The sequence below is a fragment of the Triticum urartu genome, chromosome 6A, assembly GCF_056163025.1.
Source record: "Triticum urartu cultivar PI428250 chromosome 6A, HENAU_Tu73, whole genome shotgun sequence".
Classification (NCBI taxonomy): domain Eukaryota; kingdom Viridiplantae; phylum Streptophyta; class Magnoliopsida; order Poales; family Poaceae; genus Triticum; species Triticum urartu.
Window position 1 is genome coordinate 2,284,715 of NC_141878.1, and position 72,089 is coordinate 2,356,803.

The 72,089-nt window shown below is 42.6% G+C and overlaps 2 protein-coding genes, 1 long non-coding RNA gene and 3 pseudogenes across 3 annotated transcripts in view; 1 reads left to right on the top strand and 5 right to left on the bottom strand.

Annotated features, from left to right (window-relative positions):
• The window catches only part of LOC125527141 (uncharacterized), a 2,865-nt gene extending 2,620 nt beyond the window's left edge, over positions 1-245 (top strand). The window contains exon 4 of the long non-coding RNA XR_007291983.2: positions 1-245. This exon is cut by the window's left edge and continues 266 nt beyond it. This is a non-coding gene — a long non-coding RNA (uncharacterized LOC125527141).
• Positions 246-437: 192 nt separating this feature from the next.
• LOC125515739 (benzyl alcohol O-benzoyltransferase pseudogene) lies at positions 438-954 on the bottom strand (annotated as a pseudogene).
• A 32,804-nt stretch (positions 955-33,758) lies between these two features.
• On the bottom strand, positions 33,759-35,249 carry LOC125515996 (SKP1-like protein 1). Its single transcript, XM_048681479.2, has 2 exons — positions 34,739-35,249; positions 33,759-34,119 (listed from the first exon to the last, which is right to left on the bottom strand). Exons 1-2 carry the CDS (start codon positions 35,090-35,092, stop codon positions 33,946-33,948), a joined length of 528 nt encoding a protein of 175 aa, XP_048537436.2. The 5' UTR covers positions 35,093-35,249; the 3' UTR covers positions 33,759-33,945.
• Positions 35,250-37,837: 2,588 nt separating this feature from the next.
• On the bottom strand, positions 37,838-41,086 carry LOC125517369 (uncharacterized; annotated as a pseudogene).
• Positions 41,087-48,935: 7,849 nt separating this feature from the next.
• LOC147962927 (SKP1-like protein 1) lies at positions 48,936-50,426 on the bottom strand. Its single transcript, XM_087527659.1, has 2 exons — positions 49,916-50,426; positions 48,936-49,296 (listed from the first exon to the last, which is right to left on the bottom strand). Exons 1-2 carry the CDS (start codon positions 50,267-50,269, stop codon positions 49,123-49,125), a joined length of 528 nt encoding a protein of 175 aa, XP_087383785.1. The 5' UTR covers positions 50,270-50,426; the 3' UTR covers positions 48,936-49,122.
• A 2,422-nt stretch (positions 50,427-52,848) lies between these two features.
• Positions 52,849-56,263, bottom strand: LOC147962928 (uncharacterized; annotated as a pseudogene).
• Between the last annotated feature and the right edge of the window lie 15,826 nt (positions 56,264-72,089).

The window sequence follows — 72,089 nt, forward strand, 5'->3', positions numbered from 1 at the left end:
CCACGGCAGCCAGGAACTGCACCATCCCCGGCGCGTCCGCCATCGTGTGCATCATCCGCACTGCTAGGATGAAGCCTCCGCACGCTAGCCGTGTCACCTGCATGTGCCACGTACGGTTAGCTGGTGCCACATACATATTGGTCACGTAAACATGTGGTGTGCCTATGAAAATTTCGACTCAACCACAAATCCGACGTCATATTTTTACCATATGGCATATTTAACGTTTTTATGGCGTTTATGTTTGCCCAAGACGTCAATTCAGTTTAGTTGCCAAACGTGAAAAATCCATCCGTGCGTTTATTCTATTGCCACCAAATTGCCGTGCTTGCAAACTAAATGTGTCATCCTCGGATCAACTTAAATTGCAAAAGAATAGATGTTCGATTTTCCATAGTTAAAAGTCTGACGTCAGATTTTTAACATTATAGAAAGTTAAATTTACCTAAAAGAGGAGAAGTGGGGTGCCGAGGACTTCTGACGAGCCAGGGACGTCGAAGATGAGGTCCTCAAGTCCTGGGAAGGGCGGCTGCAAGGCGTCACCGAAGTGCTTCAGACTTACGTCTGCGTTGGCCTCGATGAACAGCACACCCTCACCGGTGCAGTCGACAGCAAGCTTGCGACCCTCGAGCTCCCTTAGACGGCCGGCAAACGGGTAGTAGTGCATGAGCGCCTTGGCCACGGCATCCCGGACCACCGCTGCAGGGTCCTTGCCGAACATGGACGCGTCGTGCCGGTAAAACTGGATGACGGGGATGTGGAACCGTAGGCCGCCCTGGTCGTCAATGTCCGAGAGCCGCTTCAGCTCCCGCGGTGTCGGCCCCGCCGGCATCACCAGCTCTACCGCGTTCCGCTGCACCGTGAAGCTCAACGACATGGGCACTTTGTCAGGATGATTCTCAGCTAATGGGACGAGAGGAGGATGAGCTGCGGTAGTGGTGATCAATTGTGAATGCGGCCAGCTGGTGTGTTTGTTGCTGCTAGGTCTGTGGTGTACTATATACTCCTATATACACGTGAGACACTGACAGAGATAAATGTGTAGCCTCTTGTACGATTTTTTTGCCTGAGCCTCTTGTGTGTGCGTGCGTGTGTGTGTGTGCGCGCGCGTGCGTGCGTGCGTGTGCGCGCGCGCGCGTGTGTGTGTGTAAAGTACTCCCCAAATGAACCATCCCCAAAAGATTTCACTAAGGTCGCCCGCAGTGCCTCTCGGTTGTTAATGTTGTTTGTTAGTCTGTATTATGTGCTTAGATACTACATTTCCCAATGCCATTTTATGTGTTGCTTTTACATGGAAATCCCTCATTTCTGTTTCGTCCAAACAAGAGAACATTTATCCTTCAAATTTTGCATCTCGAAGCCAGAAAAGTATACCTATCTGTGAATAGTTCTTTTCCAAATATTTCGATGCATCAGAAATTTATAAAATTAGAAGTTTCATTGAGCTTTATCACTTTATATATTTCTATTCAGCAAAAATAAATACAATTCTGCCCAAGTTGACCTGCAAGTTGCAAGTTCAAATATTATCTTAACTGGGAGAACCAAAAAATAGACAGGTTTATACGTACAAATTTTGATGGAAAATGGATGGTTTAGATAACTGGTGTAGCTACAAAACCACATCTCTCCCCAACGTTAAAGTGGGTACCATATTTTATTGATGGTTGGTCGTTTAGGGAATTCATGACGCCGCCAAAAAAAATAAGACTTCTCGGTCGTTGGAATGGCCGAGGTTTGTGGGGGCGGAACAGCCGGCGACGCCGGTGGGCTGGTGGAGCATTGGCAGGCGATGAGGCAAGACGGCATACGAGCTCCTCACCGGTAACAAACCCCAAGTTGGATACTTTCGAGTATTCGGCTCAAAGTGCTACATTCTTGACAAGCATCGTCGTTCAAAGTTTGCTCCTAAATCTCATGAAGGTTTTCTACTTGGTTATGGCTCAAACTCTCACACTTACCGTGTCTACAACAATTTCACCCGAAAGGTTGAAGAGACGGTAGATGTGAAGTTTGATGAATCTAATGGCTCGCAAGTAGAGCAATTGCCAATCGATGTAGGAGACAAAGACCCTTCAGAAGCAATCCAAGACTTGTCCATTGGCAAAATTCGTCCAACGGAGATGAAGGAGAGTACCTCGTCTGTCCAAGTGGAAGCTTCTACTTCACGACAAGGTGAACCAAGAATTGATACGGAAGCATCCACAAGTGGGACACACCAAGATGAAGAAGACGAGGAAATGCATCAAGACGAACATCAACAACCTCCTTCTCCACCACGACAAGAGAACGACAACGTCAACAATGAAGAAAGCCAAGAAGAAGAACAAGATGAAGAAGATGTTCAACGAAGACCCAAGCAAAAGCTCTCACGAGTTCGAGCAAGAATTGCCAAAGATCATCCCGTTGAGCAAATCTACAATGATATACAAACCGGGAGAATCACTCGCTCAAAAACTCGTTTAGCTAACTTTTGTGAAAACTATTCATTCATCTCTAGCATTGAACCTATGAAGGTTGAAGAAGCATTGGAAGATCCGGATTGGATAAATGCTATGCATGAAGAGCTACACAACTTTGAGAGAAACCAAGTTTGGACATTGGTTGAGAAGCCCGACAACAACCACCACATCATTGGTACCAAATGGGTGTTTCGCACAAGCAAGATGAAGATGGACAAGTGGTTCGCAACAAAGCACGTCTCATCGCCCAAGGGTACACACAAGTCGAAGGTATGGACTATGGTGAGACATATGCTCCCGTTGCTAGACTTGAGTCCATTCGCATCTTACTTGCCTATGCTAATCACCATAATATCACCTTGTACCAAATGGACATTAAAAGTGCTTTTCTAAATGGTGAAATAGAGGAGGAAGTTTATGTCAAACAACCTGCCGGCTTTATCAATCCTAAGAAACCAAATCATGTTTACAAACTTCACAAAGCTCTTTATGGTCTTAAACAAGCTCCTAGAGCATGGTATAAATGCTTGACCAAGTTCCTTATTGCAAGTGGTTTTGAAATTGGTAAAATTGATTCTACTCTTTTTACTAAAAGGGTTAATGGAGAACTATTTGTATGCCAAATTTATGTTGATGATATCATATTTGGTTCAACTAACCCTCTCTTTAGTGAAAAGCTTGGAAAGCTAATGTTAGAGAAGTTTGAGATGTCTATGATGAGTGAACTCAAATTCTTTCTCGGTTTGCAAATCAAGCAAACTAAGGAAGGTACATTTGTCTCTCAAACGAAGTACACCAAGGACTTATTCAAGAAGTTCAATATGCAAGAATGCAAAGGTATGCCTACACCCATGCCTACTAGTGGACATCTTGATTTGACCAAAGATGGTGAACCGGTTGATCAAAAGGTTTATCGCTCTATGATTGGTTCTTTGTTATACCTATGTGCTTCACGTCCCGACATTATGCTAAGTGTGTGCATGTGTGCACGTTATCAAGATGCTCCTAAAGAATGTAATCTTAAGGCCGTGAAAAGGATAGTGAGATACTTAATTCATACACCAAACTTTGGCATTTGGTATCCTAAGAGGTCTTCTTTTGATCTTGTTGGCTATTCCGACTCAGATTATGCCGGAGACAAGGTTGATAGAAAGTCCACTTCGGGTACTTGTCAATTTCTTGGTAGATCTATTGTGTCTTGGTCTTCCAAGAAACAAAACTCGGTATCCTTATCCACCGCCAAAGCGGAATACATTGCCGCTGGTTCATGTTGTGCTCAATTACTTTGGATGACCCAGACTCTTAAAGATTATGGGATCTATGTGAAACATGTTCCACTGCTTTGTGACAATGAAAGTGCTATCAAAATTGGTCATAATCCTGTACAGCATTCTCGAACTAAGCATATTGAAGTTCGTCATGATTTCATTCGAGACCATGTTGCTAAGGGAGACATTGATCTTAAGCATGTTCGCACCGATAAGAAGTTAGTGGATATATTTACTAAACCTCTTGATGAGAAAGTATTTTGCAGGTTGAGAGGTGAATTGAACATTATTGATGCTTCGAACTTGGAGTAGGAACTCCATTGGATACATGCAAGACATGAGCTTATGACTAATTCATGATATATCTCTTATGATGACTATCTTATGTCTTGGATATATTTGTACCTTGCATGTTGTCTAACCCATGTAGGTTCTTGGTTGAATCTAATTCCATGAGATTGCACCTCACTCACATCTTGAGCAATCTCTACATCACCAAGTCTCTACACAATGGTGGTTGGAGACAAGGAAGCACAAAACCATTCAAACATATCCTTTGACAAATTCTATGTTGAGCTTCATGATTGTCATTTTTGGATACACAAGTGCTCTTCCTTGCAAGAACTAACCCATGTAGGTAGATGAACTCAAACTCCAAGTGGTGCTCCCAACTCTTGATGAGCTACATCAACCTTGAGCACCCACACAAGTTCAACTACATGAGCAAGAACCACACCACCACCCAAGGTATGTTATTCCATCTTAGAGAAGCTTTACTCCAAGACATGAGTCAAAGCAACTCAACAAGATGTGAATACATCAAGATGCTTAAACGAAAAATGGTAACCCCATTTTGAGCTTAAACGATGAGTATGACCTATGATCAAGTGTTCTCACTTGACTCCCAAGTCAATATACTCTAACATAGGTGACTATGTCACCGCTCAACTCTAGATGAAGTTCTCTTGTGTTCTTTTCTATGTTATTGCATTTGTCTCATGCATATTTATTTTCTTTCTCTTTTTCAACTTCATCTAGATCTTTCAGTTTCTTCTCTTTTCTTTTTGTTTTGTTTTTGTTCTGCATTTTCTGCATTCAATTCCTTGCAAATCCCCTGTCCAAACAATCACATAAACACAAACCAGGACTAACCCATACTTAACTGCCGGAACCATAAAGCAGGAATTAGGACGAACCAGAAGCCCCTTCTTGCAAAATGTGGTGAATCCACAAGAGCAATAGTAGCAAGACCTCTGTGATCTTACCTAAGGTGGTTTTTGGCTGAAAAGTTACTAGAGGATGGGGAATGTGGAGTTATATAACCAGGGACAACCCGGATGGATAGGTGTCAAGGAAGATAGCTTTGGGAACCAGTGTACGTGTGAAAACAAACCAGCTTCTAAACTTAATGGGGTAGCTTCTGGAAATCTCCAGGGAAGAGGCAAACAGTTGACCCCGACTAAACACTGTTTCATCATAGTCCCAACATTGTTTCTTCAGCAATGAGCTTAGGCTTCGGGAGTTCTTCGTAAAATGTGGATGGCTAGACTCAAGTAAAACAATGTTTTACGAGAGCCAGGACATTTTTTCTCTGATAACATACTCATTCCTTCATTCACTTCTAACATTGTTTCTTCGTCATAAAAATATTGTTTCTGCATAGACTAGACATGATTGGCCTTTTTCATCATCGCACCTGAGTTCAACCAATATCATGAATTGTGAAGGTGTAGGCATGTGTTCAAGGTCACATTATGGATTTAGGTTAGCATTCACCTCATCATGTAATTGTTTGGCGCAAATTCTTGTGATCGGTCCTACAAATGTTGGAGTCTTGTCGAAGGTTGTCCTGTCCTCGTCATCCTCCCCCTCTTGAGAAGGAATCATCCTCGACTCTGATGGTCCAAAGTATGGAGAGAGTTCAGAGACATTGAAAGTGAGACTATCACCATAATCATGTCAGCATTGGACGGTCAATCTTATAGGCATAGTAATTTATCTTTGCAAGCACTTTGAATGGGCCATCGCTACGTGGTTGTGACTTACATTTGCATTGATCCGGGAAATGATCGTTATGCAGGTGTACCCCAAAAATATCTCCGTCTTCAAAAAACAACTTCTATCTTCCCTTGTTTGCTCATTTTGTATATTGCCTAGTCATCTTCTTAATGTTTTCCTTGGTCTTCTCATGAATTTTCTTCAATAAATCAACGCGCTCACTTGCATCAAGATTAGTTCTCTCCTGCAATGGCCAAGGCAAAATATATGTGGGAGCTTCAAGTTTGAAACCATAAACAAGTTCAAAAGGGAAAATTTTAGTGGTCGAATGTACCACCCTGCTGTATGGAAACTCCATGCGTGGGAGACATTCTTCCAAAATATTCAAATTCTTCTTTTGAACTACTCTCACCATCATGGATAGTGTGTGTTTGACATCTTCAGTTTCTTCATCTTTTTTTGGGTGTCATGTGATTGAAAATAGAAGCTTCGTTCCTAGCTTTGACCTCAATGTTTTCCAAAAGTAGCTCAAAAAGTGGTGTCATGATTTGAGACAATAGTGTGTGGTACCCCATGTGGCCGCAAGACATACCTGAAAAACAATTCAGCAATGTGTAAAGCATCATTGCTCTTATGACAAGGGATAAAATGAGCCATTTTGCCAAACCTATCAACCAGCATAAAAACTGAATCACTCCCTCTCTTAGTGAGCGGTAAACCAGGAAGAAAGTCCATAGAAATATCTTCCCATGATGTACTAGGAATTGATAACAGAGTATAAAGTCCATCAGGGTTTAAGCGGACATAGCTTTGCGGCAATTTCACAATGCAGCGCCTTGCGGTCGACATCACGCCTCATCCTTAGCTAAAAGATATGATCAACTAGCGCACTCTCAGTTATCTTTGCTCCAAAATGAACAATGAGACCACCAACGAAGCCTCTTGTAAAAGTAACAAACGAACAGAACAATCTGGAATGCACAATTTATTAGCTCTAACCAAGAATCCATCGTGCAAGTGAAACTTTTCCCAACATTTTTCCGCACTACACTTTCAGTGTGGTTCAGCAAAATATGGTTCATTGACATACAATTCTTTGACGCTTTGCAAACCAAAAAATATGGCGTCTAGACATCGCATCGGCAACGACATTATCCTTTCCTTGTACTTAAAAATATAAGGAAAATATTATATGAATTAACTTCATTTTGCATGCCGATAGTTTAGTTTAGTCAAAATGTATCACAAATTCCTTAGGCCAGAAATATTGTTGCCAAGTTTCCAAAGATATCATAAGTGCATATAATTCTTTGTGATAAACTGAATATTTTAGTGTTGGACTACTTAGCTTCTGACTGAAATATGCAATTGGCCTACCTTCTTGCATTAGTACTCCTCCAATACCAACCCCACTTGCTTCTGACTAAAACCAAGCCATCCTAGCCTAGAACCTTGTATGTGATTTTAAACATCCATGTTCACGAGTTAGTGTCGGTAGGTCCTATCTGTGTGTCTTGTCATGGGTAGCTCAATGGTGTGGCTAGAGTAGGGTATAGCTCGAAGACATAAACATTTTTCTTGCGGTTAGGTTGTTTTCAGGTTTGTATTTATGGAAACCGAACGGTTACCGGATCCACTGTCCAGTACCGATAATTGTGGATTCCACCAGAAATTGTTCAAACCAATTGGAATTTAAATGTATAAAGGAGTCAAACAAGATGCTTATGCTAGTGTTAATAGATTACAAACCTTGGACCATTGGTAACTATCCTTTTCTTCACCTCCATCAGGTCGTTGGTTCGAATAGTTCCTACCCGTGTAATTTTTCTTTCTAATATGTAGGTGAAATGTAAATGCATGATAGAAATGATTCAAACCCGAGATTTTGGAGTGAACGCTCATCGGATGGACCACTACGATACGGGCTATTAGGAAACAATGGTTCTTCCATCCTCTCCGAAAGAAAATTGTATCGAAAAAAACATGATTGGACCGGGCGGAGTGGAGAAACTAGATAAGGAAAGAATGGTGGTCGGTCCATTATGCATCCATGGAAAATTCATCATAGGTCGATTAATCGTACATACGGTTGATGGAACCATTTTCAGGATCTCTCCATGGTTTTATGCTCTGGGTTGTGTTCTGTTCACATGCGGCCAAAATAAAGCCGTCCTAGGCTAGGACCCTCGAAGTGGTTTTAAACAGCCAAGACAATGAGTCAGCGTCAGTATGTCCTATGTGTGTATCTTGTCATGTGCAACTCGATCGTGCGTTAAAAGTAGATGATTTCCAGAAGACAGAGATACTTGTCTTGGGTTAAGGGCTTACGGAAATAAAATGGTTACGTACTCCACCGTCAACACCCTAGAATCTCCGATTCTGCCCGATATTCAAATCAATTTGCATTTAAATATATAACAAAGTTGAACAATATGCTTATGCCAATGTCAACACTTTGCAAGCCTTGGACCATTGGTAACTATCCTTTTCTTCACCTCCTTGTGGTCGCTGGATGGAATCGCTCCTACCGCTCATTTTTTTCTCTTTGATATATCGGTGAAAATAAATGTGTGTCAGAAAGGATTCAAACCCGAGCTTTTGGGGGTGCACGCTAAGGCGAAGGACAACTACGAAACTGACTAGTAGCAAAACAGGTTCTCTCATCCTCTCAGAAAGAAATAGGTATTGAAAAAACATCATTCGAGTGGGCGAAAAAAAACATCATTCGAGTGGGCGGAAAGGAGTGACCGGATAAGGACAGAATGGTGGTCCATCGACTATGCACGCGATCAATCATACGTACGATTGACTGAACCATTTTCAGAATCTCTTCGTGGTTTTATGCTCAGCGTTGTCTTCTCATAGCTTGCAACCAAAACAAAGCCGTCCTACCCTAGGATCTTGCAAGTGGTTTTCAATAGCCATGTGCAGAGTTACCATCAGTAGGTCCTATCTGTGGATCTTGTCTTGTGCATTTATTCCAGGTGTGCTCCGCGGCTAGAGTAGGGGCTATCTAGAAGACAGAGATACTTGTCTTGGGGTCGATTTTTTCCGGTTGGTATTTGCTTTATTACTAGTACTTGCTTTTGTATTTGTATACGCACACGTCTGAGCCATTTATTCCAGCTGTGCTCCGCGGATAGTCTGCTAGCCGGATGTGCTTTGCTCATATGACCTGTCGGCGTCTTTGGCGCTTGTCCAAAGAGCTTACTGTCAAGTACTATTCAACTGATTAATCTGGGAAGAGCGATGGATCGAGGCATTATATAAGAGAACTGAAGGAAATTTTCATGGACCACGTGCGTTCACTCCTGGAATTAATTTGCTGATGTATGGATCGAATATCACCAACGCACACCCTCCAACAATTACTTGGACATCAACCCTCTAAAATCCTCTACGTCAACGCGCCTATCTATTTTTTATTGCATAGAATCATATTTATTCTAAAAGTTCACAGGCAGTACGGAGCATGTAAAACGTAATAGAATTACATTCGGATCCCAAGACCACCGGACGACCACTAGCGCCACCCGAACGAGCCGTCGACACATAGCTGTCGCCACTCCCACACTGTAGTTTGTTTGACCTTGTCGATGGCAGCCAGGAAGTCTTGCCCCCAAGGACCAATGTCCTGAAGCCGCATTCGTCGTCGTTGAACCCTTGCATAGATCTGAAGCATCTGACACATAGTCTTCCCACATGACGAGAAATTCTAACCTCGCCGCTCCAAGGATAAGACGGATATCGATGCTGGAGCTCCATTGACTACATCCAGATGAACGAATTCGAGGAGGATCGTAGCCCGGAAGACAAACTTGAAGAAGAAGTGCCACCATCTGCCCGAGCACCACACCTGAGAGAACTAAAAAAAACCAACCTAAACTACTTACTGGAGCGGAGGAACCGGGATTCCCCTCTCCCCCACTAGCCACCGGAGCAGCACCCAGAGGGATGGCGAATCCATGGGTCGCCGCCGAAGCATGGAGGGAAGAGTTTGACCTAAACCCCAAGTGTTAGGGGAGGAAAATGGGTGGAAGTGACATTCCTTAGAAAAAGATTGCATATTTTTCCGGTAATCTGCCTAGGTATTCCCTAATTAATTAACTCAATCAAACAACAAGCCTTTTTTGGGAATTTTTTGTATATATTGATCAAACATCAATGCAGAACAAAGAACACCAGAAGTAACAAAGTTACATCCATGTCTATAAACCACCTAGTGAAAAGTACAAGCACAGCTTCAAGGCGAAGGTGCCCCTCCATCATCTCCCATCCTTCACTGTGAGCCTAAAAAACAATGTTATCGTAAATAGTTGTGAAGTCGTCGTGTTAAGGTCCCAAAGGACTAGTGCACCAGAACGAAAGATGTTGTCAATGAAGACAAACGTATATCAGAACAACAATTATCACATAATTAATTAATTCAACCTAATGGCAAGCCCTTTTCTCGAAAAACTTCTAATATATTCATCAAACATCATGGTGGTACAAAGAACAACAGAAGTAATAAAAATTACATTCTGGTCCGTAGGCCTCCTAGTAACGTCTACAATCACTAGAGCGAGGCAAAGCTGCCCCGCCGTCATCTCCCCTCCCTCACTGGAGCCGGACAAACATTGTTCTAGTAAACAGTTTGGGAAGTCGTGATGTTAAGGTCCCAAAGGACAAGTGCACCAAAACAACAACTATTGCCAATGAAGAGAAATGTCTATCGGAAGGACCCCTTATGTAGATAACAAATAAATACAAAAAACACTAATCCATACAGATCAACCAAAGGCTAACACTAATTGAATCCTAGAATATTCGCTGGAGACACCTCCACATGACCTCCAACGATGTTAGACGCGCTGCTGGGATGGGGACTAGCCTCAACTGCCTTGCCTTCTTGAGAAGGACACAAAAGCCTGAACAAACTAAAAAATCACCTACGACGAAGCAGGAGCCCTACCATCGTCAAAGCATAAAGTTTGCGTTCTTTCGATTTATAAGCATCTTAAAAATGACAACTCCTATAATTTGGTAGCATCATAAAAATTATTGATCATACTGATTTGGAAGCATTTACAAATTGTGGCTCACATTGATTTCAATGCATGTTTAAACCAAGAACTCATATTTTTTGGATAACGCCATAAATCTTCCTACACGGCCAATCATAAATAAAATATCGGAACTATTTTACATTGGTGAAAACTGTATTGTGCACCCATGTAGCTACACCTCTTATCTAGATCATCCATTTTTGCATCAAAAATCATACGTACAAACTTATCTTTTTTGCTTCTCCCAAACATGAAAATATTTAATCTTGAAATTTTGCAGGTCAATATCACGAAACAACTACCATGTGCAGAATATTTTTCAAACACTTTTGGGCCGGGCCAAAATATATAAAATGATAAAGTTCTCGTGAAATTTATAATTTCACAAATTTTTGGTGCACCAGTAAAACCAGAAACATTTTATTAACAGTTCGGTACTTTTATGGCTTCATCGTGCAAAGTTTCAAGGCCAAATTATTCTCTTGTTTGTAAGAAAAAAGAGAGGAATTTCTATGTAAAGACAACACAGATGCAAAGCTGGAAGGCCTAGATAGAAGGTATAGGTAGAATAGAAAATCAGCATTTCGTACATTAAAATAATCCCCTAAAGATTCATGAAGGGCGCCTCGGTGGGTCATCAGTTCATGTTTTTTTAACCCATATTAAATGCTTTGATACTACATTTCCCATTGCAGTGTATGTTAAACAATTTCTTTTGCACAGCACATGGCTGTTGGCTAAAACTGCACATGATTTACTGTTGATGACTCATATCGATTTGGAAGCATCTTAAAGTTGATGGCGCATATCAACTTGGAAGTATGTTAGAATTTAGAACCCATTGATCTGGTAGCATGTCAAAATCCATGGCTCTTTTCATTTGTAAGCATCCAAAAGTTGGCGCTCATTCGATTTGTATGCATCTCAAAATTGACAACTCATATCAATTTGGTAGCATCTAAAAATTGACAGTTCATACTGATTTGGAAGCAATTAAAAATTGACTGCTCGTATGAATTTTAAAGCATCTTAAACCCAAGAAGTCATATTTTTTTTGGGGTGCCCTTAAATCACCATATACGACCAATCATCAATAAACTATCACACTTACTTGTACATTGGGTAAATTTGTGGCTGTTAATCACCATATATATCATTAAGCAATAAAGCAGGTGGAACGGTTTACTGGTCCAAGATTATCCTTTTCAAATTCTTTTTTTGTAAGAATGACCATGCATGCTTTCAGATTGTATGTTTCTGTCTGTTTCCCGGATATTTATTAGAAGAGCGAGTCAAGTAGACTTGGAGTTTGCCGTGTTTCCTAGAGTACCATTCCGAAAGGAACGAAAAATCGACATTCAGAATCGTCGCCCCCCGGAGTGAATGCATGAGCACCGTGAGTAAATGGCAATTAAAAACGAAAAAGATAGCGCGCATAATTGTTCCGCCTCAACAAGAGAGGAAAAAACCACCCTAGCTGTTGACTAGACTACACAACAGGCACGCACGCACCCCTCTTTTCTTTTTGTAAAGGAGGATAACCCCGGCCTCTGAAAATCCAGCAGTTGAACACCATCAACCCAGAAATAAAGCGGAAAAACAAACCCTGAGGCTGTATACCTCGCGACAGTATATCCCCCAAATAGCCGCTAATTCCTACGATACAAGACACAACATAAATGAAAAATACACAACTCCTAGGCTACACCTTCAAGAAGGAATTGCCGCACGTGCACCGATGATGGCGACTCCATCACAAGGTTGAACTCCGGATTCTCATCCCCAAAGCCAAGCTTCGGTCCACCACCTTCATCAAGGACATGACACACGACACACGCACAGACCCCTCAAAAAAATCCACGATGATCAATGGCTATTACAAAAAAGATCACATGAACAAACAGATGGGGAGAAACTTTTGCCAAAGTATCTTACTTGTCTCTCTTTTTTATTTATTTTTCTAATACACATGTACATGCACTGGCTTGCTTTATTTGGCCATTTTCAGTTCAACAAATTACACATACCCAAATAGTTTAGATAAATCTTTGTGTGCAGAGTCATTAACCACAAAATGAAGCACAATCAACTACTACGAGAACAGGGATCATAAAGGCTTCTTCAAGCATTCTGGTACCATGAATTACAACTAAGGCAAATAAGAAATGCAATACCAGATGCATACTATCTGAAAAACAGTTATGACCAAAGTCATCCAGGAACACTTTATGGCAATCATCATCATGAGATTCCTACAGAGAATAATAGAACAGGAAAAAAATGGTACCTTTCAACCAATAGGGGACGTAAAAGGATTGCTCCTACAAAGGGAAACATGGAATACATTTGTGCGCTCAATAGGTAGTGCCTCAGCATCGGAGTGATCATCAAATGAAAGCCATAACTGCAAATACACAACAAGTACGAACTGAATGTAAGTTCTGGAAAGGATACGAAGTCTGAATCTCCTACTATAACAGTTTTTCACAACACAAAGGTTCTGAACCCAAGTTTGCTACTCCCCACGACACTATACAAAAGGTAATAATCTACGATGTTTGTGAGATAGCAGTAAAATTGCCTAGTTCAGCAATGTCCAGCTTAAGGAATACGACACTCCGGTTCTGTTCAGCTAAGCTTTTGTAAACAGGGCCCATAAAACGACATGGTCCACACCATGTTGCAGTAAAATACAGAATCACAAGCTACGACAATTTTGACGCGGCTGTGAATATTTCTTCCAGTTGATTAAGTGAGTGGATAGTGATCACATCACCTGATAAAACATCACAAAATAATGTGTGTGCCAGACACATTAAATCCAACATCAGTCACAATATTAATCATTTTTTTTGCGGGTAGTAACAATATTAATCACTCCACTTTGCAGAGAAAATGTAAATGAAATCAATGTAAATAAATTTACTCCGGCAAGCTTCAAGTCAGCTCATCCATTGGTCCTAATCTAGTTTACCGGAGTAAATGAAATCAATGTAAATAAATTTACTCCGGCAAGCTTCAAGTCAACTCCCCGTATCAAACCACGCTGGCAACTAGCAAGGGGGGATGCACTGACCTGAAGAGGGCCGACACTTGGGCCATGGACGCTGCACCGATGAGCAAGATGCCTCGGCGCTACGGGAGGTTTGCCGGATGGGAGTATTCCAAGCGGGGCCACAACAGGCTGGGGAGGACTGCCCCGGGGCGGGGACCTGACTGCGGTGCCCGTGCAGAGGGGCTCTTGACGGCGCAGATCCGGTGGCGGAGGGCTCGCGTGGGGCGGGGTTCTTCGCCGGGCACATCCGGCGATGAAGGACTGTGGCGGGGCGGGGCTCTTGGCGGGGAGGAACCATAGTTTTAAATAGCTGGCTATAGCTCCGCTATAGCCCGCTATAGCCTTTTCAGCAGGGTGTTGCTAAATCGTCGCCTTCACAAATAACCCGTTATAGCCCGCTATAGATGATTTGGAAGCTCGCCGCTATTTTCCATAGCCCGCTATTTAAAACATTGGAGGAACTAGCAGTCGACGGCGTGGTGAGCGGCGGCCTGCATGATGGGGCTGTTGGCGGGGAGGAACCAGCAGTCGACGGCGTGGCAAGCGGCGGGCGGCGTGGTGAGAGGAGACGAGTGGATCGGGGTGAGACGAGTGGACTGGATCGGGGTTTAGAGGACTGGACTAGATCCGGTGAACATATTGCCAGCGGGAATTTTCCAAAAAAAATGACGGATCTACCCTTCATAATTCCAGTTTCAATGTTATATGTAATTTCCTGTATTTTAGTTTCATAACTCCTCATAACTTCTATTTTCTCATCGTCAGATCAGGCTGGATGAAGGGCTCGTAAAATCGCCAATCACCATAACAGTTGTAAGCCATGAAATGGAAAATATATACCAAATCAGCAAATGCATTTTTTTGTGGGTATACACAATTGTTAAACTGCACGGAAAAATATGTAAACTGAACTTATCCGATCCAAGAATAGACGCAAGGCCACATAGCCAGCCATGGCTTTCCTCTCTAGAACCTAAACGGAAAAACTTATTTTCCGCTTAAGACACAAAATACATCGCCCTGGCCATAAATGCGCTGGCGCATGTACGGGGCATGTTTTCCTGATTTTAGAAGAGGTAAATACGTTGGGAGTCTCATAACTCGCGCGCGACAGTCAGTTTGGTGTATAAATTTGTAAAATATAAATTTTTGTATTTGCAAAAAAAAACGTGTTTTTGGTCCGCGAACTTGCATAGAGGTGCAAATACGGTCACATTTCATATATGTAGCCGTATTGGTTGCTGACACGGCGCGCCAACGTGTCAGTGGCCCACTGTCACGCTGTCATGGCAAGTAGCGGCCCAGGCTCTTCGTATAGCGTGTGGGCCCACTTGTCAGGATAGATAGTGAAGTAAATTTAAAATGTAAAAGCGCGTAATGCAAGTACTCGAACCAGTAACCTGGCAACCAGTACACTGCATAATGTTTAAGTGGTCATAACCTTTCCTATCAATTTTAGCAACAACGTGCTAGCTTTACAATGCGCCCTGGGTGCCGCCGTCGCCAGCGTACTAAGCGAAGTAATTACAGTACTATACTTATATTTCTAAGTATAGAATGATGTCAATGTACTTAATTGCGTAAATACATACGGGCTCAAATCGCCAGTACGTACTACTCTATATGCCACCGGGGGGTGGGGGGGCAAAGAGAAAATATAGACCTTTGGGGGTTCCAAATGACAACAATCTTTTTAATTTAGGGCTCTTTTTTTTCCTTCAGTAAATATGCCACGGCTGGGGGCTAGCGGCCCCCTCAGCATTGTGCGTAGCTCCGCCACTGCATGCATGCTCCCCTATTGAAACATCATTCTATACATGTTATCATTTTTCAAATACATGATTATTTTTAAAAATATATGTTTTGCTATCTACTTTTACATATACATTGTACTTTTTTCAATACAACAGAAACGTTTTTATACACATTTAACATTTTCCAAATACATGATTAACATTTTTGTAAATATATGTTTGTTGTCTATTTTTTAAATACACATTATCCGTCTTAGCTATACATCTAAAAACATTTTTTACATGTTTAATATTTTCTAAACATGTGATTAACATTTTTTTACACATTTCACTTTTTTCAAATACATGTTAAACATTTTTAGATGATATGGAATATTTTTAATCTAAGCAAACATTTTTGTACATTGTATAATTTTTTTTAGAAAATGTCATAAACAATTTATGAAAATATTAAACATTTTTTTGAAATGTGTTTACAACTTACGCAATGTACTTTTTTTTCATTACACAAATATATTTTTACAATTTTCAAGCATCATTTAAAGTTCATGTACCTCTTTTTTGTAACGCATGAATTTTTTTTAAATACAAACACTAAACCGTAACTTGTTTTCTTACAACAAAATAAATAACTTGTTTTCTTACTCTCCTTAGGACATCCTTTGTCGTCGTAAACTGGTCATTCGCTTGTCACTGGTGACCACGAGGTCACAGGTTCCTTCTGTAGCGCTTCTCTTTTTCGGGTTAGATTTCTTCTTTAATATTTCGGCCCGTGTTGATAGAATATAAACAGTAGTCGTGCAAACTATATGCAAATCATCGCTAGTCTGGTGGTTGTCCTCGCTAGACTACAAGTGGCAGGTTAAGGGTTTGAAACCCCCACACGTGTTGTCCTTTTCTATTTCATTTGAAGTACGTGGATAGAAGAAAATTGAATTTGAGGGGCTCAATACGTGGGTAGAAGAAAATCGAGGGGCTTTTTTTCTACTAATCTACCATGCGATAAATGTTACACTTGCTGACAGCGGGCCTTGGCACGCTGGCATGCCATGCAGGCAGTAGATACGCCCGTGTACGTGGAATGTGTCCGTATTTGCACCTTCATGCAAGTTCGTGGACCAAAAACACGTATTTTACAAGTTTATGCACTAAACTGACCGCCACGCGCAAGTTATAAGACTCCTAGTGTATTTACCTAATTTTAGAATGTTTCTACAAGGTTTTGGTGCACTTCTCAGTCCGTTTTCTGGGTTTTCTTTTCCTCTTTCATTTTATTTTTTAATCTCTTTTCCGCCTATTTTTTCTTTGTGTTCTTTATTTCTCCTTTTTAATTTCCATTTTCAAATCATGAACATTGGAAAAATGAATGTAAACATTTTTAAAAATTCAAGAATATTTTCAAATTTATATTACTAAAAAATCAAAAGGTTTTTCAAACTTAAATTGTTAGTAATTTTCCCGTTGGTTTTTTCTACATTTTTTCTAGCAGTGAGCTAGAAAAAGAAAGGGTTGGCGCCAGAGAGGAAGCGAGACGCGAAAAAATAGACAATCCACACTAGAGCTAATTCGGACTCAAGACCCCTGTGCTAACCAACAGGGCACATTAGTTGTTGCCATTTTTTACTTTTGTCTCTTCTTCAATAAAGCTAGAAAAACACATTGGTTTTCCTGTTCCGGTATTATTTATTGATATTAATTTTGGCCAGTTTTTCCTCAAATTTTCTGTTTCTCCGTTTTTTTAATTTGTCCATTTAGTAAATTTGTGAACTTTTACAGTCCGTGGACTTTTCTTCAAGCTGGTGAATTTTTTAATGAAAACCTATGAACATTTTGTCAACACACATGAATTGTTTTTCACATTCATGAAATTTTTTCTGGAGTTGGCAAATGATTTTTCCAAAAATCCATGAATCCTTTCAAACCCTAAAGATTTCTAGAAGCAAAATTCAATCCGGCATAAAATTTTTGTATAATCATCCACAAATTCAAACCATGAGTAGGACAATTATGTATGATTAATTTCATTTTCTCCCAAGCTTGTGCAACATGTTCATGATCAAGTTGCTTAAAATTCATAATATCGTTTCTAAGAGAGATGATCTTAGCGGGAGGAAAATACTTAGAGATAAAAGCATCTTTGCACTTATTCCAAGAATCAATGCTATATTTAGGCAAAGACGAAAACCAAGCTTTAGCACGATCTCTAAGCAAAAAAGGAAATAGCTTCAATTTAACAATATCATTATCAACATCTTTCTTCTTTTTCATATCACATAAATCAACGAAGCTATTTAGATAAGTAGCGACATCTTCACTAGGAAGGCCGGCGAATTGATCTTTCAGAACAAGGTTCAACAAAGCAGTATTGATTTCACAAGATTCAGTATTGGCAAGAGGAGCAATCGGAGTGCTAAGGAAATCATTATTGTTGGTATTGGTATAGTCACACAATTTGGTATTATATTGAGCCATCGCGATAAGCAAGCAATCCAACACATGAGCAAACAAAAAGCAAACGAGAAAAAGGCAAACGGAAAAGAGAGGGCGAATAAAACGGCAAGGGTGAAGTGGGGGAGAGGAAAACGAGAGGCAAATGGCAAATAATGTAATGCGGGAGATAAGGGATTGTGATGGGTACTTGGTATGTTGACTTTTGTGTAAACTCCCCGGCAACGGCGCGAGAAATTCTTCTTGCTACCTCTTGAGCACCGCGTTGGATTTCCCCAAAGAGGAGAGGATGATGCAGCAAAGTAGCGTAAGTATTTCCCTCAGTTTTTGAGAACCAATGTATCGATCCAGTAGGAGGCCACGCGCGAGTCCCTCGTACCTACACAAAAAAATAGCTCAACGCAATCACCGCGATTAGGGTGCTCTCAACTATGACCCGTCAGCGGGTGCTCTCAACTTCCTGTCTTTCTTACGACCCTCACTGTGCCATCGCATCAACTTGGCATGCTCTTCGTTTCTGAACAGACGTTTCAACCGTGGTATTATAGGAGCATACCACATCACCTTCGCAGGAACCCTCTTCCTGGGGGGGCTCGCCGTTAACATCACCAGGGTCATCTCGTCTGATCTTATACCACAATGCACCGCATACCGGGCATGCGTTTAAATCCTCGTACGCACCGCAGTAGAGGATGCAGTCATTAGGGCATGCATGTATCTTCTGCACCTCCAATCCTAGAGGGCATACGACCTTCTTTGCTGCGTATGTACTGTCGGGCAATTCATTATCCTTTGGAAGCTTCTTCTTCAATATTTTCAGTAGCTTCTCAAATCCTTTGTCAGGCACATCATTCTCTGCCTTCCGCTGCAGCAATTCCAGTATGGTACCGAGCTTTGTCTTGCCATCTTCGCAGTTGGGGTACAACCATTTTTTGTGATCCTCTAACATGCGATCGAACTTCAGCTTCTTCTTTTGACTTTCGCACTGTGTCCTTGCATTAACAATGACCCGGAGGAGATCATCATCATCGGGCACATCGTCTGGTTCCTGATCTTGATCTTCAGCAGCCTCCCCCATTGTAGAATCACCATATTCAGGGGGCACATAATTGTCATCGTCCTCTTCTTCTTCGTTGTCTTCCATCATAACCCCTATTTCTCCGTGCCTCGTCCAAACATTATAGTGTGGCATGAAACCCTTATAAAGCAGGTGGGTGTGAAGGATTTTCCGGTCAGAGTAAGACTTCGTATTCCCACAACTAGGGCATGGACAACACATAAAACCATTGTGCTTGTTTGCCTCAACCACTTCAAGAAAATTATGCACGCCCTTAACGTACTCGGAGGTGTGTCTGTCACCATACATCCATAGCCAGTTCATCTGCGTGCATTATATATAATTAGACAAGTACCTATCTAAAGTAAGAATTCTTTTCTTTCAGAAAGAAGAAAGAACAAGAGGCGCGGGCGATCGACGGCGGTGAAGACGGGGACAGGACGTGACAGACCGCTAAACCTATGCAAATCTCGGGGAAAATGGAGCTTGGAGGTCGAGCTTCGAGAGGAGAATGCTTAACTAGTGTGGCTCATGCATTTCATCAAACACCTCATGTGCATAGGAGGTGAGCTAGAGCACCCAAATGCCCTCCCCTCGCCGGCCAGAAAAAACAGAGCACTGTGGAATGCTCTGCTGCGGCGATGGAGTATATATAGGCAACTCATTTGTCCCGGTTCGTGGATGGAACCGGGACTAAAGCCCCACCTTCTGTCCCGGTTCGAGCCACGAACCGGAACAAATGTATGTGGGCCAGGAGCGAGGCCCATTGGTCCCGATTCGTGCCTAGAACCGGGACAAATGGGTCCAGACGAACCGGAACCAATGCCCACGAGGCCCCGGCCGGCCCCCTGGGCTCACGAACCGGGACGTATGTCCCCATGGGTCCCGGTTCGTGACTGCACCGGAACTAATGAGCTGGGCAGGCCTCAACCAAAGCCCTGTTTTCTACTAGTGGGTTAGGAGGAGCCGATGTTGTCCGCGCTCTCGTATAGGTAGCCGATGCTCCACGGCCGGCCGAAATGCGCTTCACCATGTCACCGATGGGCAGGGTCAGCAGGCTGCTGATGAAGTCCGCTAACTCCTTGTCGGGCTGAGTGAATAATACAACTAAATGATTCAAAAAAGCGATTTTAAAATGATGAAAAATTTACCAAAATTTATACAGTTTGGGAAATACTTTTAGAAACAATTTCAATTATTTCCATGTTTCAGTCATATTTCATAAACACAACCAATATCTCTTATATGCTTTCTTAAATCAATCAATTTTGTGCCCTATGTTATAACAACTTTTCTTCGCTGGATGATAATGCGACCTTCTATTTTACTCTCTGAGCTGGAACCTGGAGTACTACGTACATGTCACCAGGGCCAACCAGCCAAGGCAACAGCAGCGGCACAAGCAGGGATCATTTTTACATGTTTTTTTTTTGCAGATGACCTCTCTTACATGTTTACTTCACGCAAGAGAGAAGGTCCTTGGTGCCTGTTAGGTGAAATGCAAAAATAGCACAAAATGGGATGTACAAATCCAAACGATATGTAAAGGTCCTTGGTCCTTGGTGCATGACCAGGTGACCAAAATGGTATGACCTAGCTAGCTAAAGATCAATAGCTATGTAACATGCCGTCAAACCATTTCCTTTATTCTTAGTCAGGTATGGGACGTTGGAGTCAGACAAAGATCCTAAATATGCAGTGACAAGGGCGAAGACATTCAAGGGTACGGACACAGTGTCAATTTCATGTGCGGTGGAGGGGGTTCAAGGTCGTGAAGCTGGCAAGGTTATGGAGTGGACAACGTCAAATTTTAAATAGGTTCTATTTCCATAGACGTACCGTATGTCGGTGTAGTTACACGGCAAAAAGGAAGGTACTTTTTGTGTTTTCACCTGAATTTAATTTTATATGGATTTTTTTGGACAACCCGTGTAATAGTGCCAAATGATTATCGATAAATCATCTTCTATGTCTTTAGTTCCTCGGACCAGTCTAGTCTTTTTTCAGTTACAACAATAATTATGAGTTTCTGTGTTGCAAATGTCAACAAACCTTTTTTTAATTTTTGTTTTTTCTGTTCATTTTATCTTCTCTTTACTTTATTCAAATTTATGATAAAAATACAAAATTTTGAACATCTTTTAAATATATGAATATTTTCAATCTTCCAGATTGTTTTCAAATGTTTGAACTATCTTTGCCTATCAAGAAATTTTCTTAATTTGTGAATATTTCTTGGAATTCATGAACATTTTTCAGTTAAAAAAAGATCAAATTTATGAAAAAAATTTAAATTCACATAATTTTTAAAATTTGCAAAGATTTCATGATTTCTTTGAATTAGCAAACATTTTCAAATTGTTGGACCATTTTTTGAATTACTGAGTGAACATTTATTGAACTAAGAAACATTTTTTAATTAACGAACAATGTTTTTGAATTCTGAACATGTTTTGAATTCGAGTATATATATTCCAATTCAGGAATATTTATTAAAATTCATTATCACTTCTCAAAACTTTTTTCAAATTAATAAACATTTTAATAATAAGTAAAACCGACCAAAAAAAGAAAACAATTTGAAAAAATATCAAGAGAAAAAGGAAGTGTTGGTTCTCTCGATCGAAACCTCTCGCGTGGCGCCGCCTTTCTTGCTTACTGGGCCAGGCCCATATACTCGAGCGCATGATGTGTCTCTTTTGCTCGCATGCTGAGAAGACCACATAGCAGCCGAAAAGATGATAATAGTAGTCGACCACCAGACTGGCCGCTTGCTTGGCCGTTCTTCTCCCTCGTGATCCGTACCCAGCGCGTATTCCAGCTTCGGTTGGCACCGTATCCGGCTCTCCACTCGCATATTTGGCCGAAAAGCTTCTAGACTGTAAAGAAAATACAAGAGAGACAGGAGCGAGTGATGGAAGAATTATTTCATTGAATGAAGATTGAGGTATTTATACCCAGTTTACAAGGCGGTTACAAAATGGAGGCAGTTGCCAAAAGTGGCACCGACATAGCACTGATTAACAGTTAATTAACCTAATTAATTAGTTCCTAACACTCTCCCTAATCAAAGCTTGTCTTTGTGAATATACATCATCTTGATAAGGACTCCTAGTATGTATTTGCCTTGAACATTCATCATCTTCGTCTTGGGATACTTGTGTTTATATTGTCTCGTTAAAAACCTTTAATGAGAAACCATTAGGGAAAACTCATGAAGGGAAAACGAGTACAATATATGCAATCTCAAGATTGTTAATAGGTTATAGTTTGGGAGATTACTCCTCCTGAACTTTGCAAATCTGAAGGATGTGTCATACAAATTCCATTGACATGATCATGACATTGTGAATATTTTGTTGGATTTTCACAATATTTTGTTTGCAAATTGTTTCCTTACTTTTTATAATTCGTGAGGATATGTAATTTTCGAGCAATGTGCTCTATGATATTGCTCTTTATATAACCTGTAGGTATTGAGTAACACAAGTGATAGTATCTTGATAAATCAAGTTATGTGATTCTAATGAATCTCAGCCACGTGACTTTGAGTATGGTTAATCATTCTGCTGAGCCATGCATATATTGCAATGATGTTATAAATCAACTATGTCAGAATGATAAGTGGAAGTAGTCGTTAAAGTATGTTTAGACGACTTTCGTAAGAAGGCTATTCCAGTAAATGCAGTCAATGATATGGCATTGTTGGTATCAAATAAGTAGCCAATATCATTATATCATATCATCGTCATATCTTGATTTTCCTGCTGGAATTTTCCAAGATTTATTGTGATCTTGAGATATAAGTTGATATTCCTCATATGGACCATATACCTTATGTTGGGGTTGCAGTCTCAACAAGCATAGCAAATATAGTGTTAGGCTTGGCTTAGATTGCAATTATATGAGTGCTTTGGCATTAGTGAGATAAAGAACTTCGGGTTCTGATATTACTTCACTATCACCCTAGGTATAAATGGATTTGTACCCTATCAAGGCAGTATGACCAAACATGTATTTTATTGGTATGATATATTCACATTGAACTTCTCATATATGTTTTGGTTATATGTAGACTGATATGTATTCTTGTGAGAATTCTCAAGTTGTAAACTTAAGCTAAATTCGGTTGAATCCAAATTTTCTGTCCTAAGAGGATTTTATGTATTTTTAGGTCTCGTGTAGACATTGATGACGAAATCATCGATATACACTGAGGTGTTGTAAGGAAATCAATTTTCCGATTCCTTTATTAACCACATACGCAATCATCATTATTTCAGTAGTCCATTTGAATAAGGTAGTCATTTAGACGATAGTACCATATGATTTCCGACTATTTCGAGCCAAGGATTGACTTCTGAAGTTATACACAAAAGTGTTGCGATTTGTTTTTGGATTCGGAACTTTAAGCCCTTCAGTGACTTTAGTATAAGATTCCGAAACGAATGACCCATATGAGTATGTAATCACTGCATCCATTAACTGCATGGATAATTTTTTTGTACTGCCAATGATATTGAGTATCGAAACATAATTCCACTTATACCAAGAGGGTATGTCACATCATAATCGATGTCGGGTCTCTACGTGAACCCTTTTGCTACAAGCCTCACTTTCTCGCCACCTCATGTTTAATTTTTATGAATGAAAAGTTATTTGTATTCCATATGGAAGATACCTATTAGGAGTACGTATTAATGTAGTAAATGCTACTCTTTTTCTGAGTGGTTGACATTCTTCATTACTTGCTTCCTTTTATGTGAACCAATATGAGTGCAAGATACACTCTACCATGGATTTTGGTTCAGGGCCCAAAAGTTTTTCGCAATTTTTAGAAGAAATGTATGTCGACAAAAATGTAGTCTTTTATTTTATATGATTCTTGTGGAATCGATGAAATTTGTGGAAATGTATTTATTCCTTTTAACTCCTTGTGATTTCTAGAATAATGGAGTCAAGGTGTTTCGATGTCCCAACACTAAAAAATATTGTGTACATTTATGCTGGGTGTTGGATGATGAGCATCCTACGATATGTCTTTCAACTTGATGTTGGATTACATTTACTGGTTGAGGATCTAATTTCCTCTGTTTCTGCGGAAGCATATATATATATATATATATATATATATATATATATATATATATATATATATATATCATGCTCAGATTTCTCCTCCTCTTGCTCTCATTTAGGGAGAAGAGTGGTTTATCAGGTACCTCCACTCTTTCTGACACTTCGCTGCAGGAATATAGAATTTAGTGACACCTTGTCATCAGTAAATGTATGTGGTTGGTTTGCAATGTGTTGCAAATATATGATTCTCTGAACTTCTATTTAAAATTCGTTGAGTACGCGGATATAAGGATTAAATGTAAATAACATTGTAATTTATTTCTCGGGATTCTTTGTGGTACTTATCTCCCCCTAGCTAATGCCGGAAATGTTCTTATTGCTTATGCAATCAGCATACGGGCTATGAATAGTTTTGATTGACGGATAAATTGTTATTCCTCACATAGATCCCTCATTTTTTGTGAGACACCATTGATGTATGCTGGAGTGGTCATATCGGTATGTAACCGAATTATTGCAGATGGGAAATACATTGTTGACACTACAAGATATATGTCAACTTGTGACCTTCTGTTAGTGACCCTGAAAGAATTGGTCATAGATCTATGACCATTTCAGACCAATTGGTCAAAAGCTATTCGGGGGGCTCCAAACCCTAAACCATTGCGACCATTTTGGTCAGAAAGGTCATAATTTCCTTACACGAAATGGTCATAAAGCAAACAACGCTAGTCCGCTGCCTTATTTCTAGTTGTTAATGACCAATATAGATGGTCATAGCCTTGTAAATTGTGGTGGGTTGCTATGACTAGGCGCCACCTCATCAGTTTTGCCTATGTGTCATGTCCATGTGGCAGTTTTTGCCCTAGGTTGTGAAGCAACCTATATTTCTGTCATTCCAAAATTCCCAAAAAAAATCTCATAAATTCTTTGGGTCACATCTTTGTCAAATATGTAAAAACCTTCCTTGCCTAGTTCAAAAATAATTCAAAAATATTCATTTTCCTATTCTGTTCAGAGTAACAGTTTGTGAAGGAAGTACCACTTTGGCATGTCCAAATAGTATCCATTTTGTACAGTGCTTTCCTATTCCCAAATAACCATCCTCCACCAAATGCCAGCTCAATCCATTCATTATTTTGAGCCGAGCTTCAACATTCGTATTTATGTCCAATGTGGTGGTTTGCAAAGCAAGTACCACCTAGGCTCCTCCTTTTGAGCTGAAAATTTGTGAAGACGGTCTTCTTAGTAACTGATCATCCTCAGCCAAAACTCACGCCCATTAGCCATGTACATTTCCCATACCGCTAATCAAACACTTGGCTGCTTATTCATGTTTGAGCATCGATCGGTCTCCTCGTGAGAATCTTATGTTGTGATTTTCTTCCTAGCACCTACATGGGGAGTGCCCAACCCACTAGAAATGGCTAGGCCGCCCAGAACACATGGCAACGCCACGGTCACGGGGTGACCACGCGGCGGGCATGCGAGCTTACGCGCTCTAGAGTTGGGGCCCTCGGCCACCATCCAAACCTCGATGTCTCTCCATCAAACCATGTATTTCTGATTAAATAGATACTTATTTACCTAGAAATGATTTTTGAAAAAAATAAAGAGCAAACTATGACGCAGCTGCAGTTCAAATTTGACCCGCTTCCACCTGAATCGACGGGAATTTGTCTTTTTCACCAGAGGTGGATCAAAATTTTTGACACCCAACCATTTTGTCAATTGTGCATTAAATATGGCCTAGTATTTTATAAAATTGATTAGGTCCAATTTTGCAACAAATATATGGTAGGTCCTTCACAAAAAAAACTCATTTCAGGCACTCGGAAAATGGAAAATGGTTTTTTCGTCCAAAGAAAATGAAAACTTCCTTAGGCAACATTTTTTGCCATTTCATATGCACCCTTGTGCACAATATGAGATCATTTGAACAAACCATGCCATGAATGTGGCCATAAGATTGATCATTTGGCTTGAAAGCCATGAATCTTCACACTTGATAGCTCATTTCTGAGAACACTTTTTTAAAATAATTACTGTATTACAATTTTATTATTTTTCCTAGAAACTTGTTCACAAATAATGACACAATGCGAAGGTTTTCCAATTTTTTGATTTTTTTTGAATTTTTTATGCCCGTTTCAAAATGCGGTCAAAACGGCGGGCTTGACCGTTCCTAGCTAGTGGTTGAATATTGGAATTTTTTTTGGTGTTTCTCTGATTAAATAGATACTTATGTACCTAGAAATGATTTTTGGAAAAAATAAATAGCAAACTATGAGGCAGGTGCAGTTCAAATTTAACCCGCTTCCACCTGAATCGACGGGAATTTGTCTTTTCACTAGAGGTGGATCAAAACTTTTGACACCCAACCATTTTGTCAATTGTGCATTAAATATGTCCTACTATTTTATAAAAATGATTTGGTACAATTTTGCAACAAATATATGGTAGGTCCTTCACAAAAAAACCTCATTTCGCGCACTCGAAAAATGGAAAATGAATATTCCATGCAAAGAAAATGAAAACTCCCTTTGGCAACATTGTTTGGAATTCCAAGATGCACCCTTGTGCACAATATGAGATCATTTGAACAAACTATGCCATTAATGTGGCCATAAGATTGATCGTTTGGGTTGAAATGCATGAATCTTCACACATGATAGCTCATTTCTGAGAACACTTTTTTAAAATAATTACCGTATTACAAGTTTATTATTTTTCCTGGAAACTTGGTCACATATAATGACACAATGCGAAGGTTTTCCAATTTTTTGATTTTTTTTGAATTTTTTATGCCCGTTTCAAAATGCGGTCAAAACGGCGGGCTTGACCGTTCCTAGCTAGTGGTTGAATCTTGGAATTTTTTTGGTGTTTCTCTGATTAAATAGATACTTATGTACCTAGAAATGATTTTTGGAAAAAATAAATAGCAACTATGAGGCAGCTGCAGTTCAAATTTGACCCGCTTCCACCTGAATCGGCGGAAGTTTGTCTTTTTCACCAGAGGTGGATCAAAACTTTTGACACCCAAACATTTGGTCAATTGTGCATTAAATATGGCCTAGTACTTTATAAAAATGATTTGGTACAAATTTGCAACAATTACATGGTAGGTTCTTCACAAAAAAACTCATTTCACGCACTCGAAAAAATGGAAAATGAATTTTTCGTCCAAAGAAAATGAAAAATTCCTTAGGCAACATTGTTTGCCATTCCAAAATGCCCCTTTGTGCATGATATAGATCATTTGAACAAATTATGTCATGAATGTGGCCATAAGATTGATCATTTGGCTTGAAAGCCATGAATCTTCACACACGACAGCTCATTTCTGAAAACACTTTTTTAATAGAATTGCCATATTACAAGTTTATAATTTTTTCTAATAACTTGGTCACATATAATGACACCATGCGAGGTTTTCCAATTTTTTGATTTTTTTTGAATTTTTTATGCCCGTTTAAACATGTGGTCAAAACGGCAGGCATGACCGTTCCTATCTAGTGGTTGAATCTTGGAATTTTTTTGGTGTTTCTATGATTAAATAGATACTTTTGTACCTAAAAATGATTTTTTGAAAAAATAAAGAGCAAACTATGAGGCAGTTGCAGTTCAAATTTGACCCGCTTCCAACTGAACCGGCAGAAATTTGTCTTTTTCACGAGAGGTGGATGAAAACTTTTGACGCCCAACCATTTGGTAAATTGTGTATTAAATATGGCCTAACATTTTAGAAAATTTATTTGGTGCAATTTTGCAACAATTATTTGGTAGGTTTTTCACAAAAAAACATTTTTGCCACTCGAAAAATGATTAAAAAATAGCTAGGAATATGGAAAATGCATACAAATTGGTCCTAATCCATAAAATTTTGTCTAACTCTAGTGAAAATTTGTGTGGTGCCCTTTTTCAAAATATTTTTGATAGCTACTTCACAAAATCCCTCTCTTTTTAGTACTTGAAAACTATTTTACATCACTGATTTTCTGAACCAATCATAACTCTGTCCACGGATTGATGACATGGCGTCCATCCATCCATCCATCCATCTCTCCATCCCACATCCATCCATCCATCTATCTACAGAAAAGAGAAAATAAAAAGAGATATCCCACCCGCAACCCAAACCCTAGCTCAGATCCCCCCGTCGCACCCCTCCTCCCTCGTCCCCATCTCCTCGCCGCCGCCGCCACCTCCTCCCCGTCCCCCTTCCGATCCAGTCCTCTCCCCGCCGCTCCCACCCACTGCCGACCTCGCCGTCCTCCTCACACACCGCCACCGACCTCGTCCCTCCCTCCCCTCACCATCTCTCCCTACCATAGCTCAGATCGAGTTGAGCAGGTCGGCATCCCATCTCCTCGCGGCATCCCATCGATCCACGGCCAGATCCGCCGCCCACCCCGACTCACTCCTCGTCCCATCCACCCGCTGTTGTTGGCCTCTGCCTCGCCCGCATCCAGCTGCGCAGTGTTGTGCCGCTTCGTCTCGCTGCGGGTGGAGCTTGAGAAGTGCCATCTTCATCCTCATCCAAGGGAAGAAGCGCCGGGGACCGAGCGAGTCGTGCATCCCGTGCCGTGGTCCGGATCCGGGGCCCCGAGGCGGCGCACTTCCTCAACTCGCTCCTCACCAATGACGTCCTCTCCCACGCCTCGTCGTCCCAGCCGCAGAGGTACACTCCCACGCCCAACCTGCCTGCGCGGGCGCCGCCGCCGCGATACGCCGCACTGCTCATGCCGTAGGGCTGGTTCCTCTACAACCTCTTCCTCTACCACCCCGCCCCGCGCTCCCACATGCTCGACCGCACCGTAGACCGGGGAGAGGCCCGGCTGGGAGGAGGTTGGGGACGGGGAGGTTCTTGCGGATGTTGACTCCGCTGAGGTCGACGAGCTCCTCGCCTGCTTCAAGAGGTGAGAGTTTGCATTGCTGGCTTGTTTATTCCATTCTGTAACGCGGCTTGCAGTCATTTGTCTGTCTGTGGTCGAACTGTGATTGGATTGATTTGGGAAAGAAACAGTACAAGCTAATCAACCCATGGGGGAAACCGTTAACCAACCACTTTAGGAAATGGAGCTTCTGTAATCAAAGCAGTTGCTGGTTGATTAGCAGTTTCCTTGGGTAGTCAGTGTCAGGTTACAATTTGCAGATGATCGATTGTGTTCCCATTATGGTTGGACATTTTAGTGCCATAACTGAGAACATAAATTTTACTCCATACCTTGGTTCATATGTTGCAGAAAACTGCGGCTCCGTGTTTAATTTATTTCTTATACATCTCTATAAATTAGTAATAGCAGTTTGGATTGCTCTGTCTTCACAGTGCTCAGATGGACTAGATTTACAAATCAATGGTGAACACTAATCTAGTGAACGAAATAATGGAACAAAAACATGTCCCCTTTTTCTTCAGATGACATACTGAAGTAAAACCCAACTGAAGCTGAACTGTTCATGTCGAGGGATTAAACACAGCACGCGCATTTTTCTGCTCCGTTTAATATACTTGTGCATCGTGTGCTTATACTACCATTTGCTTGGTTCATAACACAGGTGAAGTGTCCAGCTATGTTTCATGATGATTATGCATTAATGCTCCTCTTCTTCCTCGACCACCTGAACCACCACGCGTTTTAGTTCTCCTAGAGCTAGCTAGTTTAGTCTGCTACGGTTTGGGGGTGCTTTGGGTTTCAATTCACTGCAGCAGAAGCACCATTTTTTTGCCTTTTTCAGTTAGATGCCTTTGGATTGTTTGGCATCAGAACCTGTTCATGGAGATTTTCTTTTGGTAGATGCAGAGTATAGATTAAGTATTCCGTAAAATTCACCACATGAGTATACTACTTAATATCCAATAGTTTACTTAATTTCTTTGCACTACCTTGTTGTTTGACCGCTATTTTTATGGTTTGGATGTATATACGAGATGGTGGGCTGTTGGATGTGGATTGTGAGTCCACGGCAAGACTGAGCATTCTTTTATCAACTTGCTGTACACTTGCTCTGCTTGAGGCTACTATATAACTTGTGCCTTTTAACTTGATGTGCATAGCATGCAATTTTTTACTGTATCACATTCACAGTTTCTGAATCCTACTACCCATTTCTGTACAATATCAATAGTGCGTTTGGTTTGCATTGATCCTTTGCAGTTTGTGTCAAATGCAGGTGCTTTGCCTCTCCACGGGCTCGTTCACCATTCGTTCAACTTCAGAGCTCCCTGACCAAGATGTTCAAGTATGTTAGGTTTGCAATAATATTTAGTATTGGTTTGGCTCTTGCAATGCATAGACATAGCAGGATATACTCCTATGTGCTACTAAATGTCACGGAGAAGAAACAAAGATGGCAAGTAAAAAGAAACTATTTATAACTTGAACACTAGCTGAATTTACAGCAAAACTAATTTGTAAAACAAAACCTGGATTAGATCGACAAATCCTTAGCATATCAAACGTGCCACTTTGGAAACATCAGCTTGTAGCACATAATATGTTATCTTATTGCTGCTGTGTTACTGTATCCTAGTAATTCTGCTGTGTCACTGTATCCCAGTAAAGCAAGATGCTTGTTATACTCATGTTCCTGATGATATTGGTGTACACTCAATTTGGTTATTTCTTCTAGTTCTGCTACTAGTTGCTGTGTACTCCTAGTGCTGTAGTTGCTGTGTAGTAATACAGAAATATTAATGCTCAAATATGATGATCTGGCCTGCAGCACACCTACAGTTTTCATTTCTATGATCAATTTAGAGAGTTGCACATGTGAGTATATTGTATACTAAAAAAAATCCTAGCTAGTGAGAACATTTTAGTCGCTCCATGAACGCATACTGGTTAGTGTTAGTCATACTATTTATGTACATCTCATTTGTTGTCAATTCTTGCTTATAAGTTATTGGATCCCTCATTGGCTACTGTTCGATGTTCTGTGCACATTCTTATTCTTATATGTTCATTCTTGTTTTTTGCACAGGTGAAGTGTGAATCCAAGTTCGAAGTTGTGAAGCATATCAACAAAGACTAGCATATTATGTGTTATAAATGTAAGCAGTAGTAGGCTTATCTGGGCTGTAGTATACTGTAATGTTTGTAATAGACTAATGCCGTGTTGTTTTGGACGAATTTCATTTGTTATTTGGATTGTTTAAAATAATGATTGTGTATGTGATTTGAATACCCGTCAAATGGAAACCTGACAAGGGGGTCCAAGTTATAATGGTTGTTTGACAGATTTTGAAATTAAAAGATGTGTGGGATCAATTTTGTGATAAGCATGACAAGTGGGACCAATCTGATTGGTGGGACCAGTGGCAAAAAAAGGACAAAAATAAAAAATTAGTAGACTGTAAAAGGCTGCATCTTAGGAAAAAAAGGCTGAATTAATGGCCCAAGCCCATGTAGCTACCAAAAATTAACAAGAAAAAAATACATTAAAAAGGCCGAATTGTTGGGCTAGGCCCATGTAGAAAACTGAATTGGACCGGGCTGAATCTTGTGCCACATCAGCTTGCCACGCTGGATGCCTACGTCGCCTGGGGAGGTTGCTAGTGACCAAAACGCCATAGTGGACATATTTTGGTCGTAAACGTCTTCGACCATTCCAGAAGAAAGGTCGCTATAGTCAGTTTACGACCGCCAGCTTTTGACCTTCTGTTTTTGGTCACAAAAAGGTCGCAAATGGAAATTTGTGACCTTTCAGTGACCAATAGTGGTGGTCACAAGTTGACATATTTCTTGTAGTGTGATTTCAATGTAGTTAGTACAAGGGGAAAGTAGTATGACATGCAGTTGGTATGGTTAAATCATACTTACAGTGTGTAAGGCCATATGTGTCCAAAAAGAGGCTGGTAAATTTACAATTCTATAAGATTGGTCATGTAATTAATTTCACTATCTTTGATAAGAAATTTGGTTTAACCATTCTGGGTATATACATACATTATTGAATGCAATCAGAAAATGCTCGTTAAATGAGTTCAACAACGTTGTCCATTCGAATGGGTTTATCTTGTGTTCAGGAGAATTTGGTCCTACTTTGATAAGTTAAGAAATTTATTGGCTAAGATCTTGGGTTATTTGTGTCGTAAGAGACACACTTGAAATCATTTTATAAATGTTACTATGAGTACCATGTATCTAAATAATCTCATATAATGGTTAAGTAATCCACATATAATAGTACCATGTGTTTAAGAAATAATAAGTAGCTCATTTAGAATCTAAGGTGAGAGTGCCTTAAAACTAACTTCCCCTATGGCACATGCGGTGCACATAAAATCTGATGAGTTCGGGAATTCTGCAACTTGTTAACCTGTGACCAACAGACTTTTTAACAATTTTCTAATCATCCCCAAACCAGGACGGCTAAGTCTATCAAGCCTAATATGTAATTTATTAATATTTATAAAATCATTGTGTACGCAACAATATTGAGTATGAACTGAAACATACATTCAATCAAATATTGTATCCGACCGATACGATATTGGACATCCTACTACATGTACTAGCACAAATATAGGCTAATAATATGTTAGGGTAATTAGGAGATTAACTGAGGTCTTGATATTATTGAAAAACATTTATTACGCAAACATATCATCAATGCAACGGAATTCACCATCATTTTATTGCACTAGATTTTTGGTTCTCCTTCAGATGAAGATTTTAGACTAATAATTTACTAGAATATTTTCTGGTTGTATATTTGCAAGTTTTACAATTTATCCCAATAAACTTATTTGACTTATTAATCAATTTGTGGTGTGGTTTGACCATATGTTTGAGGGGTTGGGAATCATAGGTATGATATTTATATAACCACACATTTGACAAACTTGAGAGTTATCATTGTGATGTTTTTAAAATGATTCATCCCATTAAGCAGTTAACTTGACGATTAATCCCTACTCATAGGGTCACCGAGTAGCCGACAAACTGATATATCATCCAATTGAGTGATTAAATGGTCGATTAACTTGCTGATTAGCCTATTAATCCCTTACTTGCGAGCCAACCGAGCAACTACCAGTTAACGATTTCCTCAACAATGATTGAGAGGTTATTCTGTCTTTGGTTGTCTTTTAGCCTCCGCTTTATTTTGGATTCCTCATGGTTCTATTTTGTGAACAATCAATTTCTTAGTATTCTCAGTATTAACAAGAATTTAAAATAATGGAATAGCACCCATTGGGTGAATATCATGATTTTAAGAAATTCCATGTTTGTTCATCATGATTTTAAGAAATTCTTTTGGAAGATCGACTTCCTCAGCCTAGGATAGTATCATGTCCCTTGTGCATGGTTGGCCCTGAAGCCGGTCTATCGTGTGGCTTCCCAGGATATGAGCCATCCATATTACCTTGTACCATAAATAACTTCTTATAAAAATTTTATGGGTATGTTCCGTTTCAAATGGTTTATGCAACATCATGTCATCTACCTTGAAGATAAAACATAAAGCATATTGACTTATTAAACAACTAAATTATGGGTTAAGATTGGCTAGAGAGAAAATGTTGCTTGACATGAGTGCTTCAGATGAATGGATAAATTAAGCTTAGGAAAATGCTAAGATGTTTGACAAGTGATGACCACTAACCACAATAACAAAAATTGTTCACGCAAGCATAAACACTGAATATATTAACTGACACCACCTCATAGACCCCAGTACAATTACAACCAATTAAAACAATGAGAGTGCATCTAAAAGGTTGAGATGGTGAATACTAAGCATTCATTCAACACGACCTCGATTCTCCTCTACTGAAATGCCCACTGGTTCTCCCTGCGGATCTTCTCCTCCTCCTCTGGCAAGTAGTCGTTCTTGATGTTGAAGAAATTACGGATCTCCTCTGAAGTTTTTCCCCTAATCATGTCGGCAGCAGTCTGGCAAGTTAGGTCCAACAACCCCTTGATCTTGAGGTAACTTGCTGCCTGAGGGGACAAAAAGAATCATACGGTGTCAGAGAGAAGCATTAGTCTATAATGGCTATAGTACATAAATAATTAGATAGATTTTCTTGCATTAAGATGTGTTACAAGCCAATAAAACACAAAACAACACATGAAGTCACCTATCGTGCAAGAGAGAAGCATTAATATATGTAGCAAAAGCATAAAACCATATATTTTTATGAGTAGTCTGATGTTTCCGCACGTTAATAATTTACAATTTGTTGGCACAATGATAGTGCATCTAGTAAGTTCACACTGATCATAATAAAGCTTCCTAGGTGACGCATAACAATGATATACACATGTCAGTGAAACATATCAGACCACAAGATGATGTCCTAACCTATTTACTAGGATTTTGTATGGCCGTCCAATGTGTGTACTTCGCTAATAAAGCACAATCATGTATAATCTAAACCTAATCTAGTCCATTCGAATCGAATTGAATCTACCTTGATGGTTGTACGAGGAGTCCGTCAAATCTAATATAAATATTAGCAAGACGCGCAAGCACAATATCGATCCGAGTGCCAGAAGGGGAACATCAAGAAAAAGTAGATCTAGATAAAGAAAATGTTCGAATCAGAGGATATAATACCTGGATGAGGTCGAAGAGGGTGGCACGGTTGACCTTGATGAATTTTGCGTCCCAGATCTTGAGGTCCTCTGCTAGGGCGGTGGGAGCCACGGTGTTAGACGCAGCGGCACCGAGGGATCCAGTGGCGACGTTGCCTGGCTTGGCCAGGACATGTTTGTTGCAGTACTCGATGACCTTGGAGAGGATCTCGGAGTTGATGTTGGGGATCGGGATGGCTTTTTCAGCGCAGTCATCCTCAATCATGTGGCGGATGGTCTGCGATTCCATGGCGACCACCTCCTCCACCTCAAACTCCTCACCGTCGGACGACTTGAGCATGATCATTTTCTTCTCGCCTGTGTCCGAGGTCGCCATCACTGTTGGATCTGGGATTGGGGTGGGGGCGGATGAATTTGGGATTGGGGAAACCCTAGAAACGCAGCGGCGGCCGCAGAGGAGAGGAAAGATTTGGTTGTTGCGGGATGGCCGAGCTAGGATCCAGGGGAATTTATTTATTGAGGCGGGGCAACGCGTGATTGGAAATCTATCTATCGTACATCACAAGGAAACGAAGCCAAGTATTACCAAACCAAATCGAATAAAATTTGGATAGAATTTATTTCATGAGATACGCAGGAGCAGGGGTCCGAGCACACTTTCAACCGTCCGATCTAATATGTAGCGCACACAAGGCTAGCGGTGGCACTTTTACAAAGAGAATGCTACCACTCCGCTATTGGCTTTTGCACAAAACCCCTTTGTCTCTCCCATGCAACCAAATCCCTCCCCGGCCTCCTCCAGCCAGCCACGGATCCTGATCTAGCATGGAGGTGTCACAGCATTAGAATATTGCCAGCAAATAGTTGCATCTAGAATCATCATGCATCATGTTTAAATTCAAGAAATTAGAATTGAGGGAAATTTTCAAAGCCTCAAATTAAATAAAAGGGAAAAGCACCCTAAAATACAATTAATGATTCCAGAAATTCCTTCATTGATGTTCGGTAATTTGGGCAAGGGTTTTGATCCAATCCAAAAACAGTGAACATTTTCAAGGAATTAATTGGGATTTGAATTTAAATAAATATTCGATTTGAGTTTATGTGCATTTGGCTAGGTCCACTTTGGCAACATATATATTTCAGAGAAGTTTGGCACTGGTTTTTATTTTTTTATATATTTTAAATCATTGGCAATGATTCAAATAAAAACCAAAAAGCAAAAAACAGAAGAGAAAGGGAAAAGGAAAGAAGAAACCTGGCTTATCTGGCCCAGCAACCGGTCCACTCCTCATTTCCTTGTCTGGCCCTGCTGCTAGGAGGACGACAACATCCTCGTCTGGCCCTGCTGCTACAGTGCTATTGCAACATTGGGATGTTTTTAAATTACATTTTTTTCCTCATATGATCACAAAAGCAATGATAGTTAGTTGTACTTGTACAAACAAATGCTCTTCAGATTCACATCCTCCTATTTACATATCTCGTACCTGTACCACATTTTACTACAGGAATTAATAGATGATGAATGGTACTGATGCTTTCTACTCTTTGATTTCTGATTATCTTTTGGACAAACTGATTTATTTTTCTGATGATCAGATTTTGGGCAGGCTCCTTGTGCTGTAAATTCTATCTGTCTGTGGACATGGAATGTATATACTCTGTTAACAAGCAGCCTGAGTGTACTACCTCAAGATAGAAACCAAGCACTCGGAGATTCTATCTTTATGTATATATCTAGGAGGGAGCGTTGCTGACGACTTTAGTTTGTACTACATTTAGTAATTAATGAATGAAGGATCTGTTTATTTAGTGTTCTTGATCTCATCTGATGTACTACATTTTTATAATACAAACAAATAGAATCGTGTCATTTTGCTTAGAAAAAATAGGAATGAAAAAAGAACTTCTGAAAGTCTAAAGCTCTCCCTTCCTTGGCCTCCGCCGCCGCGCCCGTGTCTGTCCCTTCCGCACGCAGCGGCAGCGGCGGAGATGGCAGCAGCAGCAACACACAGCAGCAACGGCGGCGACAGCAGTAGTCACGATACAGAGAAGACAAAGAGTGAAGAAGAAGCTAACATGTTGGCCCCACCCGGTCATAACGGTCAACTTAACTGTTTACGTAACAGTGTTGACTTTTTTTGCCATGTGGAACTGACGAGCGGGCCTTCCATGTCATAAACTGACTTCTGAAACTCTCTACAACATGAAGCATGAAGCAATATTGGCTGTATATGTACAGTTTTTGGGAATGGGCTTGATTTCTGAAACTCTCTGCATTCATCCATCTGGTTGACAACCTTGGTACAAGTTTTTTTCGGATGGAGGAAGTATGATGCTAATTGGTTCGCTGCCGCCAAAGTTTGGCATTGCCAATATTTGGCAAAACCAAAAGTTGCCAAATTTTTAGACTTGGGCAAGAACCAATTGGTAGCCAACCAACTGAGAGCCAAAATTTTAGACTTGCCAACAATTGGCACCAAACCAATTAGGCTCTATATGCACTGCCATGACAAATGATAAATAGATTAGAAGTTTATCTCAAAAAATATATTAATTTGGTTAGGAGGGAGTACCATTTTTCCTTTGCCACGTCACGATTCGTTCTGTTTCTCTGTCTGCTCAGCCGACCCGAAAGAACATCCCCACTCCCCCGCCGCCGCCGTGCGAGGGATCTCCGGCGACCGGAGTCCCTTGCCCCTAGGACACATCGACCTTCTTCACCTGCGACCTCGCCGGCCTGCCCTGCCTAGCCTGCGACTAAGCCGGACGGCAGTCAAGGTCGCCGCACCAACTAAAGGTGCTTGGAAAAAATAAGAATAAGAAAAGAAAAAAGAACTTCTCAAACTCTCTAGAACTACAAGTCTACTAATTTAATTGAAGCTTGAGCTAATAATATAGCTTGTATGATTACACTTTTGAAAATGGAAAACAATTACACTGCTTGATTTCTGAAACTCCCTCCTTCAACTTGCTCTAGTGCCATTACTACAGAACCCCATGGTTGTGCATTTATTTAATACAATTGTAGAGCAACATAGCCTTGAGAACGATTATGAATTGAAATGATACATAATTTTATTATTATGAAAGATCATGTCTTGTACCAGCTTGTTTATTAAAAAATGTTCTGAATTTCTCGAGTCAAGGCCTCTCTTTCTGCTCCGTGCTCGCCTATAAATTTCAGGTACGTATCTCTGATTGCGTGCATCTCGGCCGCTGCATCTCTTGTCAATGCTCGGTCTCGAGGTTGTTCCTTAGAGCAGGATATGCCAAGCCTGAAGACCGAGATCAAGCACTCCTCGATTCTGATATTTGCAGTGTTATCATGTTGTCCGCCATGCAGCCACATTGTTGGGTCAGCTATCTCAAAGGTTCTGTCTTGAAGAGCATCCTCGACAAACCTGTGCAGATCCAACGAATCTCTGAACGTGCCTTCTGTTGGGCTCCTTCCGGTAAACATCTCAAGCAGTAATATGCCAAGACTATAAATGTCACCGGCTGTCGAGACTGAAGAGCCTTCACCGTATTCTGCAATTATGCAAAGTTCTGTGGTTAGGACGAGATATTCAAGTGAAAAGTAAAATACAAAGTTAGAATTGTTTCAGTCACCTGGAGCAACATAGCCTATGGAACCTTTAATTCCAGTTGAGCTATATGAAGTTTGCATCCCCTCGCTTGTACTTTCTTGAAGGATCCTTGATATGCCAAAGTCTCCAACTCGTGCGCTCATGTCTTCAGCAAGAAGAATGTTGCTTGGCTTAAGATCGCAATGGATCACTAATGGTTGACAGTAGTTGTGTAGATATTCTACAGCGTCGACAATATCGACAGCAATATGAAACCTCTGGGCAAGGCTGAGTGTGTTGTCTATTGTGGGCTCTTGAGATTTTGGATGAAGCCAACCATCCAAGTTACCGTTGGGCATGAACTCAAAAACCAATGCCTTGAACTCTTGACCTTGGTGGTTGATGCTTGAACAAGAAGTAATGATCTTAATGAGACAACGGTGTCGTATCCTTCTCATTGCCTCACACTCAGTCTCAAAACTCTTGGAATACCTAGATTCACCATGATTAAATACCTTTACAGCCAAAGTTCTTTCTTCAGTGTCCAAAGCACACTTATAAACTGCACCATAACTTCCTCTCCCAAGCAAGTTGGCTTCCGAAAATCCGTTAGTTCCTCTCAGTAGTTCATGATAGGGGATTCTCTTATAATGGCCATCAACAATTGAATTTTGTGTTAATGTCTTCTGGCTTGGTTTGAGCTTCTTGCAAAGTATCCAAACAAGAAGAATAACTGAAAATGACAGAAAGATTGCTCCAGCTATCGCTAGAGAAATTACAAGATACTTAGGCATCTTTTTTTTGTTCTTGCTTAAGGGGCTTGTGGAGCATGGAGCCAAGTGAAGTTGAAGTATACCACCACACAAATTAACATTCCCAGCAACCCTTAAGTAAGTGATGTTTCTGAAAACACCTTCATCTGGCACCTCACCTTGCAAATTATTGAAGGATACATCCAATATAGTCAATAATGTCAAATTCTGTAGAGCTAACGGGATTGACCCTGTCAATTTGTTATGTGCTAGGTACAGTTCCTGTAGGTTCCTAATATTGCCAAGGGCATGAGGAATACTACCATAAAACTTATTCATGGTCGGGTTCAACCTACTGAGCCCCTTTATATTTGTCAGAGACTGAGGTATGCTTCCGTCAAACGAATTGTTGTCTAATAATAACCATTCCAACACTATGCAATTCTGAAGATTATCGGGTATCTTACCAGACAATTGGTTACCTGATAGAATCAGTAGGTTAAGGTTTGTCAAGCTACCAACTTCATCAGGAAGAGGTCCTGAAAGGGAATTGTATGACAAGTCCAAACGCCATGAAAGGGCGGGTAATTTGAAGATCTCTGTGGGTATTGACCCGTTAAGATGGTAATTGTAGGACAAATCTAGTGCAAAAAGATTTTTCAAATCCCCTAGGCTTGTCGGAATTGGTCCCTCCATGTTTCCATTGTATGCATAAAGGATAGTCAACAGTGATAGGTTCCCTAGCGAGGATGGTATGAGGCCGGACAAGCTATTATTGTATAAGCCTAGCTCGACCAAGTTCCCTAGCTTACCAATGCTCTCTGGAATCACTCCAGATATGGAAGTATTTGCTATCAAATGTATTTCCAGACCAATCAAATTGCTGATATTTGCAGGAATGCTCCCGGAGATGCTATTGTCCGCCAAGTGTAACCACTGGAGGGTCGTTGAAAGGTTCATAATTGAACTGGGATTAGATGCTGTCCTCCAAAAGGATTAGAGCTCAGTGCCAATAGCTGCAGTAGGCTACAATTTGCCAAAGAAATTATGAATTCCCACCCCTTCTTGTCGTTTGCTTCAAGCTTATTGTCAGCCAAGTTCACTTCTTGGAGAGCTCCATGCTCTCCCAACATGGGAGGCACGTACCCACTAAATTTATTTGTATAAACATGTAGTTCTGTGAGATGACATATTGGATAGTGATGGAGGGAGGACTCCAGTGAAGTGGTTAGAAGCTAAGCTTAAAACTTTCATCTTGCGGAACTTGTTACCGATATCATCCAAAATACTTCCGTCTAGCATATTTCCTGCTACATAAAAGAATTCCAGCGATGAACAGTTGTAGAGAGAATGTGGAATCATACCAATGAGATGGTTAAGGACGACACTGAAAGTTATCATGCTCTGGATGCTTCCGAGGCCTGATGGGATTGAGCCCACGAGCTGGTTAGTGCCGAGATCGAGGTCTTGTAGATGAGACAGATTGCTAAGTGACCCGGGGATAAGCCCTGTGAAGTTGTTGTTTCTCAATGAGATCACTGCGAGGGACGTGAGCTTTGCGCCGAAGACATCCGGGATGGGCCCCTCAAGCTTGTTGTATCCCAGTCTCATTTCGGTCATGCTGGAGCAGGAGCTCAGGTTCATTGGGAATGTGCCAGAGAAGGAGTTCTTGAGCAAGTAGAGCCTCTGTAGGTGGCGGAGGCGACCAAGGCTCGCAGGAATCTTCCCGTGTAGCGAGTTGAAGCTCAGATCGAGCGTCCGCAGGAACGTGAGGTTCCCGATGGCCGGGGAGAGTGCTCCGACAAGCCCGGTGCCATTCAATCTCGGCGCCACCACCCGCTCCGGCCTCCGGTGGCTGCACGCCACACCTTTGCAGCTGCAGTAGCTGGCACTGCTGTTCCAGGAGGCCAGCGAGCCACCATGGCGGAGTTGCGCTTTGAAAGCAAGAAACGTGGCCTGGTCGCTGGCGGTCTCCATGCCGGTCATCGGGGCGGCTAGAAATGAGCATAGGAAGCTCATGGCGATGACACTCACTGCGATCGCCCTCATTGCCATGCTATTCTTGGTTTGGTTGCCAGGTTAGCATTTGCCTGTTCTATATATATGTATTTCCTCCGTTCATAAATATTTGTCTTTCTAGAGATTTCATCAAGTGACTACATAGGGTGCAAAATGAGTGAATCTATACTCTCAAATACGTTCACATACATCCGTAATTTTTTTTAGAAAAGGAGGATCACCCCGACCTCTGCATCTGATTGATGCATGCAGCCACTTTATTAATTATTCTCAGAGACCATACAAAGCATTACATCAGTATAAGCCTGGAACCACCATCCTGGCGACACCTGTCGCTACTCCTATCCCCTTGATGCAGGGGTGCCGAATGTCCGAGCCTAATACCAAACAGACATTGCACCAAAACCTAACATCTAAAGCCGGATGCCCCATCCCAGCCACATACCGGTAATGGGTCACACACCGGTCTGGCGCACTCACCGAAACTACCGCCGCCGTCATCCACAGGTACCGACTCAAAGACCTTGTCAGGTCAACTGCCAACGCCACCATGGCGCCAGACAGCGCCACCGCCTTGCAGAGCAGAAAGATACAATGGCGATTGAAAGCAAGAGCTAGGACGAGGAGCCCACCGCTGCCACCACCCGCACCCCAACAGTGCCCACCGACCACCAAGCTCCCTATACGGCGCCTTCAAGAAGGATACGACGCCGATGGCGCCGCCGCCGCCCAACAAAGTTGGGGCTTTCGCCCGGGAGAACTAGGGGAAGGGGGAGTGGGTGGATCAGACCTGTCAGACGCCTCCAAGGAGGGATACTGTGCCCTCAGGCGTCGCCGTCGACGCAGCCAACCATGGTCGGCCATGGCTTTCGCCCGGACTGGATTCCCCACCACTAGCACCACCAGCGCCGGCGTCCCATGGAACACGGGCAGGCCGGATGGGGGAGAACACGCCGTACAGGGGGGAGGGCGCCAGATCTGGTGCCGTCGCCCTCGTCCTCCGAGATTCCGCCGCCCGCGCAGCCAGGAACGCCGGAACCAAACGCCCGCACCACCGCCCGCCGCTAAGCCGGTGATGCCTCACCAGATGGGCCACCGCCCCAGATCCGAAGCCCCCCGCGGAAGCAGAGCAGCAGCTGGCCCCGCCGCCACCTTCCTTGGCGGCGCCCCGGACTTGCCCGGAGACCGCCTCTGGCGGCGGCGAGGAGAGGTGGGGGTGGAAGAGGGCTGGGCACGGCTAGGGTTGGCGGCGGCGAGGAGAGGTGGGGGCCCTCACATACATCCGTATGTTGTAGTCCATTTAAAATGTCTAGAAAGACAAATATTTTGGAATGGAGGGAATAGTTGTTTACTTGGTGGTGTACACGCTTGCCTGCCATGTGCGTGCTGCAAGTGCTGGTCTAGCAGTGGCTGGTTAGTAGGACATCGTGGATCAGCATTATCAGCATCATCATCATGGCAAACGACCGATGACCACCAAAGTAACGCAGAGTTTTCCAGGGAGAATGTCGACCATATCTTTGGTCAGCATTGGCTGTCTGCCATCAGTTCAAAAGGTTGGTCAGCAAAGGAGGTGTAACTGCAAAAATGGAAAAGAAGTAGTATTGTTGGACTAGCGCATTAATTGAAGAGAAAAAAAAAAGCCTTTCCAGTAAATGTTGCTGCCTGCGCACAGATCAATACCTATCTCTTTTTTCTCTCTCATTTTATTATGATCTGTACGCTTTTAGTTCCGAGTAATGGCACTGGGAGGCCGCCTGGGTTATTTCATTGTATGATCTTCTTAAAAAAAATTAGGTCAATGCGCCTGCATTGGTTCACGAGTGCTAGTTTTTATAACTCAGCGCTAGTCCAACAATCATACTGTGCTAATATTCCCAGAAATACTGTGGACTGCACTCATGCATGGCTGTCCGTCTTTCGATTTCGTAGCATGTGTGTGTGTAGGTTTGGTTTGTGCCTCCACAATCGCTTTGCTGCTGCTACTGTCATGGACTCATGGTAATTATGGGGTCCTTGTTGTTTGATTTACCAAGCAGCCCCATAGTGTTCTTATGAGTGTAGTGCGTGGCCAACAACCGGTAGTGTTGGAACTTGAAAGCACTGATGAGGTCAGGTATAGCATTTGCGCCTTCCACACCGAGGGAAAAGGCTTCTTAGTTGGGTTGGCTCAGTTCCCACTTGTAGGGGTAAAAATCAATTAATGGAACATATATGTCCCGATTTTCCCACTATCCATGTCTGGTTTTGACTTCGACGCACGGGATTCTGACCCGACTGAACATTCTAGCATGTAGAGATCTTTTCGCGAATACGCAGAACTTGTGTACGATTTCATTGATAGAAGGAAATATAATTTAGTACAATAGAATACAACACATGGCATGAATAGAGAAAGGCGTGGACATGGCACCCGGAGCAGAAACACAAGGGATCTCGGCCCACAGAGAAGAATACAACACAACAAAATCCACCAATCCTGAAACTAGAGGGGCATGCCGAACTAGCATTACATCCAACATCTCCAAAAGCAACACCAGGGACGCCGCGAGCAAGTAAGATAGCGCATACAAGATGGTGAACGACGCCGTGATGCTGCCACCACTAGTAGAAAACAGGGTTTTGGTCATAGCTCAATACACACATTAGTCCCGGTTCGAGCAGCTAAAGGCATTAGTCCCGGTTTAAATGAGCCCTTTAGTCCCGGTTTGGGACACGAACCGGGACTAAAGGGTGCGATGCCCTTTAGTCCCGGTTCGTGTCTCAAACCGGGACTAAATATTAGATCTTTAGTCCCGGGACTAAAGGGCATGATGCTCTTTAGTCCTGGTTCGTGTGTCAAACGGGGACTAAAGGGGTTTGTGTCTCAAACTCTACCCCCCCTATCGCCATTTCAGTTAATAAAAACAAAAGAAAATGATAAAAACTTCAAAAAATAAAATCCTTCGAGATGTAGTTATATTACTACACCTACTAGTTAGGAAAATTAAAAAACTTAAATTTGGACATGTTTTGCAAAAAGGTGTTATGAAAAAGTAAAATTGCTGTAACTTTTGCATACGATGTCGGAAAAAACGTATAATATATCAAATTGCCGTTTTGCAATTTTTTAGAATCCTCAAATTCTAAAAGGAAAAAAAGTTATGCTCAAATTTCAGTTTTTTTGAATTTTGGTTAAATCTGCTCAAACTATGGTCAAACTACTTATTCAAGAAGTATTAGTGGTACTAAATAATTATTCAAGAATATTAGTGTTACTAAATAATTGTTTTAGTTTTTTTGAATTTTGGTCAAATCTGGTCAAACTTTGGTTAAACTATGGTCAAACTACTTATTCAAGAAATATTAGTGTTACTAAATAATTATTGTTTTTTAGAATAATAGTTTCAAACTCAAACAGTGAAACATGTGACTTCATGCTCAAGCTAAAATCCTGAGGGTTAATAGTATTGACATCTTACTATTGTTAGGAAAATAACAAGTGCAGACTTGGAAACGAGGGGGAATAGAACCCGAAAGTTAAGGATGCTCAGGCTGGAGTAGTGAGAGGATGGGTGACTAGCTGGGAAGTTAGATGATGAGGGGTGATTGAAGATTAGAGGTTAAATGAGGGGTGATTAAAGATTAGAGGTTAAATGAGGGGAGATTAAATTGTAAAAAAATTCAGATATTTGAAAATTGAGAATTAAAAAAAATCAAAAAAAAGTTCATGAAATTTCCTTTAGTGCCGGTTGGTGTTACCAACTAGGACTAAAGCAGGTGGAGCTCTAGATAGTGGACACGTGGAGGGCCTTTAGTCCCGGTTCGTAACAGCACCGGGCTAAAGGGGGGCCCTTTAGTACGGACCCTTTACTCCTGGTTCCAGAACAAGGACTAAAGGCCCTCTGGAACCGGGACAAATGGGCCTTTTTCTACTAGTGCACCATCTAATCCAAAGAAACAGATCTAGGGTTTCCCCCGATGCTTGAAGTGGGGCACGAATCAAAGCCATGGCAACGCCTCCAAGAAGGGGAACGATACCCGCGAGTGTCGCCGCTGCCAGCAACGGCATGCCGTGCAGAGAATTCGCTCTGGCCTAAGTCCAAGCGAGGTCGCTGGTTGAGACCGCCGCCATAGAAGGAAGGGGTGGGGTTGTGCACTACAAAAAAATACACTTCCGTGATGACACGTGTTTGTCACAGTAGGTCGTGTTTTTTGTCATGCATGTACATCCATGACAAATTTATGACAGAATCAAGATAGTCATACCTGTGCTCTCGTAGAAGTGTTCCATGACATTACCAAAATTATCATCACGGAAGTGTCCACTTCCATGACGATAAATCGCGCGTCACAGAAGTGCTTTCGTCAAGGGTGACCGACACGTGGCATCCACCGTAACGGAACGCCGTTAAGCTATCGGGTCGGGTTTTGGATCCGATAACCCGTTAACAGCCCCGACCAATGGGAAATTTCCACGTGTAAAATTCTTATTGGCCGGATGAAACACGTGTCAGCCCGTCAGTGGGTCAGATAGGCGCCGATGATATGTCGACACATGGCACGGCCCAACAGAGTCCCATTCCCATGAAAAGGCCGGCCCGTTTGACTTGGTCAAAAGGTGGCGGGCCGGCCCATGGAAAGCCTGTTAACGGCCTGTTCGCATATAGCCCATTTACAGCCCGCTAACCCAAGGCCCGTTACGCCCTATCCGAATTAGGCCCAGTAGCGTCATCTGGGCCATCCAATATGATTCCATCCCGTTTTCACTTATGGCCCATGTATGGCCCAGGACGTCTTTCGGCCCATATGAGGCCCTATGTAACTCTTGGCCTATTAATGGCCTGTGGTGAAACTGGCCCGTAATGAACGGTGTATCACATTACACCCATTAACGGCCCGTGGTGAAACTGGTCCCTAATGAACAGTGTATCACTTTATACCCATTAACGACCCGTTATTTCGTTGGGCTGTTTCCAGCCCATGTTATCTTTTGGCCTTCTCAGAGCCCATTTATTCTTGGGCTCATTTCCAGCATTCGTTTACTTATGGCCCGTTACTGTCGTTTTCTGCTTGTTTGCAAATTTAGCCCGTGGTTACGGTCGGCCCGTTTGTGGTCCGTTAATACGTTGGGCCATTTTCATAGCGTCATCAAATACGGCCTATTAACGATGGCCCGTTACGGTCGGCCCATGAACGGACGATTCCAACTCTAGCCCGTTTACGGCCATAATGCAGCCTGTTATTGGCCCATGTTTGGCCAATCGATCATACGGCCCGTATAAGGCCCATTGATGATACGACCCGTAGAAGGCCCATTGTTTCTACGGCCCGTAGAAGGCCTACTGTTTCTACGGCCCGTAGAAGGCCCACTGTTTCTACCGCCCGTAGGAGGCCCAGTGTCACTACAGTAAATATTAGCCCATGGTTATTGTGGCCTAGTTTTAAAAAATAGGTTATTGCAGCCACTAGCTAACCGCGGAAAAAGAACTGCAATGACTACAAGCAAACAAATAAACAAGACAATAAGGAAATAAATAAGCAAGCAACTAATGCTAGGATATCACGGCTATTACACATATTACATCCACTAGGCATCAAAGTTCGCCACCAGTGCAAATATAGGGAACAAAGCAGCATATCATATACACTGGCCGTCAAAATTGGCCACCAGTGCAAATAAATGCGGCAGCAAAACAAGAGCATAACTGAAACAACTTCAGAAGAGTTCAAGAAACGTTATCCTGGGTATCCACCATGCTGGCAATAAGCTTAGCCCATGTAGAAAACTGAATTGGACCGGGCTGAATCTTGTGCCACATCAGCTTGCCACGCTGGATGCCTACGTCGCCTGGGGAGGTTGCTAGTGACCAAAACGCCATAGTGGACATATTTTGGTCGTAAACGTCTTCGACCATTCCAGAAGAAAGGTCGCTATAGTCAGTTTACGACCGCCAGCTTTTGACCTTCTGTTTTTGGTCACAAAAAGGTCGCAAATGGAAATTTGTGACCTTTCAGTGACCAATAGTGGTGGTCACAAGTTGACATATTTCTTGTAGTGTGATTTCGATGTAGTTAGTACAAGGGGAAAGTAGTATGACATGCAGTTGGTATGGTTAAATCATACTTACAGTGTGTAAGGCCATATGTGTCCAAAAAGAGGCTGGTAAATTTACAATTCTATAAGATTGGTCATGTAATTAATTTCACTATCTTTGATAAGAAATTTGGTTTAACCATTCTGGGTATATACATACATTATTGAATGCAATCAGAAAATGCTCGTTAAATGAGTTCAACAACGTTGTCCATTCGAATGGGTTTATCTTGTGTTCAGGAGAATTTGGTCCTACTTTGATAAGTTAAGAAATTTATTGGCTAAGATCTTGGGTTATTTGTGTCGTAAGAGACACACTTGAAATCATTTTATAAATGTTACTATGAGTACCATGTATCTAAATAATCTCATATAATGGTTAAGTAATCCACATATAATAGTACCATGTGTTTAAGAAATAATAAGTAGCTCATTTAGAATCTAAGGTGAGAGTGCCTTAAAACTAACTTCCCCTATGGCACATGCGGTGCACATAAAATCTGATGAGTTCGGGAATTCTGCAACTTGTTAACCTGTGACCAACAGACTTTTTAACAATTTTCTAATCATCCCCAAACCAGGACGGCTAAGTCTATCAAGCCTAATATGTAATTTATTAATATTTATAAAATCATTGTGTACGCAACAATATTGAGTATGAACTGAAACATACATTCAATCAAATATTGTATCCGACCGATACGATATTGGACATCCTACTACATGTACTAGCACAAATATAGGCTAATAATATGTTAGGGTAATTAGGAGATTAACTGAGGTCTTGATATTATTGAAAAACATTTATTACGCAAACATATCATCAATGCAACGGAATTCACCATCATTTTATTGCACTAGATTTTTGGTTCTCCTTCAGATGAAGATTTTAGACTAATAATTTACTAGAATATTTTCTGGTTGTATATTTGCAAGTTTTACAATTTATCCCAATAAACTTATTTGACTTATTAATCAATTTGTGGTGTGGTTTGACCATATGTTTGAGGGGTTGGGAATCATAGGTATGATATTTATATAACCACACATTTGACAAACTTGAGAGTTATCATTGTGATGTTTTTAAAATGATTCATCCCATTAAGCAGTTAACTTGACGATTAATCCCTACTCATAGGGTCACCGAGTAGCCGACAAACTGATATATCATCCAATTGAGTGATTAAATGGTCGATTAACTTGCTGATTAGCCTATTAATCCCTTACTTGCGAGCCAACCGAGCAACTACCAGTTAACGATTTCCTCAACAATGATTGAGAGGTTATTCTGTCTTTGGTTGTCTTTTAGCCTCCGCTTTATTTTGGATTCCTCATGGTTCTATTTTGTGAACAATCAATTTCTTAGTATTCTCAGTATTAACAAGAATTTAAAATAATGGAATAGCACCCATTGGGTGAATATCATGATTTTAAGAAATTCCATGTTTGTTCATCATGATTTTAAGAAATTCTTTTGGAAGATCGACTTCCTCAGCCTAGGATAGTATCATGTCCCTTGTGCATGGTTGGCCCTGAAGCCGGTCTATCGTGTGGCTTCCCAGGATATGAGCCATCCATATTACCTTGTACCATAAATAACTTCTTATAAAAATTTTATGGGTATGTTCCGTTTCAAATGGTTTATGCAACATCATGTCATCTACCTTGAAGATAAAACATAAAGCATATTGACTTATTAAACAACTAAATTATGGGTTAAGATTGGCTAGAGAGAAAATGTTGCTTGACATGAGTGCTTCAGATGAATGGATAAATTAAGCTTAGGAAAATGCTAAGATGTTTGACAAGTGATGACCACTAACCACAATAACAAAAATTGTTCACGCAAGCATAAACACTGAATATATTAACTGACACCACCTCATAGACCCCAGTACAATTACAACCAATTAAAACAATGAGAGTGCATCTAAAAGGTTGAGATGGTGAATACTAAGCATTCATTCAACACGACCTCGATTCTCCTCTACTGAAATGCCCACTGGTTCTCCCTGCGGATCTTCTCCTCCTCCTCTGGCAAGTAGTCGTTCTTGATGTTGAAGAAATTACGGATCTCCTCTGAAGTTTTTCCCCTAATCATGTCGGCAGCAGTCTGGCAAGTTAGGTCCAACAACCCCTTGATCTTGAGGTAACTTGCTGCCTGAGGGGACAAAAAGAATCATACGGTGTCAGAGAGAAGCATTAGTCTATAATGGCTATAGTACATAAATAATTAGATAGATTTTCTTGCATTAAGATGTGTTACAAGCCAATAAAACACAAAACAACACATGAAGTCACCTATCGTGCAAGAGAGAAGCATTAATATATGTAGCAAAAGCATAAAACCATATATTTTTATGAGTAGTCTGATGTTTCCGCACGTTAATAATTTACAATTTGTTGGCACAATGATAGTGCATCTAGTAAGTTCACACTGATCATAATAAAGCTTCCTAGGTGACGCATAACAATGATATACACATGTCAGTGAAACATATCAGACCACAAGATGATGTCCTAACCTATTTACTAGGATTTTGTATGGCCGTCCAATGTGTGTACTTCGCTAATAAAGCACAATCATGTATAATCTAAACCTAATCTAGTCCATTCGAATCGAATTGAATCTACCTTGATGGTTGTACGAGGAGTCCGTCAAATCTAATATAAATATTAGCAAGACGCGCAAGCACAATATCGATCCGAGTGCCAGAAGGGGAACATCAAGAAAAAGTAGATCTAGATAAAGAAAATGTTCGAATCAGAGGATATAATACCTGGATGAGGTCGAAGAGGGTGGCACGGTTGACCTTGATGAATTTTGCGTCCCAGATCTTGAGGTCCTCTGCTAGGGCGGTGGGAGCCACGGTGTTAGACGCAGCGGCACCGAGGGATCCAGTGGCGACGTTGCCTGGCTTGGCCAGGACATGTTTGTTGCAGTACTCGATGACCTTGGAGAGGATCTCGGAGTTGATGTTGGGGATCGGGATGGCTTTTTCAGCGCAGTCATCCTCAATCATGTGGCGGATGGTCTGCGATTCCATGGCGACCACCTCCTCCACCTCAAACTCCTCACCGTCGGACGACTTGAGCATGATCATTTTCTTCTCGCCTGTGTCCGAGGTCGCCATCACTGTTGGATCTGGGATTGGGGTGGGGGCGGATGAATTTGGGATTGGGGAAACCCTAGAAACGCAGCGGCGGCCGCAGAGGAGAGGAAAGATTTGGTTGTTGCGGGATGGCCGAGCTAGGATCCAGGGGAATTTATTTATTGAGGCGGGGCAACGCGTGATTGGAAATCTATCTATCGTACATCACAAGGAAACGAAGCCAAGTATTACCAAACCAAATCGAATAAAATTTGGATAGAATTTATTTCATGAGATACGCAGGAGCAGGGGTCCGAGCACACTTTCAACCGTCCGATCTAATATGTAGCGCACACAAGGCTAGCGGTGGCACTTTTACAAAGAGAATGCTACCACTCCGCTATTGGCTTTTGCACAAAACCCCTTTGTCTCTCCCATGCAACCAAATCCCTCCCCGGCCTCCTCCAGCCAGCCACGGATCCTGATCTAGCATGGAGGTGTCACAGCATTAGAATATTGCCAGCAAATAGTTGCATCTAGAATCATCATGCATCATGTTTAAATTCAAGAAATTAGAATTGAGGGAAATTTTCAAAGCCTCAAATTAAATAAAAGGGAAAAGCACCCTAAAATACAATTAATGATTCCAGAAATTCCTTCATTGATGTTCGGTAATTTGGGCAAGGGTTTTGATCCAATCCAAAAACAGTGAACATTTTCAAGGAATTAATTGGGATTTGAATTTAAATAAATATTCGATTTGAGTTTATGTGCATTTGGCTAGGTCCACTTTGGCAACATATATATTTCAGAGAAGTTTGGCACTGGTTTTTATTTTTTTATATATTTTAAATCATTGGCAATGATTCAAATAAAAACCAAAAAGCAAAAAACAGAAGAGAAAGGGAAAAGGAAAGAAGAAACCTGGCTTATCTGGCCCAGCAACCGGTCCACTCCTCATTTCCTTGTCTGGCCCTGCTGCTAGGAGGACGACAACATCCTCGTCTGGCCCTGCTGCTACAGTGCTATTGCAACATTGGGATGTTTTTAAATTACATTTTTTTCCTCATATGATCACAAAAGCAATGATAGTTAGTTGTACTTGTACAAACAAATGCTCTTCAGATTCACATCCTCCTATTTACATATCTCGTACCTGTACCACATTTTACTACAGGAATTAATAGATGATGAATGGTACTGATGCTTTCTACTCTTTGATTTCTGATTATCTTTTGGACAAACTGATTTATTTTTCTGATGATCAGATTTTGGGCAGGCTCCTTGTGCTGTAAATTCTATCTGTCTGTGGACATGGAATGTATATACTCTGTTAACAAGCAGCCTGAGTGTACTACCTCAAGATAGAAACCAAGCACTCGGAGATTCTATCTTTATGTATATATCTAGGAGGGAGCGTTGCTGACGACTTTAGTTTGTACTACATTTAGTAATTAATGAATGAAGGATCTGTTTATTTAGTGTTCTTGATCTCATCTGATGTACTACATTTTTATAATACAAACAAATAGAATCGTGTCATTTTGCTTAGAAAAAATAGGAATGAAAAAAGAACTTCTGAAAGTCTAAAGCTCTCCCTTCCTTGGCCTCCGCCGCCGCGCCCGTGTCTGTCCCTTCCGCACGCAGCGGCAGCGGCGGAGATGGCAGCAGCAGCAACACACAGCAGCAACGGCGGCGACAGCAGTAGTCACGATACAGAGAAGACAAAGAGTGAAGAAGAAGCTAACATGTTGGCCCCACCCGGTCATAACGGTCAACTTAACTGTTTACGTAACAGTGTTGACTTTTTTTGCCATGTGGAACTGACGAGCGGGCCTTCCATGTCATAAACTGACTTCTGAAACTCTCTACAACATGAAGCATGAAGCAATATTGGCTGTATATGTACAGTTTTTGGGAATGGGCTTGATTTCTGAAACTCTCTGCATTCATCCATCTGGTTGACAACCTTGGTACAAGTTTTTTTCGGATGGAGGAAGTATGATGCTAATTGGTTCGCTGCCGCCAAAGTTTGGCATTGCCAATATTTGGCAAAACCAAAAGTTGCCAAATTTTTAGACTTGGGCAAGAACCAATTGGTAGCCAACCAACTGAGAGCCAAAATTTTAGACTTGCCAACAATTGGCACCAAACCAATTAGGCTCTATATGCACTGCCATGACAAATGATAAATAGATTAGAAGTTTATCTCAAAAAATATATTAATTTGGTTAGGAGGGAGTACCATTTTTCCTTTGCCACGTCACGATTCGTTCTGTTTCTCTGTCTGCTCAGCCGACCCGAAAGAACATCCCCACTCCCCCGCCGCCGCCGTGCGAGGGATCTCCGGCGACCGGAGTCCCTTGCCCCTAGGACACATCGACCTTCTTCACCTGCGACCTCGCCGGCCTGCCCTGCCTAGCCTGCGACTAAGCCGGACGGCAGTCAAGGTCGCCGCACCAACTAAAGGTGCTTGGAAAAAATAAGAATAAGAAAAGAAAAAAGAACTTCTCAAACTCTCTAGAACTACAAGTCTACTAATTTAATTGAAGCTTGAGCTAATAATATAGCTTGTATGATTACACTTTTGAAAATGGAAAACAATTACACTGCTTGATTTCTGAAACTCCCTCCTTCAACTTGCTCTAGTGCCATTACTACAGAACCCCATGGTTGTGCATTTATTTAATACAATTGTAGAGCAACATAGCCTTGAGAACGATTATGAATTGAAATGATACATAATTTTATTATTATGAAAGATCATGTCTTGTACCAGCTTGTTTATTAAAAAATGTTCTGAATTTCTCGAGTCAAGGCCTCTCTTTCTGCTCCGTGCTCGCCTGTAAATTTCAGGTACGTATCTCTGATTGCGTGCATCTCGGCCGCTGCATCTCTTGTCAATGCTCGGTCTCGAGGTTGTTCCTTAGAGCAGGATATGCCAAGCCTGAAGACCGAGATCAAGCACTCCTCGATTCTGATATTTGCAGTGTTATCATGTTGTCCGCCATGCAGCCACATTGTTGGGTCAGCTATCTCAAAGGTTCTGTCTTGAAGAGCATCCTCGACAAACCTGTGCAGATCCAACGAATCTCTGAACATGCCTTCTGTTGGGCTCCTTCCGGTAAACATCTCAAGCAGTAATATGCCAAGACTATAAATGTCACCGGCTGTCGAGACTGAAGAGCCTTCACCGTATTCTGCAATTATGCAAAGTTCTGTGGTTAGGACGAGATATTCAAGTGAAAAGTAAAATACAAAGTTAGAATTGTTTCAGTCACCTGGAGCAACATAGCCTATGGAACCTTTAATTCCAGTTGAGCTATATGAAGTTTGCATCCCCTCGCTTGTACTTTCTTGAAGGATCCTTGATATGCCAAAGTCTCCAACTCGTGCGCTCATGTCTTCAGCAAGAAGAATGTTGCTTGGCTTAAGATCGCAATGGATCACTAATGGTTGACAGTAGTTGTGTAGATATTCTACAGCGTCGACAATATCGACAGCAATATGAAACCTCTGGGCAAGGCTGAGTGTGTTGTCTATTGTGGGCTCTTGAGATTTTGGATGAAGCCAACCATCCAAGTTACCGTTGGGCATGAACTCAAAAACCAATGCCTTGAACTCTTGACCTTGGTGGTTGATGCTTGAACAAGAAGTAATGATCTTAATGAGACAACGGTGTCGTATCCTTCTCATTGCCTCACACTCAGTCTCAAAACTCTTGGAATACCTAGATTCACCATGATTAAATACCTTTACAGCCAAAGTTCTTTCTTCAGTGTCCAAAGCACACTTATAAACTGCACCATAACTTCCTCTCCCAAGCAAGTTGGCTTCCGAAAATCCGTTATTTCCTCTCAGTAGTTCATGATAGGGGATTCTCTTATAATGGCCATCAACAATTGAATTTTGTGTTAATGTCTTCTGGCTTGGTTTGAGCTTCTTGCAAAGTATCCAAACAAGAAGAATAACTGAAAATGACAGAAAGATTGCTCCAGCTATCGCTAGAGAAATTACAAGATACTTAGGCATCTTTTTTTTGTTCTTGCTTAAGGGGCTTGTGGAGCATGGAGCCAAGTGAAGTTGAAGTATACCACCACACAAATTAACATTCCCAGCAACCCTTAAGTAAGTGATGTTTCTGAAAACACCTTCATCTGGCACCTCACCTTGCAAATTATTGAAGGATACATCCAATATAGTCAATAATGTCAAATTCTGTAGAGCTAACGGGATTGACCCTGTCAATTTGTTATGTGCTAGGTACAGTTCCTGTAGGTTCCTAATATTGCCAAGGGCATGAGGAATACTACCATAAAACTTATTCATGGTCGGGTTCAACCTACTGAGCCCCTTTATATTTGTCAGAGACTGAGGTATGCTTCCGTCAAACGAATTGTTGTCTAATAATAACCATTCCAACACTATGCAATTCTGAAGATTATCGGGTATCTTACCAGACAATTGGTTACCTGATAGAATCAGTAGGTTAAGGTTTGTCAAGCTACCAACTTCATCAGGAAGAGGTCCTGAAAGGGAATTGTATGACAAGTCCAAACGCCATGAAAGGGCGGGTAATTTGAAGATCTCTGTGGGTATTGACCCGTTAAGATGGTAATTGTAGGACAAATCTAGTGCAAAAAGATTTTTCAAATCCCCTAGGCTTGTCGGAATTGGTCCCTCCATGTTTCCATTGTATGCATAAAGGATAGTCAACAGTGATAGGTTCCCTAGCGAGGATGGTATGAGGCCGGACAAGCTATTATTGTATAAGCCTAGCTCGACCAAGTTCCCTAGCTTACCAATGCTCTCTGGAATCACTCCAGATATGGAAGTATTTGCTATCAAATGTATTTCCAGACCAATCAAATTGCTGATATTTGCAGGAATGCTCCCGGAGATGCTATTGTCCGCCAAGTGTAACCACTGGAGGGTCGTTGAAAGGTTCATAATTGAACTGGGATTAGATGCTGTCCTCCAAAAGGATTAGAGCTCAGTGCCAATAGCTGCAGTAGGCTACAATTTGCCAAAGAAATTATGAATTCCCACCCCTTCTTGTCGTTTGCTTCAAGCTTATTGTCAGCCAAGTTCACTTCTTGGAGAGCTCCATGCTCTCCCAACATGGGAGGCACGTACCCACTAAATTTATTTGTATAAACATGTAGTTCTGTGAGATGACATATTGGATAGTGATGGAGGGAGGACTCCAGTGAAGTGGTTAGAAGCTAAGCTTAAAACTTTCATCTTGCGGAACTTGTTACCGATATCATCCAAAATACTTCCGTCTAGCATATTTCCTGCTACATAAAAGAATTCCAGCGATGAACAGTTGTAGAGAGAATGTGGAATCATACCAATGAGATGGTTAAGGACGACACTGAAAGTTATCATGCTCTGGATGCTTCCGAGGCCTGATGGGATTGAGCCCACGAGCTGGTTAGTGCCGAGATCGAGGTCTTGTAGATGAGACAGATTGCTAAGTGACCCGGGGATAAGCCCTGTGAAGTTGTTGTTTCTCAATGAGATCACTGCGAGGGACGTGAGCTTTGCGCCGAAGACATCCGGGATGGGCCCCTCAAGCTTGTTGTATCCCAGTCTCATTTCGGTCATGCTGGAGCAGGAGCTCAGGTTCATTGGGAATGTGCCAGAGAAGGAGTTCTTGAGCAAGTAGAGCCTCTGTAGGTGGCGGAGGCGACCAAGGCTCGCAGGAATCTTCCCGTGTAGCGAGTTGAAGCTCAGATCGAGCGTCCGCAGGAACGTGAGGTTCCCGATGGCCGGGGAGAGTGCTCCGACAAGCCCGGTGCCATTCAATCTCGGCGCCACCACCCGCTCCGGCCTCCGGTGGCTGCACGCCACACCTTTGCAGCTGCAGTAGCTGGCACTGCTGTTCCAGGAGGCCAGCGAGCCACCATGGCGGAGTTGCGCTTTGAAAGCAAGAAACGTGGCCTGGTCGCTGGCGGTCTCCATGCCGGTCATCGGGGCGGCTAGAAATGAGCATAGGAAGCTCATGGCGATGACACTCACTGCGATCGCCCTCATTGCCATGCTATTCTTGGTTTGGTTGCCAGGTTAGCATTTGCCTGTTCTATATATATGTATTTCCTCCGTTCATAAATATTTGTCTTTCTAGAGATTTCATCAAGTGACTACATAGGGTGCAAAATGAGTGAATCTATACTCTCAAATACGTTCACATACATCCGTAATTTTTTTTAGAAAAGGAGGATCACCCCGACCTCTGCATCTGATTGATGCATGCAGCCACTTTATTAATTATTCTCAGAGACCATACAAAGCATTACATCAGTATAAGCCTGGAACCACCATCCTGGCGACACCTGTCGCTACTCCTATCCCCTTGATGCAGGGGTGCCGAATGTCCGAGCCTAATACCAAACAGACATTGCACCAAAACCTAACATCTAAAGCCGGATGCCCCATCCCAGCCACATACCGGTAATGGGTCACACACCGGTCTGGCGCACTCACCGAAACTACCGCCGCCGTCATCCACAGGTACCGACTCAAAGACCTTGTCAGGTCAACTGCCAACGCCACCATGGCGCCAGACAGCGCCACCGCCTTGCAGAGCAGAAAGATACAATGGCGATTGAAAGCAAGAGCTAGGACGAGGAGCCCACCGCTGCCACCACCCGCACCCCAACAGTGCCCACCGACCACCAAGCTCCCTATACGGCGCCTTCAAGAAGGATACGACGCCGATGGCGCCGCCGCCGCCCAACAAAGTTGGGGCTTTCGCCCGGGAGAACTAGGGGAAGGGGGAGTGGGTGGATCAGACCTGTCAGACGCCTCCAAGGAGGGATACTGTGCCCTCAGGCGTCGCCGTCGACGCAGCCAACCATGGTCGGCCATGGCTTTCGCCCGGACTGGATTCCCCACCACTAGCACCACCAGCGCCGGCGTCCCATGGAACACGGGCAGGCCGGATGGGGGAGAACACGCCGTACAGGGGGGAGGGCGCCAGATCTGGTGCCGTCGCCCTCGTCCTCCGAGATTCCGCCGCCCGCGCAGCCAGGAACGCCGGAACCAAACGCCCGCACCACCGCCCGCCGCTAAGCCGGTGATGCCTCACCAGATGGGCCACCGCCCCAGATCCGAAGCCCCCCGCGGAAGCAGAGCAGCAGCTGGCCCCGCCGCCACCTTCCTTGGCGGCGCCCCGGACTTGCCCGGAGACCGCCTCTGGCGGCGGCGAGGAGAGGTGGGGGTGGAAGAGGGCTGGGCACGGCTAGGGTTGGCGGCGGCGAGGAGAGGTGGGGGCCCTCACATACATCCGTATGTTGTAGTCCATTTGAAATGTCTAGAAAGACAAATATTTTGGAATGGAGGGAATAGTTGTTTACTTGGTGGTGTACACGCTTGCCTGCCATGTGCGTGCTGCAAGTGCTGGTCTAGCAGTGGCTGGTTAGTAGGACATCGTGGATCAGCATTATCAGCATCATCATCATGGCAAACGACCGATGACCACCAAAGTAACGCAGAGTTTTCCAGGGAGAATGTCGACCATATCTTTGGTCAGCATTGGCTGTCTGCCATCAGTTCAAAAGGTTGGTCAGCAAAGGAGGTGTAACTGCAAAAATGGAAAAGAAGTAGTATTGTTGGACTAGCGCATTAATTGAAGAGAAAAAAAAAAGCCTTTCCAGTAAATGTTGCTGCCTGCGCACAGATCAATACCTATCTCTTTTTTCTCTCTCATTTTATTATGATCTGTACGCTTTTAGTTCCGAGTAATGGCACTGGGAGGCCGCCTGGGTTATTTCATTGTATGATCTTCTTAAAAAAAATTAGGTCAATGCGCCTGCATTGGTTCACGAGTGCTAGTTTTTATAACTCAGCGCTAGTCCAACAATCATACTGTGCTAATATTCCCAGAAATACTGTGGACTGCACTCATGCATGGCTGTCCGTCTTTCGATTTCGTAGCATGTGTGTGTGTAGGTTTGGTTTGTGCCTCCACAATCGCTTTGCTGCTGCTACTGTCATGGACTCATGGTAATTATGGGGTCCTTGTTGTTTGATTTACCAAGCAGCCCCATAGTGTTCTTATGAGTGTAGTGCGTGGCCAACAACCGGTAGTGTTGGAACTTGAAAGCACTGATGAGGTCAGGTATAGCATTTGCGCCTTCCACACCGAGGGAAAAGGCTTCTTAGTTGGGTTGGCTCAGTTCCCACTTGTAGGGGTAAAAATCAATTAATGGAACATATATGTCCCGATTTTCCCACTATCCATGTCTGGTTTTGACTTCGACGCACGGGATTCTGACCCGACTGAACATTCTAGCATGTAGAGATCTTTTCGCGAATACGCAGAACTTGTGTACGATTTCATTGATAGAAGGAAATATAATTTAGTACAATAGAATACAACACATGGCATGAATAGAGAAAGGCGTGGACATGGCACCCGGAGCAGAAACACAAGGGATCTCGGCCCACAGAGAAGAATACAACACAACAAAATCCACCAATCCTGAAACTAGAGGGGCATGCCGAACTAGCATTACATCCAACATCTCCAAAAGCAACACCAGGGACGCCGCGAGCAAGTAAGATAGCGCATACAAGATGGTGAACGACGCCGTGATGCTGCCACCACTAGTAGAAAACAGGGTTTTGGTCATAGCTCAATACACACATTAGTCCCGGTTCGAGCAGCTAAAGGCATTAGTCCCGGTTTAAATGAGCCCTTTAGTCCCGGTTTGGGACACGAACCGGGACTAAAGGGTGCGATGCCCTTTAGTCCCGGTTCGTGTCTCAAACCGGGACTAAATATTAGATCTTTAGTCCCGGGACTAAAGGGCATGATGCTCTTTAGTCCTGGTTCGTGTGTCAAACGGGGACTAAAGGGGTTTGTGTCTCAAACTCTACCCCCCCTATCGCCATTTCAGTTAATAAAAACAAAAGAAAATGATAAAAACTTCAAAAAATAAAATCCTTCGAGATGTAGTTATATTACTACACCTACTAGTTAGGAAAATTAAAAAACTTAAATTTGGACATGTTTTGCAAAAAGGTGTTATGAAAAAGTAAAATTGCTGTAACTTTTGCATACGATGTCGGAAAAAACGTATAATATATCAAATTGCCGTTTTGCAATTTTTTAGAATCCTCAAATTCTAAAAGGAAAAAAAGTTATGCTCAAATTTCAGTTTTTTTGAATTTTGGTTAAATCTGCTCAAACTATGGTCAAACTACTTATTCAAGAAGTATTAGTGGTACTAAATAATTATTCAAGAATATTAGTGTTACTAAATAATTGTTTTAGTTTTTTTGAATTTTGGTCAAATCTGGTCAAACTTTGGTTAAACTATGGTCAAACTACTTATTCAAGAAATATTAGTGTTACTAAATAATTATTGTTTTTTAGAATAATAGTTTCAAACTCAAACAGTGAAACATGTGACTTCATGCTCAAGCTAAAATCCTGAGGGTTAATAGTATTGACATCTTACTATTGTTAGGAAAATAACAAGTGCAGACTTGGAAACGAGGGGGAATAGAACCCGAAAGTTAAGGATGCTCAGGCTGGAGTAGTGAGAGGATGGGTGACTAGCTGGGAAGTTAGATGATGAGGGGTGATTAAAGATTAGAGGTTAAATGAGGGGTGATTAAAGATTAGAGGTTAAATGAGGGGAGATTAAATTGTAAAAAAATTCAGATATTTGAAAATTGAGAATTAAAAAAAATCAAAAAAAAGTTCATGAAATTTCCTTTAGTGCCGGTTGGTGTTACCAACTAGGACTAAAGCAGGTGGAGCTCTAGATAGTGGACACGTGGAGGGCCTTTAGTCCCGGTTCGTAACAGCACCGGGCTAAAGGGGGGCCCTTTAGTACGGACCCTTTACTCCTGGTTCCAGAACAAGGACTAAAGGCCCTCTGGAACCGGGACAAATGGGCCTTTTTCTACTAGTGCACCATCTAATCCAAAGAAACAGATCTAGGGTTTCCCCCGATGCTTGAAGTGGGGCACGAATCAAAGCCATGGCAACGCCTCCAAGAAGGGGAACGATACCCGCGAGTGTCGCCGCTGCCAGCAACGGCATGCCGTGCAGAGAATTCGCTCTGGCCTAAGTCCAAGCGAGGTCGCTGGTTGAGACCGCCGCCATAGAAGGAAGGGGTGGGGTTGTGCACTACAAAAAAATACACTTCCGTGATGACACGTGTTTGTCACAGTAGGTCGTGTTTTTTGTCATGCATGTACATCCATGACAAATTTATGACAGAATCAAGATAGTCATACCTGTGCTCTCGTAGAAGTGTTCCATGACATTACCAAAATTATCATCACGGAAGTGTCCACTTCCATGACGATAAATCGCGCGTCACAGAAGTGCTTTCGTCAAGGGTGACCGACACGTGGCATCCACCGTAACGGAACGCCGTTAAGCTATCGGGTCGGGTTTTGGATCCGATAACCCGTTAACAGCCCCGACCAATGGGAAATTTCCACGTGTAAAATTCTTATTGGCCGGATGAAACACGTGTCAGCCCGTCAGTGGGTCAGATAGGCGCCGATGATATGTCGACACATGGCACGGCCCAACAGAGTCCCATTCCCATGAAAAGGCCGGCCCGTTTGACTTGGTCAAAAGGTGGCGGGCCGGCCCATGGAAAGCCTGTTAACGGCCTGTTCGCATATAGCCCATTTACAGCCCGCTAACCCAAGGCCCGTTACGCCCTATCCGAATTAGGCCCAGTAGCGTCATCTGGGCCATCCAATATGATTCCATCCCGTTTTCACTTATGGCCCATGTATGGCCCAGGACGTCTTTCGGCCCATATGAGGCCCTATGTAACTCTTGGCCTATTAATGGCCTGTGGTGAAACTGGCCCGTAATGAACGGTGTATCACATTACACCCATTAACGGCCCGTGGTGAAACTGGTCCCTAATGAACAGTGTATCACTTTATACCCATTAACGACCCGTTATTTCGTTGGGCTGTTTCCAGCCCATGTTATCTTTTGGCCTTCTCAGAGCCCATTTATTCTTGGGCTCATTTCCAGCATTCGTTTACTTATGGCCCGTTACTGTCGTTTTCTGCTTGTTTGCAAATTTAGCCCGTGGTTACGGTCGGCCCGTTTGTGGTCCGTTAATACGTTGGGCCATTTTCATAGCGTCATCAAATACGGCCTATTAACGATGGCCCGTTACGGTCGGCCCATGAACGGACGATTCCAACTCTAGCCCGTTTACGGCCATAATGCAGCCTGTTATTGGCCCATGTTTGGCCAATCGATCATACGGCCCGTATAAGGCCCATTGATGATACGACCCGTAGAAGGCCCATTGTTTCTACGGCCCGTAGAAGGCCTACTGTTTCTACGGCCCGTAGAAGGCCCACTGTTTCTACCGCCCGTAGGAGGCCCAGTGTCACTACAGTAAATATTAGCCCATGGTTATTGTGGCCTAGTTTTAAAAAATAGGTTATTGCAGCCACTAGCTAACCGCGGAAAAAGAACTGCAATGACTACAAGCAAACAAATAAACAAGACAATAAGGAAATAAATAAGCAAGCAACTAATGCTAGGATATCACGGCTATTACACATATTACATCCACTAGGCATCAAAGTTCGCCACCAGTGCAAATATAGGGAACAAAGCAGCATATCATATACACTGGCCGTCAAAATTGGCCACCAGTGCAAATAAATGCGGCAGCAAAACAAGAGCATAACTGAAACAACTTCAGAAGAGTTCAAGAAACGTTATCCTGGGTATCCACCATGCTGGCAATAAGCTTAGCAAGATGATTAGCTTTGTCCTGTTTGGCGCTAAAATCCTCCAACGCTTGCTGTTGCACTAGAAAGTATGCATCTGAATGCTCCAGGGACTTCCGCAGTCCTTCCGCTTCTTGTTGCAGCACAGTTGATCGATGTCTTTCAGCTTGTAGATGAGACTCAAGAAACCGAACTAATTCAGACAGTGAGTTTGAATAGCTTGTGCAAGCGGTAGTGGCCAGTAACTCCAACACTAAACCAAGACAGCATGTGTCACTATCCTGAACCTTATCTGCATTACTTCCTTTACCGTTGCTTAATAAGGCACTCTTCCCCAATATTCTGTCAGCATTCTAAAAGAAGAAACAAGCAGACACATAACAAGTTTAGCATGTACTAGTATATGAAACTCATTTCGGTGAACCAGTTCATTAGTAAGGTGGACAGGATTAAACTACCAAGTCTTCTATTGCCAAGTACTAGTACATAATAAAAGCATCAAACAAACATATATCTATGTCCTATGGTAGCAATGGAATCTTAAATTAGAACAGTTGTTCTTCAGGTTTAGGCACTTGTTCTACATGAACATAGTACAGTAAGACGCAAGAATATAATACTTAAAAATAGAAAATGAGCTCATAGACCTTACCACATTCTTAGTTCGGCACTAGTATAGAACAAGGCGTTCCCAGTCATCGTCCAGTAAATGTGTCTCAGGAGAACGTAACGGAATTTGATGAGTTTCTTTGCCGGTGAAGTACGTTTTCTTCAGGTAATTCCGATACTTCCACCAAGCATTCTTGAAGATAACAGAGGTATTAGCACAGGTTACCTCATCCTGAGTTTCCAAATCGGTCCTTCTCTATAGAGAAAAATGGGAAAATTTGCTATATTATAACCATCATGGAGGTAGGATGTATGGGACGAAGCAAAGTAATTGCCATGAATAACATTACTTACTCATAAATCCTGGACAAACACCTGCAACTGGCATTTTCCTTCATCTTCAGTATAATATTTCCACGATGGGAAGATACGCACATACGATTTAACAACATCAAATGCGATAGATGCTAAACTACGACTAGCTGGTTGTGCTTCCTCCACAGGAATAGGCGTCCTAACTGGTGGAGTTGGGGTTCGCCGTGATAGTACTGGCCCTTTGGGCACTGGAGCTGCCTTACTAACTGCTCTTGTTTGGGAGCTCTGTGGTGGAGATGGTACTGTGTCAACAGGAACTGGGTTACTATCGGCTGGGGTTGGGGTTAGATTGAGTGAAGCTGGTTCTCTGTCCATCGCAGTAGGGGTACAATCTGCGAGAGTTTGGGTTATGTGTGGTAGGGCTGGTTCTTGTGCATGTACAACCGGGGTGCTATTTCCACCAAGATGTAGCACTGTTTTATTTGAAGACCGTGTTTTTAGTCCGCTAGATACTGGCATCACCTGCTCCAATTCAAATGGCTGATAAACTGGAAACACAGTTGAATGTATAGACATTGTATGAGAGACAGATGCAATAGATAGTGTGGAAAAAAGAGGGCATGAAATAGTTGACATGTATATTGTTTAACTGAAACGGATAACATGACATAATTTCACATATATGATGTCTATCTAAATTGGATAGCATAGCATAACATAATTCAAAGATATGATGAATAACTAAATAGGATCGCATGACATAATTCACCTACATGTTATCTAAGTAATCAGGATCGCATCGTTTAACTCACATATGTGATTTATATGCTAAACAGAGGGCATTCGATATGATGTCTGAACTAAGAACATGGTGTTGAATATTGTGTATATGATGTCTAAACTATGCAATGCAAGACACCGTATGCATGATATGCGCAGTATAGCCGTGCCAAGTTAGAGCATACACCTTAGTGGGGGAATAGGACTGGTCATCTGTCTCTGAATCCATCTCTGAGGAGCTATCGGGACAAAACAAGAGATCAGCTTCGACAGGTAGCACTGTCTGCTCTGAAGGCCTTATTTTCACTCTAGATTTTTCCATCTCCCACCCAAATGGCCGATTCACAGGAAGAGTAGTTTAATGTACAAACATTGTCGACAAATGGAAATATAATAAAGAAAAGGATGGGCAAGATATCATTCAAATATATGATGCCTGGTTAAACAGGATGGCATTGCACATTTCACATATATTATGGCTGGCTAAAAGACATGAGACTGCATAATTCCCTATGATATAGAAACTAAACAGGTGGCATTACATAACATATCTAAACTAAGCAGATGACATATATGATGTCAAAAGTAGGCACTGCAAGGCAACATATGCATGATATGACTAACATCATCATGCCAATGTAGAGCAAACACCTTGGGGGGTAAATAGGAGTGGTCAGCGGCGTCTGAATCCGCCTCAGAACAGATATCTTCCTCTGGATTGCAATCTAGAGAGGGGTGGGGAGGGTTTGCCATTGAACCCACCATGGAGCGATGTCTGCATGACACTTTATTGCCGCGCAAAACTCTTCTCTTTTTCTCTACATGTTCAGCATGACTGTGTACAATATCTGACATGCATACGAAAAAAATATGGTGAGATTATGTAAGGAGAGCATGCAGAAATTTAGAGTGATGGTAACAACCAGTGGATCGATGTTTTTCCGTTGAACCAAAATAGCCCTAATGGATCGACGTGAATGTATAGTAATAAGTGATGCAACAAGTGTACAACCTCTTTGCCGTAGCCGTGTCGACCTCAACATCATTGGGTTGGTCGCTGAAGCAGTTGAGGCAGAGGTGGCTGTCGGAGGTGTGGAGGAAGATCTGAGGAATCTGTAGACGGCGTCCAGGGCACTGCTCCGTTGTGATGGATCGTTCTGTCGTTGGAGCAGCTCCGGTGAGCCGTAAGACGTTCAAGCTGAAGCAGCAAAAGACAAACATTGTCAATCTCAAGTGGGATTCTAATGGCATCTCCAATAGATGATGTAAAATGGATGTAAAATTAACATCACCAAAAACCACCTGACTACAACAGATGAGGTAAAAACTGTTGACTCTGAACTTAACTATCGAAACTGAAATTTACTGTGGAATCTGAATGCTACTGTCAAAATTGAACACAATGGTAGCAGAGAGGCACTTGACATATAGTTTAGGGAGGGCCTGCAGTTCATCTTCAACCTGCACCCCCCTGAGCCGCCAGCCACCACCGGCCGAACCGCCGGCCCCAGCGCCGCCTCGCCGCCCCGAAACAACTCGCCACCGCCGCCCCGGCCAGCCCTCTAGGCCCCCGCCCCCCAACCCTGAACCCTAAGATAGATAGTGGGGTACCTCTCCGGCGAGCCCCCGTCCCCACTGCGGGTGGTTCTTCCTTAACTCCGGCGAGCCCCCCAACCCCTGAAAATCGACTGACCCAAAAGTCGATTCAGTCGACTGAAGTATGGCTTAATCGAAGCAGAGCAGCAGCACGAGCGAGGGGGAGAGCAGCAGCAGTAGCTGGGCAAGCGAGCGATTGAGCGAGAGCCGGAGCAGCAGCAGCAGCGTGAGCGAGCGAGAGCCGAAGCAGCAGATCCGGCTGGTATGGACGCCGCCGCCGAAGGGGCCTCGCACTGGGGGAGAGCCGCCGTGGAGATGTCGCCCGCGGCGCCGGCTTCAAGGTAGCCGCTCCATGGGGGTGCGGGATGGAGCACCGTCGGCGCTGGGAGGTCGAGTTAAGGAGAAGGTGCGATGCGATGAGTGTACAACCTCTTTGGTGGCACCGAGTAGGCCTCGGCTTCGTCCGAGGAGTCGATGATGATGTTGCGGTTCCGGTGGAGCGGAGAGGTTATGGCGGCCTGGGATTTCGAATGGCGAAAAGGGGGCGATGGGAGGGGGTGAAGCATGACTTAGGAACGCGCTTGTCCAAAATGTAGGGTGTGTTACAAAAGTACCCCCCACCGATTTGAACTAGCGGCCCTTTCGGCTCAGGGTTAGAAGTGGAATTTCGTGTGTCGGGATTTGGCAGCTGGAGGGATTTTTTGCGCGCGTTGTAATTTCGGAATAGCAAAGCCCGGGTTGTGAAGGCGCCAGTTTTGGGAGCACGATATCTGAATTTTCGGGATATAACAAGACGCGGGTTGAATTTTAGGGACAAGCCTAACGTGTAGTAATATTGTACTTGTACGTACCAAATCAATTCGCACTTCCCTCAACCAAAAAGAAAACGAAAAAAATAAAACTATTCACACCACACAAAGAGAGAGTCTTGCCCCGTTTTACTATACAAATGCTATTCAAAGCTACTCCCTCCTTCCATCTATATAGGGCCTAATGCGTTTTTCGATGCTAACTTTGACCAAATATTAGAGCAATGATATATGACATGCAACTTACACAAAGCATACCGTTAAATTCGTCTGTGAAAGGTTCTTTCAATGATATAATTTTCACATTGTGCATGTCATGTACTATTAATCTTGTCAATAGTCAAAGGCGGTCTTAAAAATCTCATTACGCCCTATATAGATGGAAGGAGGGACTATGAATCCATGTTATATCCGATTAAATTTTTGCGCTTGTTGTATAATGCATGTAACCTACTCATACCAACATTTTAGTGCATTCCAAATGTCTATACTACCGCTGCAATTCGAACTAAATTTGACTTCGTTTCTCTATTTCAGTAAGAATCTACAATCATGATTGTTGCCAACTTCAACCATCATAGTTTCCTTGGTATCCGTCAGATATAAATCAGACGGCCTATAATGCAGGATGGCAGGCACACCATCATCAACAACTCCGTTTTTTATAAGAGTAGAGATAAAATATATTAATTGTAGTATACCATGTTCATAACCACACCATGTGTATCACCGTTATATATGTTCACACATGCGTCGGTTTGAAACACTATGATAAATTCTTCAAATATCCGAATTCGCTTTTTATAATGAAGTATATATGATCTCTATTCGTCTTTTACACCCACACAACCCTCTTACCTTTGTATCTAGCGCTAACTTTCTCTTGTGCATGCACACGCCCGCATCCCTCTCACCCTCCCTCAGCATTCTCTAGCTCCATCACACAAATTCGTCTTTTCACTTTAGGTCGTTCACCCACGGTGTGTGTAGGCCCCCAGCTCCTTCTTTACGGCACACATCGATCAATATGCCTCTCTAGCCAGGTGTGCCTAGCACAAACACAAGCTTCCCATCTTCTCTTGTCACCGTCCATGCCTCACTCCCACCACTCTTTTCATCGTTCTCGTACTCGCACGCTCCTCCCCCCTCGATATAGTATGCCTCTCGTACCACCTCCTATATGCATCCCTCTCTCTCTATCCTTCTCCTCGTGCCTCATTTGCTTCTAACATACACATGCATGTATACCGATCGATCTCCCAACATATACCTAGATCGACTTTAACTACCACCCCATCGATCGACGTACCTCACAAGTTATGTCTCTCCTTTCTCTTACAAAGGGCGATTGATCTTTCTATGTAGTTACGTCTGCTTACCACAGACACATCGTCCCCCCTCATCATTCGTGCATGCCTCCTGACCCGTCTCTCACACGCACGTGCACAGACAACAAGCAACCATCTCCTCTCTTATTGATATTGCGGGCGTGCCCTCCGTTTGTCTAGCAAGCCTATCCCACCATTTGTTAGAAGCAACTCCACTACCACACCCTCCAACACTCTAGCTCTGTCTCTCTCCCAACCTTATTCCTCTCCTGCACATATGCACCGATGCCAATCGATCTCCCTTAATACATGAGGCAGATCGATCTCCTTAATACATGAGGTAGGCCTCTCTCCTCCTCCACACATATACCAGCCATTGTACCTCTATAGTTAATTTGGCCTCCCTCTTCCCCCACCACACACCGATAGTCGAGCGCTGCAGGTAGGTATCCATGCCACAGAGACAAACTGCACATGTCCCATCTCACGTTCCAGTAGGCCAGCCACTCTATATCTTTGACGTGGGCACACACAAATTCAATGGCACTCTTTATCGATATCGTGCGCACACACACACACACATTATCCCTCTCTTCGATTCTATGGACACCTCAAGCCGATGATACCTCCACTCTCTTCTCGTGGATCGCCCCCTCTATATAATATGTTATATCCAGGACTCTATTTCATACATATTGCATATGTTACATTTTTTTATTGACCCCCCCCCCCCACAGAAAAAACTCTCAAGAACCCACACACTATATCTCTCTAGGTTTGTATCTCTCTCACACAACCCCACATAGGTGGTGTACGTATACAAGAAGAGAATAGGTGCACTATGCACGTACTCACGCTTCGTGCCCAGCCACACCCGCGCGGGTACACGGTGGAGCTCATTTCTTTACGAAATGGCAGCCCACGTGCTAATTTGAACGCCTGTAGCGGTTGTTTACCTAGGGAGGTCGTGTACCACGCGTGCACGAAACAAAGTTCGACTTAACGCGTTGCCGCGTTATTTTAAATAAAGTTATAGCGCTCAATGGCATGTACACAGAATATAAAACAATTTTTATGGAGAAAAAGGTAGTCCGCTCACTATATACAATGGAGCCTGCCTGCCTGGTTTGTCGCTCTTCAGAGTATGTCACACAAGGCTTCAGTGGGCTCTATCTCTCATCGTTTGTCACTGATCTGGCCGCATCCCGTCCGCCGAGGGAAAAGGAGTGCGGTGGCCTCTCTCTCTCTCTCACCGTTGGTCACTGATCCGGCCGGATCCCGTCCGCCGGGGGAAAGGGAGTGCGGTGGCCTCTCTCTCTCTCACCGTTGGTCACTGATCCGACCGCATCCCATCCGCCGGGGGAAAGGGAGGAAGTGCATCGTTTCTCCGTTCGACGGCGCCAAAGCAGCACGTCCCGATCTGCGGTACACGCCGTTCTCTCTGACCAAGCTCCGGCGCGGCAAGGCCTACGCCACCTGCTCGCAGATTCCGCCCGCCGGCGCTCACCTAGTTACATCCCGACGACCTCCAGGTATCCCCTCCGGCCTTGCTCCACTGCCCATCTTCCCACGTTGCTGCATGTGGATCTTCCATAGTTCTTTGCCCAAAACGTAGCTCGTCCGGTGTACTTTCCATATTGCATTCTCGTCCTCACACCATTTTAGACAAACACAACCATGTTGTTATCTTCCCTTAGGACAAGGAATATGCTTCTTTTTTATCATCGCATGTGTCATCAACTGTTATTGGCCAGTAACTGTTTCCTTTCTACATCTTTTTTGCAAACAGGGCTATCCATTTCACCTCGTTGCTATTGCGACCTTTTGGTGAACTGCACAAATCACTTTTTTCTTAAGAGTGTTTTGTGCACTTGTACTAAAATGTCACACGGGCAACGTCTCTACATTTCAGTGCGACTGCACAATGGGAGATTGGTTTTGCTCTATCCTCCTCATCCAACTCCGAGCGTAAGCTTCTCCAACTAGTTAGTCTTAAGAGAGACTGCAAAGGTGACCGGCTTCTATTTGTGTGTTTATTGTTTCATCAGCAGTCCTCTATTATCATAATCACACTTGATATCTTTGGAACAGGGACGCTCAGCTCTATTTTAGTGGAACTGCACAAAATGATCGGAATGTTGCATGCTCCAGATAGCTACTTTTTTCCCAACATGCCTCGTTGATTTAGAAAGAGCTGGCGGGACATTGCTGCCAATGAAAGCATGGATCAAATTTAATTTAACACCTTCTCACAACTTTGTCTTCAGTTGTGATGTAATTATTAGCTCTGATCTGCTAATAATTGACATGCATTAGCAAGGAAGTTAGTTTTTTATTGTTTCCGAAAGAGCATCGATGGCAAGACACGCGAAACAAAAGCTGAAAGCTCACACCATTGTACAATTTCATGTCGCTGGAAAATTATTTGTATAGTACGTCAATTATGTAAACAAATGATGGATGCTTGATAGCATTGCCAGAAGCCTCTTCATCATCCGGGTCCATGTGCCATGCACAAAATTATACTCCTCGTTCCTAAATATTTGTCTTTTTACAAATTTCAAACGGGCATATTTTAGAGTGTAGATTCACTCATTTTGCTTCGTATGTGTACTCCCTCCGTTCCTAAATATTCTATTCGTCTTTCCAGAGATTTCAATAAGTGACTACATACGGAGCAAAATGAGTGAATCTACACTCTAAAATATGTCTATATACATCCGTATGTGCCAGTCCATTTGAAATCTCTAAAAAGACAAATATTTGAGTAGTCACTCGTTCAAATCTCTAGAAAGACAAATACTCCGGAGTATATTTAAGAACCGAGGGGGTAGTGCACAACCGCATGGGAGACTCAGCCCGGTCGTTGCGCCGCATTAATAGTGAGTAATGAGCAGTCAAATCATAAGCCCCACCTTTCCCACTGTAAGTTGCTCTGAAGAAGCAACCATCAATACGCTCTTCTTAGAATCTGCTCATACTACTCCATCCATCACTGTTTATACAGCGCGCTTCAGAAAAAAGAAAAAATTCTGTGGGACCAAGGCGACTAGCGATCGGCCTGAAAGATAGCATTGGTAGTTATAGCACGTCGTCTATTATTAGAGGGAATAATGCGTACACACATGCATGTAGTGCTTCCACCCCGGGTACACACATGCATGCACTTACTCCAGTCCATAGTAGTACAGTACATGGAGAGAAAATTGTGGACTTGATTACGGTTACCACGCCCTAATTAATTGAGCATTAAACCAAACGCGTCTAAAGTCTCTCCGGTGGTGGAAATGCATTGAGAGAAATGCATCATAATGAAGCGCACCCTGTAAACTGTGATGGAGGGAGTAGTATGAAGGTGCAAAACCAAGTATGCGTACTACTGCGCTTGCCTCTTCGCCTCTTCGTGAAGTCGAACAATGATGGTACTCCGCATGTTGGGTACTACAGTGTATGCCTCTGACAATCTGACACCGAATGGACTGATGCATGTCCACCGAGGGTAGGTTGCATTAGTCAAAAGGCGCAAGCGAGCTTCACCTTGTCCTGCAAGCTTCTCCTCGTTCTGCGAGTTGACGGGACACACCAAAAAGTAGTGCTAGTCCATACTCCCTCCTTTCCGATTAATATGGCTTAATCTTTTTGCGTGTAAATGAGAGAGCTTTATTCATATATAAGCATTCTTAGGACGATCAACCAAGACACTGGTCACTAGGAAGAGAGGTACCCCGCAAAAAAAGAAGTAGGAAGCGAGGTGTTTCATCAAGCCAGCTCTCGGCCACATTCAAAGTGCAGCAAGCACGGTTCGCACGAAGATGCGCCGCAAGGTTTGCTGACCTGTTTACATGCTGAATAAGAAAAAAAAGAGGAAATATTACTGAGCGCTACTATTTGTAACAGGATATGAGCCAGAATTAAGCAAGAATTGTGGCGAGTGTTCCATGCAATCAACTTCCATTATCACATGCGAGAACCCTCGAAGAGGACCAGATGTGTTGAAGATTGCTTTATCACATTTTAAAATTATAATAAGAGTGCAGACGCACCTTCATACCGTTCCTAGTACTAGTATAGTACGTACCTTTATGGACTATAGTAGTAGTACTAGTAAACTTTGCGCTTGGCTGTTCGGGAAGTCGAACAATGATAGCACTAGTAGTATAGTGTATTCTTCTGGCAATCTGACACCAAATTAACTGTTGCACGTCCACCGCCTCAGCGAGGGAGAGCTTGCATTAGTCAAAAGTTTCTCCTTGTCTTGCGAGCCACCGCGCGCAAGCTTCTCCCGTCCTGCAACCTTCTCCTCGTTCGGCAAGTTGACGGGACACAGCAAAGTAATGCTAGTCCATACTGCCTCCTCTCCGGTTAATATGGCTTAATTTCAAACGAGATAAATACACTGTTTGTCACTGTATATTTGTAAAAATACGGTCAGTGGACTTCATAATACGCACATTGCGCTCAATATATATATTTTCCGGTGTTTATACGGTCACTAGCTCACCCTGACTGAGTATGTGTGTGCATGCACGTGTAGGTTGAGCACTTGAGCATGACCGTGTGTGTTCCTCGTGTGCTCGGACATGCATGCATTAGGGCGTCGCGGCGTTTTTGCGTCCATCTGTACGTGTGACTGTTGCATACACGTAGGGGGAGTACGTGTAGGGGCCACTAAGGAGCAGTCAAATC

Excerpts from the sequence above, each read along its gene's own strand:
- LOC125515996 (XM_048681479.2), bottom strand. The coding sequence starts at position 35,092 with ATGGCGACCTCGGACACAGGCGAGAAGAAAATGATCATGCTCAAGTCG. Across the intron at positions 34,120-34,738 it reads CCCTCTTCGACCTCATCCAG|GCAGCAAGTTACCTCAAGAT; the intron begins GTATTATATCCT and ends TTGTCCCCTCAG.
- LOC147962927 (XM_087527659.1), bottom strand. The coding sequence starts at position 50,269 with ATGGCGACCTCGGACACAGGCGAGAAGAAAATGATCATGCTCAAGTCG. Across the intron at positions 49,297-49,915 it reads CCCTCTTCGACCTCATCCAG|GCAGCAAGTTACCTCAAGAT; the intron begins GTATTATATCCT and ends TTGTCCCCTCAG.